General features: G+C 38.1%; 1 protein-coding gene and 1 pseudogene across 1 annotated transcript; one reads left to right on the top strand and one right to left on the bottom strand.

Moving 5' to 3' along the window:
• The first annotated feature begins 17,687 nt into the window (after window positions 1-17,687).
• Window positions 17,688-36,538, top strand: LOC138836109 (cytochrome P450 2C5-like). The gene is made up of 9 exons (XM_070034600.1): window positions 17,688-17,922; window positions 19,050-19,212; window positions 19,398-19,547; window positions 21,606-21,766; window positions 23,416-23,592; window positions 27,295-27,442; window positions 31,083-31,270; window positions 32,338-32,479; window positions 35,211-36,538. The coding sequence occupies exons 1-9, from the start codon at window positions 17,755-17,757 to the stop codon at window positions 35,390-35,392; spliced, it is 1,479 nt and encodes a 492-aa protein (XP_069890701.1). The 5' UTR covers window positions 17,688-17,754; the 3' UTR covers window positions 35,393-36,538.
• Window positions 36,539-46,646: 10,108 nt separating this feature from the next.
• On the bottom strand, window positions 46,647-70,338 carry LOC138836090 (cytochrome P450 2C25-like; annotated as a pseudogene).
• Window positions 70,339-72,089: the final 1,751 nt, after the last annotated feature.

Below are 72,089 nucleotides of genomic sequence, written 5' to 3'. Positions count from 1 at the left end.
TGATTTATTGTTCTTTTAACTTTTCAAGCATTTTTTAAACAAGGTTCACATCTCTTAATTGCGTTACTCTTTGTATCAAAAATTGGCTTCTTTATATAATGCAGCTGCTTATTTTATTCTCTTTGATCTCATTCATTTATTCATAGCCCCTTTGATTTCACTGACAATAGTTATAATCATTTTTTATTATCGTTGAATAGTTGTACAAAGGAATTTTCATGTAACCTGTCCCTCTTTGTGTATGATGCATTTGATCAGTTACCCCTTCCATCTGTCTCCCTATTTTTCTTATCTATCCAATTTCCATGATTCTCCTCCAGTTTTCTAGTTCCAGTTTCAGTGAATAACATGATTGCATTCACTCAACATTCCTATCTCCACATGACTGTGCCTCCCATTAGATTATTGTACCATGGCTCAGACAAGCCAAGTTTCAGATTTCAAGTATTCACTTCGTTGAACAATTTGTTAAATATTCAAAGGAGTTACACCATGCAAACCATGCTTTTTCAGTTTGATTGTGTATATATGTATATATTCCTGTACATGCTTTAATATATGTTTACATATTAAGTGTAACTTCCATGTATTAGAGAAATCATGCACTCTTTGTCTGAGGCTGATTTAACTCATTGAATATGAATTTTTTCTAGGTCCATCTATTTCTCAGTAAATGATGTAAACTTATCTATGTTTCCCTCAGTATGGTCTCACTCAGGACTCTTGATGAAATCTAAACTACTTTCCCACAGCACTCACTTTCATAGCAGTTTTGTCAAGAATTAGGTGTGATAATATAGTGTGTGTTGTGTTTGTGTGTGTGTGTTTGTGTGTGTGTGTGTGTGTGTGTGTGTGTGTGTGTGTGTGTGGAGAGAGTCTATAAGAAGAATAGTGAGTGATATTACCCACCATCATCTTATCTCTTCTTTCTATTATTTTGTGTGTGTGTGTGTGCCAGCCCTGGGGCTTGAAGTTAGGACTTCATGCTATCCCTGAGTATTTGTGCTCAAGGCTAGTGCCCTATCACTGGAAACAAAGCTCTAGTTTCATTTTTTTGTTAGTGGTTAATTAGAGATAAGAGTCTCATAGAAGCTGGGACCCAGTGGCTCACACCTGTAATCCTAGCTACTCAGGAGTCTGAGATCTGATGATTGTCGGTTAAAAGCCAGCCTGGGCAGGAAAGTCAGTGAGACATCTCCAATTAACTTATCTCCCATTAGCCACCAGAAAACTGGAAGTGGTGTTGTGGCGTAAGTAGTAGAGCGCTTACCTTGAGCTGAAGAGCTCAAGGATGGCACCCAGGCCCAGAGTTTAAGCCCTATGACTGACAAAGAAAAAATGTCTCATGGACTTTGCTTCCCAGGTTTTAAACAGTAATTCTCAGATCTCAGCCTCCTAAGTAACTAGAATTACAGGAGTGAGCCACTGATGCCCAGCTCATCTCCTTCTTTTGCATATATATACGCACATATGTATGTATGTATGTATGTATGTATGTACGTATGTATGTATGTATGTATGTATGTATGTATGTATGTATGTATGTATGTATGTATGTATGTATGTATGTATGTATGTATAATACTGAGGTTTGAACTCAGGGCCTTACAGTGGCTAGGAAAGCTAGTGATCCATATACTCAAGCCTCTTTAAATTTAGTTTTGAGAATAGGTCAGGTAAGAACTATCCAAAACAACAAATAGATAATACCTCATCCCCATAAGAATTATTATTCTCAATAAGAAAATAGATACTATTTTGGATTAACTAGAACTCTTGTATATACTGGTGTGAATATGAAGTAATGTTGACCTTCTCCAATATTGTCTGTGAGCTCTGATTTTTTTTTAAAAAGGTCAATGATAGGATCAAACAATCCCAATGCTTCTAAATTTCACAGAATAGTAAAACATGTTGATGACATAACTGTAGCACATAGTAGACCTAAGACAGAGACATCTTGCACAAGCACCAAAAGATAAAACAGTAAACAATAGACTACATGTTTACAATATACTACTACACAGATATACAAATATAATCTTGTTTGTGAAACATACAGAAGTGGAAACATTGAAATGGTCCAGGCATAAACATAATTATTGGATTATTGGATCATTGGACTCCTTGAAATTGAGTGTAGCATGGCAATGGCTTGAATCACCAGCCTCTGAATAGCCTCTAAGTACAACCTATATGAAAAGTTGAGGCTTCTCTTCCATAGATGAAAAAGTTCTGCTGGTACCTGAGTATGTCCCTTTAAGGTCTGGCATAATGTCTTCATGTTTGGGGAAGGTGACCCCCACCCTCAGGTGACAGGCATGTGTGGATCCCTGGAGACAGGGGTAGGCACTTGGCTGATAGGTTAATAAACCTGTCAGTCCAGTTCCTGGGACTGGGAGTGTCCTGTGACCCTGCCCCCTTGCTTGACCATATTTAGGCATGGAACAGCATAGGCCATTGTGCTGTGCCATGTGTCTCCAAGTCTCAAGTCTCAGTGTTCCTGACCTGTCTCCCATCTCCAGTCACCCTGGCTTCCCAATTCAGTGCTCCATTGGAGCTGAATTTGTTGGTATTGTTTTTGTTCTTTCTTTCCTCTCTGGCTTGTTTCCTAACAGTGTTAAGTGTATTTACCACTGCAGGCTTTTGTAACAATTGGCTGCCTGCAAACTGCAATAGCTCTAATAAAGACTCCCAAACTCGACCTTTCAAAATGTGGTTTCTCTGAATTTTCCCCTTACAACGTCAGCTGGGTGCCAGTGGCCCATGCCTATAATGCTAGCTACTCAGGAGGCTGAGATCTGAGGATCATGGTTTGAAGCCAGCACAAACAGGAAAGTCTGTCAGACTCTTAACTGCAATTAACTACCAAGATCCCAGAAGTGGAGCTCTGGCTCAAGTGCCTATGCCCTGAATTTAAGCCCCTGGATCAGTACAAAAAAATCACAGAGATAAAAATTGAAAATATCTAACACACAGTAGTGGAACTTGGTTATGATAATAGAGTGTTTATTTTCCAAAGAGAGAAGAAATGACTGTGAATGATTTACCACAAAGAAATTATAACAAGTATAAATGCAAGGACACAAATATCTTTTACCTGATATGAACCTCATACAATGCATATGTACTTCAAAAAAATCCCAAAATATACCATAAGTATAATTTTTCAACATATCAGTTGAAATTAACTTAAATATTAAAAATGTGTCATATTTTTATGATCTTGAAGGTTTTCCTGGCATATAGTTAGTGGTCAAACAGCATGCTGTACAAAGCTCATGCATTAGGAGCTGTAAAGAATTCTGTAAAGACGTATTTATAAAACCATATCTATAAAGAATATGTATAATATGTGTATCTGTGTCTGTGTACTTATGTACATCTAGATGCACATATTCACATACACAAATTATTGCAAATTGCCTGACAAAGTTGTTCTCATTGGAAGAGGGGGAAGTGGAGTGAGAAGTTACTTTCACTTAATATTTCAAGATGAAAGGCAAGGAAAAGAATTGCCATCATGTTTTAGATGTACACTTTGCTTATACTCTGCAGTTTCATGGGATAATGACTTCAGGTTCTTGCTATCATCATTTATATTGAATGCAAAACAATATGTGGAAGGTAGAAAAATAATAGAAAAGGAGATGTTTTCTGGGATTTTTGTCTTGTTGGGGACAAAGAAGAATCAAGAGATATGAAGACTAACACTTTGAAATATGGAAGCATAAATTCACACATGGTTCTAGGTTGGCTAAATAATATTTCAAGTTTTCTTACTTGTTCACAGTAACATCAAAACAGAGTCATGAATTCTAACCTTAATGTAATGACTCATTCCCAAAAGGATGAAATTTCTACTTTCATCCTCACGTTTGTTTCCTCAAAGGGTTAGTGTTTTCTAAAGAATTCTCTGTATTGAAACAAATTGAATTAGAACAGGTTTAGGCCTGCTTTTTGGACTTGTTTTTAGAAGAGCATACCTGATTTTTTTTTTTTTTCGGGCATGGGGCTTGAACTCAGTCTGGGCACTGTCCCTCAGCTCTTCAGCTCAAGGTGAGTGCCCTACCACTTGAACCACAGCACTACTTCCAGGTTCATTGGACATAAGAGTCTCACGGACTTTCCTGCCCGGGCTGGCTTTGAACGTGATCCTCAGATCTCAGCTTCCTGAGTAGTTAAGATTACAGGCATGAGCTGCCAGTGCCCGGCCTCACCTAATTTTTTTGTTTTGGTTGTGGAGCCTGAACTCTGGGCCTAGATGCTGTCCCTCAGCTCTTCAGCTCAAGGGTAGCACTCTACCACTTGAGCAACAGCACCACTTTCAGCTTTTTTTTTTCTGCTTATGTGGTGCTGAGGAATGGAACCCAGGGCCTCAGGCATGCAAGGCAAGCGCTCTACCACTGAGCCACCTTCCCAGCCCCACCTGATTTTTTGTACTGTTACTCAGGTTATGTACAGAGAGATTACAGTTGCATAAGTCAGGTAGAGTATATTTCTTTTTGGACAATGTCACCCTTCCTGCTCTCTCTCTTTCAGTTTGTTCCCTCCCATCCTCATCCATAATTTGTATAGTTCATTTAAAACATAGAGTCTAGTGAGTACCATTGCTGCATTTGTCCACTGTTTTGATGTTTATTTTTAAAAGTCCTATAAACATGTGCTCTGGGAATTCACCCTTAAAACAAAATATAGCATTTGAATTCATTGGAAAATTGACCCCCACCCTGTTTTCCCAGGTGAATACAGAAACAGGCAAGCCACCAAAACTATGTGCAGACTGCTTAACATAGGCAGGGCAATCACCTAAGCCTGGCTGCAAGCATTCCACTGTGGGCCCAACTGAAAAGCCCCCTGCTCCCCTTCACCAGATGTAATAGCTTTTTCATTAACCTCTGCATCCTTGCTTAAAGATCATAAAATCCAACTTCAGTCCCAATGCTTTGCACAGTTTACAAGCCTGCACAAGATTGTGCCCTTTGCTGCACTATCTCAATAAACACTCCTTGCCTGTGGAAGATCGAGTCCACCCTGTTTCCTTCCTTTCTCCTCCATTTTTGTAAAATCCATAATCTACATGAGTTGTGTGGAATGTTCAGTGACAAACTGGAGGGGGAGGTGGGACAGGCACAAGAGCTCACACTCTTGAAGAAAACATGAGCAGGTGTAGATGGTTTTGCAATACTAGAGTGATTAGAACTTCAAATAGATTTTGAGGACGCATTGCCCTAATCTTTGCCCGTATTCTCAGAAACAGCTCCACTGATTGCATGCATCATGTGTCTCATTGGAATTGTCACTGCTCTGTTTTTGGAAAGTAGGACTAAGTGATTTCCAACTGAACTCTTAGCTTCATGATTTCTTTATCAGCCTGGTTTTCTGTATGTATTATTTCCAGGCCACAACCATACTGACATCTCTAACATCTGTGCTACGTGATAACAAGGAATTCCCCAACACAGAAATATTTGACCCTGGCCACTTTCTAGACAAGAGTAGCAACTTTAAGAAAAGTGACTGCTTCACGCCTTTCTCAACAGGTATCAGTCTACCATTAATCCATTTGCCTGTGTATTACCCATTCCAAATTCCATCTGACGACCATATTCTCTGGGGGCAGATGCAAACACAGGGCTTAATATTGTAACAATTACATACCAGGAGTAACTACACTCTGGAGGATTTTTGTTTCTGTAATAAAATGGATGTGTGTAGGAGAGGGTCTGGCCCATATGGAGCTATTTTTATTCCTGACTACCATTCTATAAAAATTTAAACTAAAATCTCTAGTTGACCCAAAGGAGAGCCTCACCATCCCAGAGGCCAATGGATTTGCTACCTTTCCACCCACTTACCAGCTCTGCTTCATTCCTGTCTGAGGAGGTGCTACTGTGCCAGCACCTCTTCTGAGACCCTGGCTCCTTCTTTACCTGTGCAGGATGGCTTCCCTCCCCTCAATGTTCATATCACCTCTTGTGTGAAAGATCCAGGAAACCCATTCACCACTCTATAGAGTTAGCAGAGGAGGAGTGGTCACTGCACAAACACACCTGCTATTCCTCGTGTTTTATTGCAGTTGTCTTGACCATGCTAATTTACAGTGCACAGCTACAGCTGGTGTTTTGTATGTTATGACTGAAAAACAACAAAATGATTCACAGATGTTATTTTGGAGCCATTTCTCCTCTGTATGTTTTTGATAACAAGTATTCTTGATTGTTCTGACTGTTCTTAGATTTCCTTTCCTGTGTCAAGGAAGATAAAACAAAACAGAAATGCAAAGAGGCTCCTTTTCCACTCAAAGAAAAGCTAGAGAATTTAAGGGGAGGATGGTTAACGATGGAATAAGCTGAGTGTCACTCAATGTTTCCAGAGGATTTAATTCAAAACAGAGTGATAATTATCAGAAGCACATCCAGCCTGTAGGGAAACAATTGGAATGAGTCACAAGAATGACATTATATGAAGGTGAGAATTCATGCCCCTGTTTTGATGTTACTGTGAACAAGTAAGAAAACTTGAAATACTATTTAGCCAACTTTGAGCCCTGTGTGAATTCATGCTTCATATTTTTGAGTGTGATTCTTCATATCTCTTGAGTCTTCTTTGTCCCCAAGAAGACAAAAATCCCAGAAAAGATCTACTTTTCTATTATTTTTCTACCTTCCACCTATTGTTTCATAGTCACTCTAACTGAGGATGGCAAGAAACCGAAGTCTTCTTTTCCTTTCCTTTCCTCTTAAAATATTAAATCCAAAGTAACTTCTCATTCTACTTCCTCCTGTATTCCAATGGGAACAACTTTGTCAGGCAATTTGTAGTTAACATTAGTGTCTTTTGTGGATATGTACATCTGGACACACATGAGAATACAGACACAGATCCACATATTATACATATTCTTAATATGTTCTACAAATACAATTCTTTGAAGCTTATAGTGCATGAGCTTTGTACAACATGCTGTTTGGCCAATATATGCCAGAAAATACTTCAGGATTATAAAATCATGAGATATAATATTTTTTCTCATCCTGGGGACTTGAACTCTGGGCCTAGGTGCTGTCTTTGAGCTTCTTTGGGTCAAGGCAAGCACTCTACTGGTTAAGCAACAGTGCCACTTCCGGTTTTTTTGAGTAGTTTACTGTAGATAAGAGAGACACAGACTTTCCTGCCGGAAATAACTTTGAAGTGTGATCCACAGGTTTCAGCCTTTTGAGTAGCTAGGATTAGAGCTGTGAAGCACCAGCACCTGATGAGATAAGTTATTTAGTAGTTAATTTCAATTTATAGATTAAAAAGTTATCTTAACTTATTGTATTTCGTGGTGTTTTTAAGCAGATATATTATATGAAGTTCATATCAGGTTAAACATATTTCTTGTGGTAAACCATTCACAGTCATTTCTTCTATATTTGGAAAATAGACACTATATGATCATAATCAAGTTCCTCTACTATGATTTTTATACATTTTTATCTATATGGTTTTTTATGTACTGGTCCAGGAACTTGAACTCAGGGTCTGGGTTCTGTCCCTGAGCTTTTTTACCCAAGGCTAGTGCTCTAGCAATTGAGGCACAGCTCCACTTCTGGCTGTTTGGTAGTCAGTTGGGTTAAGAGTATATGTTTCAAGCACCTGGACTGGCATACACACAAAAAGAAAAAGAAAAAAGGAAAAAAGAGATGATAATGGTTTAAATTGCTCATTATTTTTCATATAAATACACTTTATATACACTCTATATACTCACACCTAATTCATGAGAAAACTGCTATGAAAGTGAATGCTGTGGAAAAGTAGTTTTGATCTAATCAATAGTCATGAATGAGGCCATACTGCAGGCAAAGTAGATCCATAGACTGTAGAAGTAAAAGACCCAAGGCACACACAGTGAGCTCTGAAGCCTGAACACATTCCATGCATGGACTCCTCTAACTCAGAGGAGAAACCAGCAAGAGAATCAGCAGACAATAGACAGTGCATACATAGGAACCCTTGCTGAGTTAACGTGATTCACACACACACACACACACACACACACACACACACACACACACACACACACAATGTATTATTAATCTAAGAGGAAGAATGATATTACATAATTTACAAAAAATGTATGGGCCTGGAAAAGAATTCATATTGAGTGAATTAAATCAGCCTGAGAGAGACAAAGAGTGCATGCTTTCTCTCATATATGGAAGTTACCATGTACACTTAAAATATAAACATATTAAAGCACATACAGGAACATATACATATAGACACAATCAAAATGAATGAAGCCTGGTATAACTCCTCTGAACATTTAACAGGCAGTTCAACAAAGTGCATACTAGGAAGCTGAAACATGTCTTGTTTGAGCCGGGGCACAGTCTAATGGGAGGAGCAGTCATGTGGAGAGAGGAATGGTGAGTGAATGCTGGCCTGTCACTCACTGAGAATGGAACCAGGAAACTGGAGGAGAATCATGGGAATTGGATAGAAAGGAGAGAGAGAATGAGGAAAGTGGTAACTGATCAAATGTATCACATACATAAAGGGATGGGTTACATGAAAACTCCTTTGTACAAGTATTAGAAGATAAAAAATGATTAAAACTATTGTCAATGAAATTGAAGAGGCCAGGAGTAATTGAATGAGATCAAAGAGAATAAAATAAACAGCTGCATAATATAAAGAAGACCATTTATGTTATAAAGAGTGACTCAAGTGGTGCTGTTGCTCAAATGGTAAAGCGCTCATCTTGAGGAAAAGAAGTTCAGAGATAATGCCCAAATCCAGAGTTCAAGCCCCAGGACTAGCCAACAAGAAATAATCAAGCAAGCAAGTAAGTAAGTGAGTAAGTAAGTAAGTAAATAAATAAATAAAGATTGACTCAAGAAATGTAACAATGTAATTGAAAACAGAAAATTAAAGCACAAATGAAAATGATCTGTACAACTTGGGGAGGGGACCAGAGGAAGGGAAGGATGGAGAAAAAAGGGAGAGTGTTCACAAGTTCGACAAGAAGTGTAATCATCACCACCTTACTTATGTAACTGTAACCCCTCTGAACATCACCCTGACAATAACATTATAACTTTAATAAGCACAATAAATTAAACAAAAGAAAATCTTGGTTGAAAGCCCTACCAGGATCAAGTGAAAGAAAGTCAAGAATTAAAGACAAGGGGGATGAATTCACAGATTCAGTGACAAGACAAGAAAAACACCGAGAGATGGACACAATAGAAAAAATTAGAATATAGTTCTTGGCACTGTTAGTAGTTCCAACAAGAGGGTTAGAGAAATCCAAAGCTGCAATTACAAGGTAAGTCAGATAGCATTGGCAAGATTGACAATTCTAGCTGCATACTAAACATGCCTCTTCCACAAACCTTAAACCCAGGATGGGGATTTGGGGAAATAGTGACTACTTTGAAGTGTAAGGCTAACCTCTCTAAAGAAAAGTGTGTTCTTGCTCCTCTGTCTCAAGGGGGTTATAACAAAGGGCAATCTGCTGAGAATGAGTTTGTTGCAGGCTTGAAAACAAATAGTCATAGCTCAGGGAATCTTGGGATAGCTTGTAACAGTGTTTGGGTGAAATATGAACAGAAGAGTTGGTGCTGGACAGGGAGAAGGCCTGACATGGACCCACAGTAAAGTTTCAGCAGCTCAAGCATTGAAGGGTGCAGTGGTTGGAAGCCCTTAGTCATGGTGGAGCCCAAGCACTGAGCCTGTGGCTGGCAGAATGTGTGTACTGAGGGAGAAGAAGGTTAGAGGGCTGGGTAGAGTGAACTTATCTTCAAGTCTTCTGGGACATGTAAGTAATCAAGTCTTTGTGATAATTGATGGTAGAGTATAAAAGTGATAAATGAATTAAAGCCATGAGGAGATTTTCACAAATAGAGGAAAGTGATTCCTGCCAAATCTACCAAGTCATTTGGTTACAATCTTACCTTGTTGCCATGTGCCATTCTTTAGGAATTTTTTTAAAATTAAGACAACTTGGTCTTGGGGCTGGGAAGGTGGCTTAGTGGTAGAGCGCTTGCCTTGCATGCCTGAGGCCCTGGGTTTGATTCCTCAGCACCACATAAGAAAAAACCCAGAAGTGGCGCTGTAGCTCAAGTGGTAGAGCGCTAGCCTTGAGCTGAGGAGCTGAGGGACAGTGCCCAGGCCCAGAGTTTAGGTCCTATGACCGGACCACCCCCCCCAAAAAAAAGACTACTTGGTCTCAAAGATCATTCATATCTTTTTTATTTTCATTTTTGTTTATTTTTTATTTATGCACAATGTTACAGGTAATTTTTCCAATATGTCACAATAATACAGTGATAATAATAATGACACCAATAACAACATTTCTTCTTGTAAGGTGCTTACTGAAACTTTCTTATTTGTTCTAAGTATTATTTACTTTAATCTTCACTACTGCTGTGATTTAAGTATTTCCTTATCCCCATTTTATTAGTGAGCCAATTAAGGCTTTTAGAATTTGTTATTTTTCCAAATTTACACAACTAAGTCTAGGTTTCTGGACACAAAATCTGTGGTAGTAATTTTTTTAAACCAGCACCCTTAGTTTACTACATATGTCCTGAAAAATTCTGTGGAACTGTCGTAAAAGAAAACATAGTTCTTCAAGGCAAGGATGCCCACTGTCTCCACTCCTCTTCAATATAGTCCTAGAACCCTTAGCCAGGGCAATAAGGCAAGAAAAAGACATTAAAGGGATCCGCATAGGGAAAGAAGAAGTTAAACTATCCCTTTTTCCCTTTTTGCAGATGACATGATACTATACCTCCACGATCCCAAAAACTCCATCCCCAAACTCTTAGAAATCATAAATCACTTTGGCAAAATAGCAGGATACAAAATAAACCCACAAAAATCAGTTGCCTTCCTATACACTGATAATGTACAGGAAGAGAGGGAAATAAAGGGAGCAACCCCATTCACAATAACCTCCCCCCCAAAAATATTTAGGAATTAACCTAACCAAAGATGTAAAAGAACTATTTAATGAGCACTATAAAAAGTTAAAGAAAGAAATTGCAGAAGACACTAGGAAATGGAAAGACCTCCCATGCTCCTGGATAGGCCGACTTAATATAGTAAAGATGGTAATACTTCCAAAACTAATATACAAATTCAACACAATTCCTATTAAAATCCCAATGACGTACATCACTGAAATACAGAAAACAGTCCAAAAATTCATATGGAACAACAAAAGACCTAGAATAGCCAAAACAATTCTAGGGGATAAAGACAATATGGGAGGGCTATCGATGCCGAACTTCAAACTCTACTACAGAGCTATAATAACAAAGATAGCATGGTACTGGCACAAAAACAGACCCGAAGACCAATGGAACAGAATAGAAGATCCAGAAATAAATCCACAGGCCTACAGCCAGCTGATATTCGACAAAGGAGCCAAAGACATACAATGGAAGAAACATAGCCTCTTCAACTGCTGGTGCTGGGAAAACTGGGCAGCCACACGCAGAAAACTAAAAGTGGACCCCAGCCTATCACCATGCACCAACATCAACTCAAAATGGATTAAAGACCTTAACATTAAACCTGAATCTCTGAAACTACTGCAGGACAGAGTAGGAGAGACACTTGAACTAATAGGCACAGGAAGGAACTTCCTGAACAGAGTCCCAGGGTCACAAGTTGGAGAGAGACTCGACAAATGGGACTACCTTAAAATAAAAAGCTTCTGCACAGATAAAGCTATCGCAACCAAGCGAGAAAGACAACCAACTAATTGGGAAAAAATATTTACCAGCAATATATCAGACAAGGGGTTAACATCCTGTATATACAGGGAACTCAAGAAACTAATCCCTCCCAAACCTAACAAACCAATTACTAAATGGGCAAGGGAACTAAAGAGGGACTTCTCAAATGAAGAAAAAAAATGGCAAAGAAACACATGAGGAAATGTTCATCATCCCTGGTGGTGAAGCAAATGCAAATAAAGACAACCCTGAGATACCACCTTACCCCAGTCAGAATGTCCCACATCCACAAATCAGCCAACGACAAATGCTGGAGGGGATGTGGAGAACGAGGAACCCTATTACACTGCTGGTGGGAATGTACACTTATACAACCACTTTGGAAAGCAGTCTGGAGGGTCCTTAGAAAGCTAAGGATTGACCTCCCTTATGACCCAGTCATACCACTTCTAGGCATCTACCCTGAACAACAGGAACCAATATACAAGGACACGTGCACCTCCATGTTTATTGCAGCACTGTTCGCAATAGCTAGGATATGGAAACAACCTAGATGCCCCACCACAGATGAATGGATCAAAAAATTGTGGTATCTATACATACACAATGGAATATTATGCAGCCATTAGAAATGGCACAATAATGGCATTTGCAGGGAAATGGATGGAGCTAGAAGGAATCATGTTGAGCAAGGTAAGCCAAGAATGAATAGACAAACAGTACATGGTCTCCCTGATAAGTGGATGCTAAATCCAAAATGTTAGGTGATATGACAAAACTAACAGGACTTAAGAAACAAAGAACTCCCACTCATCTGGTTGAACCACTACCAAATATCCCCATGCTGCTGATCACATATATGGTATATAACATGTGAGCACCGTTACAGACTGTGATAGACAATTTGCTCCAGGAAAGTTAGAATGAACTCGTGACTTTAAATGAGCATCATTATTCCACAATACTGTGAATTTCCGGAAATTATGTAATCACTTAATCACAATCAAAAAAAAAAAAAAAAGAACCTCGGGGAAGGGAGGGAGGGAGGGGATGGCAGGGGGAAAACAATGGAGGGGGTAACAATGTTCAAGAGGAAGTGTACTCATTACCTCACTCATGTAACTGTAACCCTCTGTATAGTATCTTTACAATAAAAAAATTAAAAAAAAAGAAAACATAGTTCTTGCAGTTATTCTTTACAGAGTTTCATCTCAGACAACATACTAATGTAACAAATTGTTAAAATTCAGCTTTTCAATAATACACATTTCTTGCAACTTTTCTTTTTAATGGGTTACTCTTCTGTTTACATGTGTGTTAGCAATTCTGAGCTACTTTATTAACATTTCTGTCTCAAATTTTATATCCCTACAAATCTCTGAAGCTATTGATGCATGGTTGTGTAAAGAATGTATGCTATAACCCAAATAAGTATCTGCTGAGACACAAATGCCACTGGCCACTGACTGGTTCCAAATTTGAAGAATGTACAGTAAGAGAGTAAAAGAATCTCTGTAAGGATCATGATGACTAATTTCAATGTCATAACACATTTCAAATTTGTGATATGTTTGTGCACTCTCAAAACACTCAGGTTTCCTATAGTCTACTTAAGGGACTTTGGGGAAACACAGTCCCTTGACTTTATATTTTGAGATAATTTTAGATTTATAGAATAATAACAGAAATATTTCAAAGAGCTACTTGTCATTTATCAGCATCTGTTAAGGCTGAAAACCCACAGAACTTTAGTAAAATTACCAAGAGATGTAATGCTTTAAATTAAACTGCTCTAGTTCATTGTCTTTATTAATATTAACCAGCATTTTTTTTTTTTTTACTAATACTGGATTTCCATTACAAAATCTAATCTAGTCTGCTTAGTTATCCTGTCTACTTAGTTTACCTAGTCTGCAACAATCCGGTGTCTTTCTTTGTCTTTCATTGACTATAGCCTTGAGGTTTTCAAATATTAAGTATACAAGTGCAAGCCTGGAACAAAGTCTTCCAAGAAAATGGCTTTCATGAACAGGCTAGGGTAGTAATACTAATATCAGATTAAACATGTTTCAAATCAGAAAAAACAAAGAAGGGCATTTCATATTAATAAAGCCAATTCTTGATTATGTTTCTGTCTGAAGTGGTTCCCTGGTCATGATTATTTTCTTTGGGCTATATTCCTCCATTTAGTTTTTTTTTGTAGTGCTGGATTTTTGTTCATTAATTCCTTTATTTTTCTTTATTATTAAAAATTTTAGTTTCTCCATTGAATGTGAACGCTAGTTTCGCTGGATATACCAGTCTGGGTTGGCAGTTATTGGTTTTCAGAGCTTGGATGGTACTTTTCCGGGGTCTCCTTGTGTTGAGGGTTTGTATGGAGAGGTCCACAGTGATACTAATTTTCTTTCCATTGTTGTATAGCTACTTCTTTGATTTTACAGCATTTAAAAATCAGCTCTGCAATTCAGGTCTACAATGTGTCTAGAAGTGTTTCTTCTAGGATGCTCGGTGTTTTGTATGCCTCTGTTATGTAGGTGAGGTTTTCTCTTTTGAGATTGGGGAAATTTTCTGTAATAATCTTATTGAATAAGTGTTGTATCCTTCTATTCTGGTATTCCTCTCCTTCATTGATCCCAATTATATGAAGATTAGATTTCTTGGCATTGTTCGCCCGTTCTTGAACTGTATTTTTTTTATTTTAATGAGTTTTTTTTATTGTGAAAATACTGTACAGAGGGTTTACAGTTACATGAGCAAGGTCACGAGTACAATTCTTATCAAGCATTGTTGCCTCCTCCTTTGTTTTTCCCCTACCAACCCTTCCCTCCCACCTCCACAACCACACTCCCATCCCTGCTCCAGCAACTTGGTTTTATCTTTAGCTCCTGATAGTCTATTTTCCATCTCATCCATTCTGTTACCTATGGCTTCCATTGTTGGGGCAGCGTTCTTCGCGTTTTTCTGCCTTTGTGCAAGTTTCGAGGGCTTTAGTTTTCTTTTCCTTTTTTCAGTTTCTGTATTTCTGTGGGGTTCGCCTTTTTGTTTTTGCCAATCTCTTGGGGGAACTGTGTGTGGGAACCTGAATACTCTATTTCCTTGGAGACAGCTGTGGTATTTCCCTACTGGTTGGTGGCCATCCTGGATCCTCTCCCTCACGTTCAGCTCATTGTTAAGAGGAAAAGTTCATGTGGGATCCTCATGTCAGCGGAAAGAAGACCAAATGAAGAAGGGACATTTATTTCTCAAGGCATAAGAAGACGCTACTTTGCCATCAAAACTACTGAGCTTGTTTTCTGCAGTCAGGTGGTGTGAATCTTTGTTTCATTGAGAGCCATGTGGGTGGGACAGCATGTTTTACATAATGTTTTACAGGCCCCGGGTTCACTCAGATTCTAAAGGTTATAAATTCAGACTTCTCTGCCCTCTGTATTAATTATTAATTAATCCCATGTTTATTTGAATGTCACTGATTAAGAACAAAAATCAAGTAGTTAGCCATAGTACACAGTTTCCAAATTATTTGTAAACCCAATTGAACTGAATGTCTTCCTCAGGGAGAATAGTAGAAGATGTAGGAAATGTGTGTTTTAGCCTCAGCTCTACCAATTGCTGTTTGTGTTTTTCACCAATGTCCTCAGTATCTAAGACTCAAGCTTCTTTCTTTCTTTCTTTCTTTCTTTCTTTCTTTCTTTCTTTCTTTCTTTCTTTCTTTCTTTCTTTCTTTCTTTCTTTCTTTCTTTCTTTCTTTCTTTCTTTCTTTCTTTTTTTGTGGTTCAGTCGTGGGCCTGAACTCTGGGCCTGGGTGCTGTCCCTCAGCTCTTCAGCTCAAGGCTAGCACTCTACCACTTGAGCCACAGCACCACTTCCGACTTTTTTCCTTTTTGCTTATGTGGTGCTGGGGAATCGAACTCAGGGCCTCATGCATGCAAGGCAAGCCCTCTACCACTGAGCCATCTTCCCAGCCCTAAGACCCAAGTTTCTAAGCCCTAAAACGGGACAATTTAATGGCAGGCAAATAAAAATCAGAGAATGGAAATGGTTTTGATAGCCACATATGATCTTAGAATCCCCATATACCAGGCTTCTAAAATGGCAGGTAACTGGATTTTAACAAGTCTTAATTTTCCATACAAAGGACGATAAGAGGCCAAGTACTAGGGCTCAGGCCTATAATCCCATCATAGAAGGTAATTGCCACTTTGGAGGCAAAAATTCAGAGGACTGCAATTTGAGGCCAACTTGAGCAAATAGCAAAACCCTGCCTCAACTAACAGGCCAGGCATGGGGGTCTGTGCTTGTAGTTTTAGCTTTGGTGGAAGGATAGACAGGAAGATTAAAATCCCAGATAGCTTTGGTAAACATAAATGTCAGACTCTATTTTTAAAATAACTAAAGCAAGGATGGAGGTGTGTCTCAAAGGTTATAGCACCTTGCACTAGTAAGTTCAAGGCTTTGAGTTCAAACCCCAGTACCACCAAAATTAAAATTTAAACTATCTGCCATTGTTAACTTAGAAAAAAATATAATATCCTTACAAATATACCTTAACTTAAGCATTACTTTCCTAACAACATGTGTTATCTTAGTAGTATTTGAGACTTCCAGGTTTGCATTCTGTGGTGGTTTTTTACTTAAGTTTAAACTTCTTTATGACCCATGATGACTCGATAATGCTCTCGATACTGTCCCTTCTTTACTGTGTATTTTTTTTTATTGGCATCAATGCGTTATACAAGAGGCTTTCATATTGATATATGCATTTATGCAAACATTGTATCTAGTCTTATTTTCAGTTCCTTAAAATAAGAGATCAAAAGCCAGACACTAGTGGCTCATGCCTGTAGTCCTAGCTACTCACCAGGCTGAGATCTGAAGCCAGCCCAGGCAGGAACGTCCATGAGACTCTTATCTCCAATTAACCACCCAAAAACCAGAATTGGCATCGTGGCTCAAGTAATAGACTGCTTGCCTTGAGCTGAAGAGCTCAGGGACAGTGCCCAGGCCCAGAGTTCAAGCCCCACAACTGACAGAAAAAAAAAGATTAAGATCAGCATAACAGCTTTTCTTGTTGTGAATGTAAAATAGACAAGCCATCATTCTTCATGCCTCATGACTAAGTCACATGAAGACTTTCCCCTTGGTTTTACTGAGCAAGTTTCAATGCTGCAGTGTTGGGAAGAGAATTCCAGGACTGTTCTTCAGGAAATTATCGGGATTACAATGGCCATGAGACAATCTCCCTGATAGCCTAACTCTTCTACCTATGAGCCACTCAGCATTGAGATTTCCCGCTTACTCCTGATTCTCCCTTATCTCATTATGATTGTAACTTTCCATTTTTTTTTCCTGTTATACAGTGTTCAAGGACCTGAAACCTTTGGTCAGTACTCAATATATAGTTTGCGTTTCAGAATGTTTGACTACATTTAGTTAGAAATAAAAATCAATGAGTTTACTACCTTTTTGAGGAGTCCCATTAGTGACAACACATCTCGAAGTGTTGTATAGAGCAAAAAACAAATTTAAATGTACATTTCATAGAACATACAGAATATCCTCAAATCCATAACTTCCCAACTTGTTACTGATCTGAGAATCAAGAAATGTCTTCTTTATCTGACTTATATATTGTAATCCCTCTGTTCATCTACCTTTATAGTAACCCTTTTTTTTGAGTAATGTTCTTATATATTAAGTCATAGATTTTAGTACTTCTTAATCATGGCTGTACATTGAACGCATGTAGGTTTGTATTTTACATTAGCAATATTTGATTGCCAAAAACTGCAACTAAAATACATTCTCCGATGTGCCCTTTGGGAAGAGGGACACGTGTACAGCTCATTCTACTTTTATCTCTATCATTGGGACAAAGTCTAATCAGAAGAGATGGGAAGGTAACACCTACCTAATTCATGACTAAAACATCAAAGAAGCACACACTAGAGTCTCAGGGAGCATTATAAAAGGTCAGCACTGCAAGCTAACAGTACTCTCAGAAGAAAAGGCCTCAATGGGTCCAGTAGTTGTCTTGGTGCTGGGTCTCTCCTGTCTGCTTCTCTTTTCAATATGGAGACAGAACTCTTGGAGAAGGAAGCTCCCTCCAGGCCCCACTCCTTTCCCAATTATTGGAAATATATTGCAGATTGATACTAAAGACATCACTAAATCTTTAACCAGTGTAAGTACTCTTCATGTTTGCCCAGTGGTCTCTGACAAGAGATAAATTAAACCATATTATAAATCTAATAGCATGATTGAGTCTTATAAAGCAAAATTCTTGTATAAAGTGTTATATGCCTGTGACTGTTCCAGTTTGTTTTTCAATCATGGAATGAAGTAATGTATTATGTGAGTGAGTTATTTTCCATTATAGTCTCAGTCACAAAATTGCAAATGTTATGGATCTTAGTTTAACAGCTATGTTTATGTTTTTTTTCCTGAAGATTCATGGTAAGGAAAGTGTTGTGATTAAATGTTCAATTAAAAAACTCAGAGCATATTACACATGGGTTTTTATTCAGAATCATCATGGAAGTTAACTTATCTGAGAGGTTGTGGAAATATCTGTGAAGATGAGATAACATAAAGACATGAAATCATTTAGGGGATACTGATGGTGTCAGAATCCACCTGGATTTTTTCATAAAATATTTGTCTGGGGCAAAGAATGCTGCTGGGGAAGAAATTGTATTGGAAGGTATTTCGTGTACTGGGGCAGCCTCTGTGGAGTCCACCCTCTGTTTCTAATGCCAATCGATCCCAAACCGTCCTGGCGTATAGAAGCACCTGTGCTGATTTAAAACTTCCAGTTTCTCATTTGTCCCATGAAGTGAGATCTCAACAGTAAGAGCTTCACAGGTTATCTGAAAGTAGTTATCTGGCTATTGATTTGGTGTGCAAATGAGAATTAAACATATCTCAAGCAAGGAATGTTCAATAGGCAGAAGTTCAACTATGAGTCTTCTATTCATTACCTATGCAGCTCTAGAAATGAATTTAGAATCTACAGACGTCTGTTTCTTTCTTTGTGAAACATGACAAGCCTGCTGTGTGTTTTCATGTGAGGATGATTTACAATGATGTATCAACTGCCTGGTCCACTGCATGGCACAGTGTAGGCCATCTCTAAATGACAGCTATAACAGACCCCCTTTATAACGTATGAACTTTGGAAATATTTGAAGTTGTGTTTGCTAAAATAAAGAAGCATAAAAAATACAATGATGGTATCAGTTTTGCTCAGGCTCAACCTAAGGAGCCAACAGTGACTTCTTCCACTAGTATATTTTTCTTCTGATTTTCCAGTTCTCAAAAGTCTATGGCCCTGTGTTCACTCTGTATTTGGGCATGCAGCCCACTGTGGTGTTGTATGGATATGAAGCAGTGAAGGAAGCTCTGATTGACCATGCGGAGGAGTTCTCTGGAAGAGGCAGATTTCCAGTGGCTGAGAAATATGGTAAAGGCCTTGGTAAGTGTACCTATGCATGTGTGTGTATATTTGTGTGCTGGGCAGAGGAGGCGGTGGTAAGGAGGATGGAAAATGAGGCCAGATGGGTTCTTTACTCAGCGTTTGACCTTTCCTGTGGCTGTCATGTTTTGGCTTCCTTTTCTTGCTTGATTTCTCCATCCATGTATCTGCTTCCTCTCATTTAGGAATTGTTTTCAGCAATGGACACACATGGAGAGAGATGAGGCGCTTCTCACTCATGACCTTGCGGAATTTGGGGATGGGGAAGAGGAGCATTGAAGAGCGTGTTCAAGAGGAAGCCCGCTGCCTCGTGGAGGAGTTGAGGAAAACCAAGGGTGGGAGCTGCTTTATATCACTTCTTTAGACACGGTTGTCAAAGGCTCCATTAAGTCCCTTCTGTCTCAGATAAGGATTCTTTTGTTTTCAAATCAGAAATTGTGAATGTGAATTTTCTTTTTTTAAATTATGCTGATACTGTGGCCTTGAACTCTGAGTTTTAAACTCTTGCTTAGCTCATGTCTGGTGCTCTACCATTTGAGCTACACCTCCAGTTCAAACTTGTTGCTGGTAAGTTACTATAAGTGTCATAGGTTTGCACATATTTGGCCATCCAGGGCTGGTTCCCAGATTTAAGCCTTCTGAGTGAGGTAGGGTTTTAGTCATGAACCACACCAGTATCTGACTAAATAGATGCATGAGTTTCATTTCTGAGGAGTTAAGGAACAATGCATGCCTCTTAACATAATTCAGGGTACGTAGTGAAGTCTTTTCAGGTCAGTGCTTGCTACATGAACAGGGTGACAATGACCCTATCAACCCTCAGAGACCCCCATATAAATGCAGCTATATGATATGCTCATTTTCATTGACATTTCAATGATTCCTCAGTACCCATGCCTGCAATTGTGGATAGGCATGATGTGGTGTAAGATATGATTCCCTTTGCTTTATTATCTCTGATTAGAAGTCACATAAAAATTATTTTTCTGCAAACATAGAACAATTGTTACAGAGCAACATTAGTTATTTCTTCTTACTTAGGACTTTAGAGTTTTTATTTTCACATGTTGAGTAACTATGTGCTCTATCATGAATCTGTAAAATACACAGATTGATTAAATGATTCAATTAGCTATATTTCAACTATTATAATTCTTTATCCAGCCTTCTTTTACTATATTCTAGCTCAATTTTCAGTTTTGCCTATCACTTTTCTCCATGTTTATTAGATTTTTTGTTGAAAATCTACAGTATTTACTCCCATAACCAAATCTACTAACCTGTAATCACAATGATAGGATTGTCCACATGGATTCTAATGACCTGGCTTTTTGACTTCATTCTTCCAAATAAAGTGGAAGACTGAAAATCAGATTCAACCTATGAATGACTCACACATGCAGTCATAAAAAATCTCAATAACTTACCAAGTAACCATTTCTTTCAAAGTTAAAACAATTTTCTGAGAGCTTAGACTCATTTCAATCTTTAAGTAACCCCCATACATGAAACCAATTCAATGAATATTCTCCATTTCAAATGTCCACACCCATTCACAATGCTGTTAATTCATGATCACTTATGTCTATGATTTAAACTCAGTAACACCATACATATTCATTATTTTCCCAGTGGCAATTTCACTGTACACAGAGTGCAAAAATAATTCTTTCATTTATCTGTCAAATGCTAGAACCACAGAGATAGATGAATTTAAAATATATCAAACATATTATTCATCCCAGAATTCCAAAAGGTCAGCCTTGTCTGTAAGTTAAATTTGGTGTTTAATTAGGAATACTGTCTTTATTTCCTAAGGAAGAAATTTGCTCTTAAATATTGAAATAAATAGGAGTCTCCCATTTATTAATTTTATGTTTTGCGTGCTGTACCTGGCTTTTATATTTAATAAAAGGTTTAAATTTAGTTATTTTTAAAATCCTCATACAACATGAATGCATTCTGTTTTTTTTACCTTGGTTCCTTCTAGTATTTGAACTTTAGTACAGTCTATCTTTTTAGTTCCTCTCCATTGATGATTCAAAAAAACTACAGGTACCTGATATTCTCTCCCTTTCTTTCTCAGTGTTGTGTAGTCTATAGGCTTGGGAAACAGATGTATTACTTCTCTGAAATGTTGATTATTAGCTGCATGAATGTCTTTTTTTTTCTAAAATAGCGTACATCTGGGATTGAATGACTATAGGTAAATGCAATTATTTTGCTCTTTGGTTTGTACTGAAGCTTCAAGTAAAGTGATATGCTGGTTTAATTCAAATGGGATATTTGCATGTTAAAGAAATTTATAAGTAAAATAGTAATAAAATGGTAAAGATGACAAAGGCTGAGTACAGTATGTCATATGTATATTTCATTTGTTTCTGACTCTTCAGGCTCACCCTGTGACCCTACCTTCATCCTGGGCTGTGCTCCCTGCAATGTCATTTGCTCCATTGTTTTTCAGAATCGTTTTGATTATAAAGACCAGAACTTCCTGAACTTGATGGAAAAATTCAATGAGAATGTCAAGATTCTGAGCTCATCATGGATGCAGGTAAAGCCAAGATCTTTTCTTCCTAAGAAAACACTTGTGGTTTTTTTTTTCAACAGACCCAAATTAAATAGGGTGAGCACTAAGGTGCACACCTGGACCCAACAGTGCTATCTAAAGCATGGTAGAGTGCCATTCAGGAAGTTACTGCCTATGGCAACGTGTTCTAGCATTTTCCCTATTCTATTTTGGTAGTAGCTTCAAAGTTTCTGGTTTTATATTAAGATCCTTGATCAACTTTGAATTCATATCACCACAGGGCAAGAGAAAAAGTTGTAGTTCATTTTTCTGCAGTTCCAAAATAGAGCAATGAAGCTTGTTGGAAGTGGTTTGGGAAGCAGGGAAGGGAAGGATGAGGGAGAGTAGCAGAGGAGGTGAGTCTCATCTAGATATATTGCATAGCTGGGCCCTGTTGGCTCATGCCTAAAATGCTAGTTACCCGGGAGACTGAGACCTGGAAGATCAAGGATTGGAGCCATCCAGGGCAGAGAACTCTGCCAGATCTCATCTCTCAGTGCATCAGCAGAAAACAGGGCAGGAAATGTAGCTCCAGTAGCAGAGCACCAGCCATAAGGAAGAAAACCAACCAAGAGCCTGAGGCCCTCAGTTCAAACCTTGGTACTGACACCCAAAGGAAAGATGTATTTCATTTATATATAGACATATCAGAATGAAAGCCTTTGATAACTAACTGATGCTAAAAGAAATGGAAGAAAAAGAATATCCAGTAAACAGTTGAAAGAGATATCTAAGTTTATATTTTATATCCATTAAAAATAGTCCAAATATAGGATTGACTCAAGTTAATGAACTCAAGCAATTAATTTGATATTTCCCATTAAATCCCAAAGGGATATTCCTTTAAATTGCTTTGTTCAGTTCCAAATAGATGCCTAGTGGATCAGTGGATATCCAGGTCCTTAGTGAAGGTTTACATTTCCCAGAGGTTTGTTTTCCAATCTGACATCTTATACTATTCATACTATTACTTGGAAAGAAGTATTTTTCCTCAGAGAGGAAGCATATTAGAAACAATGGAAGCTGCTAGGAATCACTGAGTAGGGTCAGAGTGTTTGCTGATTCCACTGTGATCCTAGAGGATGAAGTAGTCTGGGGAGAAATGAGAAAATTAATTTATAAAAAATCCTCACAATGTCTTCCCTTGTACGATTCAACATGACCTAAACTCTGCAAAAATTAATAATTATGTGATCATGCAGAAGTCAGTTAGAAAATCTGGCATGAGACAGTTTTAGGGCATCCAGTCATGGGAATTGAACTCTGGGCTTGGGTGCTGCCCTTGCGCTCTTCAGCTCAAGGTAAACGCTCTACTGCTTGAGCCACAACGCCACTTCCAGTTTTCTAGTGATCTATTGGAGATAAGCGTCTCACAGAATTTCCTGCCGGGGCTGGCTTTGAACTGAGATCCTCAGATCTCAGCCTCCTGAGTAGCTAGGATTACAGGTGTGAGCCACGGTCACCTGGCTTTTAGGGCATCCTTGAATCCCTCTCATTTTATATGTTCCTTCAAAATTTCCCTTTAAAATGGGAGCCATATATCATTTCTATTTACACCCATGTTTTCTATAATATGTATAGTATGTTCATGCAAATATACTTTTATTTAATAAATTATTATTTTTAACTTTTAGATCTACAACCTTTATCCTGATATCCTTGATTATGTACCAGGGAGCCATAAAAGAGTACTAAAAAATGTTAATGATATAAATAGCTTTATTTTGAAGAAAATAAAAGATCACGAGGAATCACTGGATGTTAACAATCCAAGAGACTTGATTGATTATTTCCTGATTAAAATGAAACAGGTAAAATGTTAAAATTCTGCAGTTATTTGAAATCTTGAACATTTTGTGTCACATTGAATAGTGGGTGTTACTAAAGATGTTTAAACAGTCAGACCAACAGTGCTTGAAAAAATAAGCTATCAGTTATGTAAATGAATCTACACTAAACATCCTGGGAAACAAAATTAATTTGTTAAATAATTAGAATGCATTTACTCTTTTATTGTATAAAAATTGTCTGAATAAGGAGAATGAAAATGAAACAGAAACAGTTAAACAGAAACAATTGCCATGCAAAGTATTGTATCATTATATAAAGACGGGTGTCATTATTATATAATGTATAGAATAGAATGCCAAATTAGTGTGGACTTCCTATATGTTCTGTAAGATAGAATTGGCCTTGAAGAAATAATTCTGGAATGATGCTTAATTGGTCATGGTTCATCATCCTTAAAAGTTTTTTTTGTAATATTTAAAAATATATATGCATCACAGTATTATATTACTATACTTTTCATTAACAAATTAATTGTACAATGACCTCATTTGTGATATTTTATAGATGAGATTAATGTATTTTAGTCAAATTTATGTCTTCTATTATGAACTATATAGATTTTAGTGTGTTTTATTATTTTTTCACATAAACATATAATGAAATATACTATATAGGTAACATATATATAAAATGCACATAGATAATGCCTAGATGATAGATATATGCATAATACTGCAATCAACTAAGTATAGTTGATTCCTTCTTAGTTATCATGGGGTTACTATAACAAATTTATGACAGCCTTCTGTGAAATTATAGCAAATTCGCTTCTAACTGAAACATTTAATCTTTCCCCGGCCTCCAATTGCATTCTTGTTAGGTTCTTTTTGTCACAAATGACATCTTTAATACATTGGGTATCTATAGCATTCATCTAGGATTATTGCCTTAGGTATCTCCTTAAAATGTGTATAAATTAAAAAAGAGTTTGAATACAAAAATATAGTATAATTAGCATTCATATTTTTCTGTAGGGGCATAGATATAACAAGGATGCATACATACTTCTTGATATGGCATGTATTTGTTTTAGTTTCAGCTTTAGTTTCTACTTGAAAACTGACTCCCTTTAGCACTTTTTTTTTTTTTTTTTTTTTTGTCAGTCATGGGGCTTGAACTGTGGGCCTGGGCATGGTCCCTCAGCTCTTCAGCTCATGGCTAGCACTCTACCACTTGAGCCACAGCACCAACTTTCGGTTTTCTGGTGGTTTATTGAAGAGTCTCATGGACTTTCCTGCCCAGACTGGCTTTGAACCTCTATCCTCAGATCTCAGCCTCCTGAGTAGCTAGGATTACAAGTGTGAGCAACTGCTGCCCAGCCCCTTGGCACTTCTTATATAGTAGATCTATTCATGAGAGACTCTTCTCTTTTATTTATCTTTTTTTTTGGTCAGTTGTGGGGCTTGAACTCTGGGGCCTGAGTGCTGTCCCTCAGCCCTTCAGCTCAAGGCTAGTGCTCTCCTACTTGAGCCACAGCGCCACTTCCAGTTTTTTGGAGGTTTATTGGAGATAAGGGGCTCACAGAGTTACTGCCTGGGCTGGCTTTAAACGGTGATCCTCAGATCTCAGCCTCCTGAGTAGCTAGTATTACAGGTGTGAGCAATAGCACCTGGCTACTTTTATTTATCTTAAGAGTACTAATTTCTCCTGCATGATGGTAGGATATGATATAAAATTGGTGTTTTAGTCCATGACATGGAATGATTAGGTTTTCATTCACTTAGATTTTCATTCAGTTTTCAATACTTATACAACCCAGATTATAATGGGGTATGTGCTTTGAAACTATAAAATCTCCCAATTCATTTTGACAGATGAAAGTTTTAATATTGGTGGTTGAGCACAATATTTAGAGTAATTTTAACTTAAGCTTTAAGAGTAATTGTAACTTGGTGATCATAGAAAAGTCCATACAATAGATATTACCGAAGTTTGTTTAACTTGACCAATTTAAAAAGCACCTGAAGTTGATATTTTCAAATGAGATGAATCTTTTCCTAGCAAGAACAAATGTTGAGAAATTCACTTTTTAAAAATTATTTCATTACATAATATTAGCTAGACTACAAGTCATCTGGAGATTATAAAAGCATGATGGATTTAATGTTGGCCCAGGGGCCAGTGAGAAAATGATGTATTTTGACCATTTAATGATTTCCTCATTCAATATTTAAAACTTCAACCTTGGGCTGGGAAGTTGGATCAGTGGTAGAATGCTTGCCTCCCATGCATGAGGCCCTGGGTTCGATTCCTCAGCACCGCATAAGCAAAAAAGCCAGAAATGGCTAGAGGCCTTGAGCTGAAGAGCTGAGGGAGAGCGCCTAGGCCCAGACTGACACAAAACCCACCCCCCAAAAAACCCCAAAACAAAAAAACAAAAAACTGCAGCCTTGTTGGCAACCTAGTTTCGCACCATCTTCTCAGTCCTTGACACTGCTTTATGCATCCTCTCTCCTTTGTTCCAAGACAAGTTAATGTGAACACCTTTTGTCTTCATGATTAGTGTCTCTTCAGCTCATGCATTCCTAGTCCTTCCTTCTCAGGTTCCCTAGACCCCCGTCTTCGTGCTTCCCATCTGCTAGCCCATCTAGTTTTTTATTTTTTTGCCCATCCTGGAGCTTGAACTCAGGGCCTGGGCACTGTTCCTGCACCTCTCTATGCTGAAGGCTAGCACTCTACCACATTAGCTATAGCACAACTTCTGGCCTTTTCTGTTTATGAGGTACTGAGGAATCAAACCCAGGGGGCTTCATGCATGCTAGGCAAGCACTCTACCACTATGCCACATTCCCAGCCTCCATCTAGGTGTTGTTTGTTTGTTTGTTTGTTTGTCATGGGGGCTGAACTCTGGTCCTGAGCACTGTCCCTCAGCTCTTCAGCTCAAGGCTAGTGCCCTACCACTTGAGACACAGCACCATTTCTGGCTTTTTTCTGCTTATGCGGTGCTGAGGAATGGAACCCAGGGCCTCATGCATGCAAGACAAGCACTTTATCACTGAGCCAACTCCCCACCCCTTTCCAATCTAGTTTTGATGAACTAATTCTTACTTCTTTTGACCTTTAGGCTTTGCTCCTTTTAGCATTTTTCACACTCAATATTGAGCATATGTAAATTTTTGATACAAGAAGTTAAATTGCAACTGGGAACTAATAACTGTAAAGCTAGCTGTTCAATTGGTTGAGATCTGAGGATCAAGGTTTGAAGCCAGCCTGGGCACAAAAGTCCCAGGGACTCTTATCTCCAATTTAAACAGTAAATAGTTCGAAGTGGATCGCCCTAGGCTTGAGCCAAAAAGTTCAAAGACAACACCCATTGCCCAAGTTCAAACCCCTGGCCCACTACCACCACCACCAAAATAGTTTAATTGCAGATTCTTGCTTCAGGTTTACACCTATGTCCCTGATTTTCCTAGTTCTATTAGTCAATCTTCTGATACTTTAAAATTAGAGAAAATTCACTTATTAGTGACTTAAACTTTACTGTATCGGTTAGAGTAACGACAGCACAGTAGGCCTGAAGCCTTAGCCTCAGCTAGTCACCACCCCATGTCATTGTGCTTTTCTCTTAGTCTTTTATTATACAACTTCATACCACTGTGAGATACTGTAACTTCAATGTCATCACATGTTCTGGTAAATAATATAATTGTATTAAATCTTAGGACCAGGAAAATCACAAGGAGCCATCAGAATTTACTACTGAAGGCTTGACAATTGCTGCATTGGATTTATTTGGTGCTGGGACAGAAACGACAAGCACAACACTGAGATACTCCCTGCTGCTCCTGCTGAAGCACCCCCATGTCACAGGTAGGTGAATTCCAGGAAAATATAGGAAAGACACTGCTAGCAATTTGCATTGTCAGATGTCACACAGCCCAACATCCTGTGCCATCAGCTGACATCAGAGAGAAGTGATCAGAACAGGCTATAGGAATAGGAACAAGACTGTGCTCTGGTGTCCAGATTTTATAGTAAGTAATTATTGGAAAACAGGTTAAGCATAAATTGACATAAGTTACATATTGATTTTACACCAAAAATTCCAGTTTTTATAATAGGCAAGTTTTTTACTATACCTTTCCTTATTCTAACAATTCTAATGTTAGCATAGACCAAAGAGACCTCTTGTCACTAATACATAAGTACAAGTCCTAGAAATTAATGAGGGTGTCTGGGACATGTTCTAAAGACAGACTCATTAGAAAGGTATTATTGCGGCAGAAGCCATACCTGAAGGAATTTTACAATTTCAGAAGTCTAACTTTGTGAAATTTATGTTTTATAAAGTAAGGATTTTAAAAGACACCCATAATTTTTCTATTACAATGTTATTTTATATTTAAAGAGTTCTAGTTGAAGAAATACTGTGGAAAGATTTAGGAAATAATGATAAAATAATTTTAAATGAGAATTAGTCCTATGATTAAACAAATGAGAGGAGAATACTAGACAGATAAGAAGTCATATCCTTACAAATATCCTTACCCTCAGGGTAGATGTAATTGTAAAATAACTGAGCCAGATACATGATACTTTCACCTAAATGTGATAACAGGAAAAGTTCTAAGGGAAGAAAAACCAAGCTATGTCTATAAAATTCCCTTAAAGTTTCCTATTTAGAAATAACAAGTGTTGAAGAAGATAGAAAACGCATTTAGCAAACAGACTCTATACTCACCACAGCTCCATTCATCAGGTGAAAAGAAAGACTCTCTCTCCACAGAAATTTGAACCTGGGAAACTCTGTACTCAGAAATTTTGAGTAAAGACAGTGAAGTGTAAAAATGAGAGGTCTGGTAAAGCCCTCTTGTTGTTTGTGATGCACACTTTTTATCTAATACTTGTTTCCTGAAATTCATCAGAAAAGTATATCCCCAGAGTGAAGAACTGTAAGAACCTCCATTTACCAATTTGATAGAAGATTCTCTCCAAGTGTGAAGCAGAACAAAGGGAATAAAAGCACCCACTCTGCATAAGGTTGTAACATTTCAAAACACCAGGATTAGAAAGGTCATCACAACTTCCAGAAAGACACAATTAAGTCTTATGTAAAGAGAAGGTGGAGATTGCATAAGAATTCTTTCTTTCTTTCTTTCTTTCTTTCTTTCTTTCTTTCTTTCTTTCTTTCTTTCTTTCTTTCTTTCTTTCTTTCTTTCTTTCTTTCTTTCTTTCTTTCTTTCTTTCTTTTTCTTTGGGGTCCAGTCATGGGGCCTGAACTCTGGGCGTGGGCACTGTTCTTCAGCTCTTCAGCTCAAGGCTATCGCTCTACCATTTGAGCCATAGCACCACTTCCAGCTTTGTTTTTTCAATCGAACCCAGGGCCTCAGGCATGCAAGGCAAGCGCTCTACCACTGAGCCACCTTCCCAGCCCCTACATAAGAATTGTTAAGAGTAGCTACTACCTATGTATTGATAAGAAAAGGTGGAAGAGTTAGACTTCCATATCACCTTTAACCTCATATCCCATTTTCTTTGTTTTCCCATAAAATATAATATAATGTATTTCATTCAGCTATCTAAAACCAAGATAAAGAAAATTATGGGCTCCAGAAACTAGGACAGAAAGGTCATGGAGTACTCTCAGACTGTCACTGAGGCTGCTAGAAACTCAACTTAGGAAATAACCACATCAGAACAAACCAGAAACCAATGATGCAAGGAGGGGAGACACTGTGAATGAAGAAGACATGGACAAGTGTCTTACATTTCCTACTTACTGAGCATATATTGCGAGACATTATAAACACCTATTTGTATATTTGCAAATAATTCTAACTCAGGAAATAGAAAATCATGAACTGATATGAAAGACAAGGGAAGTAGAATAAATAGAAAGTAATCCTAGTTTTCACTCAGGGAAGGATATTAATTAACATTAGCAATGTCAATGAAGTGAGGAGAAATGTGCATATGTATTTCCATGTATCTATTGTAGATGTGGCTAAATATTTGAGATAGAGATGTAAATGCAAATTTTGATCTCACATATTAGGAAATCCATAAATATTCTCTAAAAGTGATTAAAAAAATCAACCAGGCACCTGCACCAGTGGCCCATGCCTGTAATCCTACCTACTCACGAGGCTAAGATCTAAGGATCATAGTTTGAAGCCCATCTAGACAGGAAGGCCTGTGAAACTCTTATATGCAATGAACTACTCAGAAAAAGCCAGGAGTGTTTCTGTGGCTCAGGAACAGCACAGCACCCAGGCCCTGAGTTCAAGCCCCAAGTCTGGCAAAAAAAATGGGGGAAAAAAAGAAAAAAGAATGAACCATTATTTAGAAATATGAAGATAAGTTTCCAAGGCAGATACTAGAATGTCCAATATGGGGATCATTAGAAAGTGGTCGTTTAATAGTAGTATTATTGCAAATTACACATATGCATGCACAAACAGACACACTATTTGTATAATGTTTAAATCAAAACATTGGTTTTGACATTAAAATCAAACATTGGTTTGATTTTAACATAAACAGTGTTTCTTTTTTAAAGGACTGTCATTTCTTCTTCTGCATTTTTATTAGTGTAAATTAATTGTACAAAAAAAGTTAGTGCTGATACTTCTATATATATAGGTATACACACACACACACACACACACACACACTATATAACCTTCTTTTGTATCATTCAGCAGTGTATAAAAGAATTTCAATTCAACACATCAATTCATGAATTACAATGCATCTTCAACAATTTCACTCCTTACAATGTATTTTAATCCGAATTTTCACTTACTTGTATTCTGTTTACTTTTTGAATTATATTTATTTCTTTCCATATCAATTATAGAAGACATAATTTAAAGACATAATTAAAGACATAATTTCTTCTATATATTAATAGAGATTGAAAATCACTTTATGGTGAATCACTGCTTTTACAGCAAAAACATTTCTGAATTAGAACAAAATCGAAATATTTTATTAACATCTTAAACATCATACTGTTGTCATTCTTAGAGCCATTTATATTATTGTCTAGCCCATGGATTACCATTCATATTTGTAGAGATTTGGGAAATCTGGAGATATAAGTGAAGATAATAATGTTCTCAAAAATATACTTTTATTGTTAATATTTTATTTCCCTTATTTTGTAATGTTTTATGATAACAGTAGCAAAACTATATAGTACCTATAACAATAAAGGTATTTTACTTTAATATTTAAGGTACATTACATGTACATGAATAGTTTTTTGTTTTTTGTGTATTTTTTTACAAGAAGCTAAATTCTTACGAATATGTTAATGCATTTAAGGCTACTTAATAGGACAGTGAGGTGTGTATATATTGAAGTCTAAGCATTCCATGGGACATTTATTTTTTTTACCTTGAATCGTGTTCAGATACATAAACCATGAGTTTTATGAAGCACTGACTTACTCTGATCAATGTGCCACTTTTCTCCTGTTTCACCATTTCTTATTATGTCTCACCAGCTAAAGTTAAGGAAGAGATTGACCGTGTGATTGGCAGGCACCACAGCCCCTGCATGCAGGACAGGAGCCAAATGCCCTACACAGATGCTGTGCTGCATGAGATCCAGAGATACATTGATCTTGTACCCATGAGCCTGCCCCATGCAGTGACCCGTGATGTTAAATTCAGAGGGTATGTCATCCCCAAGGTGAGCTTGTTTCTTCTATCCCTGAGCTTCCAGAGACCCTGAGTTTCTGAGTTGTTTTTCTTTCCTTTTTTTTTTTTTTTGGGTCGGATTGTGAACTCTGGGCCTGGGCACTGTCCCTCAGCTCTTCAGCTCAAGGCTAGCACTCTACCACTTCAGCCACAGCGCCACTTCTGACTTTTTTTCCCCTGCTTATGTGGTGCTGAGGAATCGAACCCAGGGACTCATGCATGCGAAGCAAGCATACTACCACTGAGCCACCTTCCCAGCCCTCCATTGAGTTTTTAATTTGATTTATATAGCTTTTAATTTCCAAAATAGTAGTTTCTTTTTTTTTTTAAGATTTCTGTATCTTTATTGAAGGCATTGTTTGCCTTACTTCATTCAGATATTTATTTGTATTGTCTTTAAATTCACTCATGTTTTTATATATGTCCTTTTTCATTTTATTGATCATTCTTGTAGTCTTGTTTTGAGTTCTTTGGGCTTTCTTCTTCTTCAATATCCTTTATGTCTATTTCTACAGAATTGTTAAACTTCGGAGATATTTGCCTTTTTAAAATATTTTCCGTGTTCATATTTATTAGTTCTGAAGCCAGTTCATTGGTTGGAAGTCTTCATTACCTGTAGACAAGAAGATTGAACTAAGTGATTTTCATTTTATCTTAACTATTTGTTTTGATTTTTGTTGGTCATGGGGCTTGAACTCAGAACCTGGGCACTGTCACTGACTTTTTGCTCTAGAGCAGTGCTCTATCACTTTGAGCCACAGCTCCACTTCTGGTTTTCTGGTGGTTATTTGGAGATAAGATCCTCACAAATTTTCTTGTGTGGGCTGGCTTTGAACTGCAGTCCTCAGATCTCAGCCCCCTGAGTAGCTAGGTTTACAGGTGTGAGCCTCTGGCACCTGGCTTTATATACATATATATAAAAAAATATATGTATAGCTCTATATAGATCTAGGTATATATGTATAGATCTATATATAAGTATATATAGATATAGCTCTCTCTACATATATTATATATATTATATAATTAGCTTAGCTCATCTGTGTGTATTATTCCCAGGGCACAACTGTATTGCCATCATTGACGTCTGTACTATATGACCACAAGGAATTCCATAACCCAGAGATGTTTGACCCTGGCCACTTTCTGGATGAAAGTGGAAACTTTAAGAAAAGTGGCTACTTCATGCCTTTCTCAACAGGTAATAAAATTTTATTCCCATAATTCAAAATAACTTTGGGGGCGGGAGGGGGATGTCAGTTGGAACCTATATAAATCCTCCTTTGGGACTGATACATTTGCCCTAAGCTTGTGATTAGGAGCAGCACTCTCAATGCCCATGTACTTTCTTGTTCATGATGCATCCTCACTGTTTGACCAGATCAGTGAGGCTTCAGTTTCTCTGTGCATTTCTTCCACATTCAGCAAGGTAAAGCAAGCAATTCTGGCATTCTTTCTTTACATATTTCATAATGATCTCTTCCTAAACAGTAAAACTCATTTAGAATGGCCTCACTCACAATGAGAAAGATGATCTCATCACAAGTCCCTCCCCCATCTTTCTGGCATTTATCACTCCCAGGCTCCTCTACAGAATGAAATGTCTCCCAAAAGACATGGAAGAACACCAAAGAACGGTGAGGGAAGATCATCACAGATTACAAGACATCAGAATTTGTAGGGTGGAGTATTAACCAATTGATCACTTTCTTGTACCCCAATATTAAACAGAAAATGAACTAAGGAACATTGTAAGACATTTTGGTACTTCAAAGGGGACAGAGTAGACAGAAGACAGAGCAGAGCATTTTTAAGAAAGTTATGAACCACAAGAGCAGACCATTTACCCTCAGCCCAAAGTGTCAGAAAGTGTCAGATGATCTTTTGCACATATCAGGGGCCTGTGTCAGATATCCCACAGTGATCACAGACCACTGTGCTCTTCTTTTGATCCAAGATATGTGTCTTGGATATTGTATCTCGACACCTGCAGTATGTGTGCTGTGTGTCTGGCCAGGGAGCAGCCTTCCTGTTCTGATGCTGTGACTTTTTGTCTTTTTTTTTTGTTCATTTTTGTTGTTATTGTTGTTGGTTGTGAGGTTTGAACTGAGGGCCTGGCTGCTATCCCTGACCTTTTTTGCTCAAGGCTAGAGGTTTGAGCCACAGCTTCATTTCTGGTTTTCTGGTGGTTAATTGAAGATGAGAGTCTCATCCACTTTCTTAGCCCATGCTGGCTTCAAATCACCAGCCTTAAATTTCATCCTCCTGAGTAGCTAGGATTGTAGGCATGAGCCATTGGTGTCCAGCTAATGCTGGGACCTTTGATATCTGCTTTATATCAGTCACATAGATACCATGGGGAAAGCAGTAATCTCTCTTCAAATAATCACTTGATTACACAAAGGGAAACATTAAATAATGAGAAAATTATGCTTTCAGATGATTTTGTGCTTCAGTGAATCTCTGGACATGATATTTGGGAAACTGACTGAGAACAAGTATTTAAAAAAATAGTATTTCACTTTAACTTCATTTATTTTTTGTTTGTGTGGTGCCAAGCATTGAACGCAGGGCCTCATGCCTGCTAAACAAGCGCTCTACCACTGTGCCACATTGCCAGGCGAGGGCAAGATCTTATCGCTTGAAGGAAACAAAATGTGGTCTGGGTCTTGGTGTCTGTAAGGAAAAGTATCATAGACAAAAGGAATTACAGGATATAATATATTTAAACTTGTTTACCTTAAGTGGATAAAATGGAGAGTAGAGTGTCAATATTAAAATGTAAAAAGTGTTCATTGAACATTTTTCTAGGCACAGGTTACATGAGCAATAGGAATGGGTTTTCTTAGAAAAGCACAGATATCTCTAGAAAATACAAAGTTTATCAAAATTTTATAAATAGAATAATAAAACCCCATGAAAATTGTAATAAATTAAAATCTAGTATTATTTTAATTCCTCACCAACACTTCATAAAAGAATTATTAGCATCCTCATTTAATATATGAAGAAACTAAGGCTCAGATACTTTAAATAACTCATCCACATGGGTAGTGAGTGACAGAATCAAGATTTGACTTTTGAGTTGACTTTGAAAGCAGTGTTTCCATGGGATGAATTCCACTTAGAGTCAAGGGAAGGTCTAGTCCTCCACTCCTAAATGTGTATCACTCCACAGACCCAAAGATTTGAGGAAATCCCAAAGTACATGGTCACAGGCCTTCCTCATAAGTAAGGTTAATAGTAAGAGAGAAGAAATAGGAGTAGGCCTTCAGGTTGAGGATAAACAATTAATTCCTCATCTCAACTGCTGGGAAAAAATAAGATTGGAAGCTTAATTGTCTTCCAGAATTATGATTCCTTCCTTTTGCAGGGAACATAGTACAGTATCTGACATACTAATTCAGCAACCTCCAACTCAGTATAGAGAGAAAGAGAAAAGGGCAAAGAGAGGAGGAAAAATTTTTAAAAAGAGCATTTGTCACATAGAAATATTTAGTAAAAGGTTTACATAAAGATGGTAATCTATTTTTCTTTTAAATATAATTTGGTTTAGTATGGTTTGCCTTTGGATTTTTTTTTTAAAGACAGGATCTTAAAAATGTAGCTCAAATTGTTTACCAACTCAAGATTCTTCTGGCTTAGCCTCCCGTAGTGGAATTACAGATATGTGCTGCCGTTCTTAGATTATAAACAAAAACAACAACAAAAACAAAACTTTTAATGATGTATGTTAAGATTACGTGTTAGGTAGACAAATAGTTTCTCTGCCTTCCCTATGTACTTCCATGCATCTATCTGCTATGCAATTGGTAATTCTTTGAACAAAGATTGACACTTTCTTTTGCCAGTTACAAATGCAGTGCTTCATACTCTCACACTTCCATACATGAAGTCATTTCCTGCTTCGACTTTTTTTCTTTAAATTTCAGGCAAAAGGATTTGTGTTGGAGAAGGCCTGGCCCGCATGGAGCTGTTTTTATTCCTAACCACCATTTTACAGAATTTCAACCTGAAATCTCTCGTGGAGCCACAGGACCTTGATACCACTCCAGTTCTGAATGGGTTAATCTCTGTGCCACCATCATACCAGCTGAGCTTCATTCCAGTGTAAAGAAGAGCTCTGCTGTCTGGCTCCAGCTGTGCAGCAATCTGCTGTTCCCTTCCCTGAGGCATCACCCACCTCCTTCCCCTGCCAGGGATGCTTTCCTGTCCTCTCTTCTCACATCTCCCCTCTCCCTCCCAGATCCAGGAAGATCCATTCTCCATTTGGGAGGGTTTCCTGTGTCACTGTACTATCATATCTATAGTCCCCTTTGTTTAGAATATCCAAAACATAGTCTTATTCACAACCCCACCTGTTAATACTTACCTAATGCTGATTTACTAATATGCTAGGATGGCAAAACCATAAAATGATGACCATGTGACAACACAGACTCATTTCTCTGTATATTATCCATAATATTATTTTTCATGCCTTTGGTCATTGTTGGACTTTGCTACTTTGTTCAAAATTCAGTGACACAATGAAACAAATGAGTCCCATGTTGTCCCCATTACAGCAAGCACTGGCAATGGGAAGGGAAGATGGTAGGAAAACTCCTTGGCTATGTCACCTGTCATATCTGGAGATGTGGATTTAACAAACAAAAGCAATGTCCAGAGGCAGCTCCTCCTGGAGGAAAATGTTGTGAGACAGACATAGACAGAATAAACATTAAAGGCTAGTGTTCACATCTTTATTTTGGTGTTAGTGTGAACAAAAAATAAAATCAAAATACTCTTGTCAATTGATCTTTGCACTTGAAAGGAGATATGATTTTGTTTTCATGTTGATAATCATCTGCTTTATAATTTTTATTTATGCACATCAATTGTACATTTTAAGATGTTTCATATCTGCATACAATTTACTTTGACCATACCATTTTCCCTTCACTTTTGGCAGTACTAAGTTTTAAATTCAGGGCTTTATTCTTCCTATAAAAGAACTCTACTGATTGGACTGTCTCCTGCATGTTTTTCTGCTTTGTGCACATTGTTTTACACTGAACATAAATGTGATAACAGTTATAATAAGGGCACTAAATAATTTCTCCCATTTCATTTTTGAAACCTTCACAATTGTGCATCTAATGCACAATTTCCCCTTCCTTCTACCTTGTCATGTATCACATGAGAAGTAACATCATTTATCTACACTGCTGGTCTCATTTCCCAGAGGAAGCCCCTTGGCACAGCAATTTTTAAGCTAATATATTTTGGCCTAGATAAATACACAATCTGTACATATATCAATGAATTGTTATATATACAAGGTATATTTATACAGGGTATAAACATATATATGGTTTTCCATGAAATTGGGTTCACTATAAAATATATTGAACAGGTACTGGTAGCTCATGCCTGTAATCCTAGCTACTCAGGAGTCTGAGTTCAGAGGATTGGGGTTCCAAGCCAGCCCAGGCAGGAAAGTCCATGAGAATATTTTTTTTTTATTGTATTTTATTTTATTTGAGAACATACTGTACAGAGGGGCTACAATTACATGGGCAGGATAATGCATACATTTCTTACCAAGCATTGCAGCCTCCTCCTTTGTTTACCCTTCACTTCCCTTCCCCGCCTCCCCCCTCCCCCCACCCAATTTTACCCCCCTCCCCCCACCCAATTATACCACCCTCCCCCCACCCAATTATACCCCCCTCCCCCCCCACACCGACATTGTAAAGCTGGTTTTGACATGACATTTTGTACTTCTCATTGTTGCAACTGGTCCGCCTGAATCCTTAAACGACTTGTTTGTCCCCATCTCCTCCACATGTTATACTGACATCAAATATAGTGAAAGCGGGGGTTACACTGTGGGGGAGGGACATACAAAGCAACAAAAAAATAATCTTATAAATGCGTTGGAAACACATGCATGAAAGAAACGAAAACATTAAAATACATATTTAAGGGTTCATTTTCCTAACATCACATTATCTGACCTTTTCCGCTTGACTCATACCTATACTAGATATTGCAAATAAGGGAAACCATGGGACTTATGCTTCTTTGGGCCTGGCTTACTTCACTTAATATAATTTTTTCCAAACCTTTCCATTTCCTAACAAATGGGGAAATGTCATTCTTTATGATGGAGGCATAGAATTCCATTGTGTATATATACCACATTTTCTTGATCCATTCATCTACTGAGGGGCATCTGGGTTGGTTCCATATCTTAGCTATGGTAAATAATGCTGCAATAAACATAGTTGTGCTGGTAGCTTTAGTGTGGTCTTGTTTGTAAACATTTGGGTAAATGCCCAAAAGTGGGATTGCTGGATCATAGGGGAGATCTATGTGAAGTCTTTTGAGGAACCTCCATACTGCTTTCCAAAGTGGTTGAACAAGTTTACATTCCCACCAACAATGAAGTAAGGTTCCTTTCTGTCCACATCCCCTCCAGCATCTGTTGTTGTTAGAGTTCTTGATTTTTGCTGTTCTAACTGGAGTGAGGTGATATCTCAATGTTGTTTTGATTTGCATTTCTTTTATGGCTAGGGATGTTGAACATTTCTTCATGTGTCTATTGGCCATCCTTCTTTCTTCTTCAGAGAAGCTTCTCTTTAAGTCTTTCGCCCACTTATTTATTGGGCAGTTGATTCTTTGAGGATTTGTTGTTGGGTGGTTTAATTTTTTGAGTTCCAAGTATATTTTAGATATGAGACCCTTGTCCGTTGTATGGCTAGTAAAGATCTTCTCCCAATCGGTGGGCTTTCTATTGATCTTGCCAGCTATGTCATTTGCCCTGCAGAAGCTCTGCAATCTTATGCAATCCCATTTGTCCAACCTTTCTTTGATTTGTTGTGCTTCCGGGTCTCTATTCAGAAAATTTCGGCCTGAGCCAAGGAGACCTAGGGTTTCTCCTATTCCATCCTGTAATGTTTTCAGAGTGTCTGCTTTGAGTTCAAGGTCTTTGATCCATTTGGAGTTGATTCTGGTGCAGGGTGATATATAAGGATCTAGCTTTAGTTTTCTACATCTAGTTAACCAATTTTGCCAGCACCATTTACTGAAGAGGCTGTCTTTCTTCCATTCTATTGTTTTAGCTTCCTTATCGAAGATTAGATGGCTATAGGTCTGTAGGTTCATTTCTGGGTTTTCAATTCTATTCCATTGGTCCTGAGGTCTGTTCTTATGCCAATACCAAGCTGTTTTGATTACTATGGCTTTATAGTAGAGTTTGAAATTTGGTATTGATATTCCTCCAGCAGTGTTCTTTCCGTTGAGGAGCGTTTTTGCTATTCGGGGTCTTTTATTGTTCCATATGAAATTTTGGATTGCCTCCTCTATTTCCTTGAAGAATGAGGGTGGAATTTTGATAGGTATCGCGTTGAATTTGTAGATAGCCTTGGGAAGTATTGCCATTTTCACGATGTTGATCTTTCCAATCCAGGAGCATGGGAGGTTTTGCCATTTTTTAAGTTCTGTGTTGATTTCCTTTTTCAAGATTTTAAAGTTTTCATCATAGAGGTCCTTCACTTCTTTGGTTAAGTTAATTCCTAGGTATTTTATTTTTTGTGGGGCTATTACAAATGGAGTTGCTTTCCTAATTTCAGCCACACTTTTCTCATTGTTGGCATATAGAAAAGCCATTGATTTTGGGGGGTTAATTTTATAACCTGCTACTTTGCCAAAGTTTTGAATCAGCTTGAGTAATTTGGGAGTGGAGTCTATGGGATTCTTTAAATACAAGATCATGTCATCTGCAAAGAGGGAGAGTTTTATTTCTTCTTTCCCTATTTGGATCCCCTTTATGTCTGCATCTTGTCTTATTGCTGTAGCTAGGCATTCTAATACTAGATTGAAGAGAAGTGGAGAGAGTGGGCATCCTTGTCTTGTTCCTGAGTTAAGAGGAAATGGCTTTAGTTTTTCACCATTGAGTATAATGCTGGCTGTAGGTTTGTCATATACAGCCTTTATTGTATTGAGGAATGTTCCATGGATTCCTAATTTTTCCAGAACCTTCATCATAAAGGGGTGTTGGATCTTGTCAAATGCTTTTTCTGCATCTATTGAGATAACCATGTGGTTCTTATTCTTGCTCCTGTTGATGTGATGAATAATATTAATTGATTTGCGTATATTGAACCAGCTTTGCATCCCTGAAATGAATCCTGTTTGATCATGGTGTATGATTTTTTGGATGAATTGTTGAAGTCGATTGGCCAAAATTTTGTTGAGAAGTTTTGCATCAATGTTCATCAAAGAAATGGGTCTATAGTTCTCTTTCTTTGATGAGTCCCTGCCTGGTTTTGGGATGAGGGTTATGATGGCTTCATAGAATGTGTTCGGTAGTGAGCTTTCTCTTTCAATTTCATTGAAGAGTTGGAGGAGTATTGGTGTGAGCTCTGCTTTGAAGGCCTTGTAAAATTCCGCTGTAAAACCATCTGGTCCTGGACTTTTCTTAGCTGGGAGGTCTCTTATTGCTGTTTCTATTTCAATGCTTGATATGGGCCTGTTAAGCTGGTTTAACTCATCTTGGTTTAGTTTTGGCATGTCAATATTTGCTAGGAAAAGGTCCATTTCTGTCAAGTTCTCAAACTTATTAGCATAAAGTTTTGAGAAGTATTCCCTTAAAATGTTCTGAATCTTGGTTGTTTCCGTGGTGATGTTTCCATTCTCATCTCTGAGTTTATTAATTTGGGTGTGTTCTCTCCTTTTTCTGATAAGGTTTGCTAAGGGTCTGTCAATTTTGTTAAGTTTTTCGAAGAACCAACTCTTTGTTTTGTTGATTCTTTCTATAGTTTTTTTGGATTCTAATTCATTTAATTCTGATTTAATTTTGATTATTTCTTTCCGTCTACTGGATTGGGGTTTATCTTGCTGCTCTTTTTCAAGGAGGTTTAGATGTGTCATTAAATTGTTAGTTTCCGATCTCTCCAATTTGTTGATGTAGGAGCTCAGAGCTATAAACTTGCCTCTGAGTACTGCCTTTGCTGTGTCCCAGAGGAGCTGGTACTTTGTGTGTTCATTTTTGTTGAATAGCATGAACATTTGAATTTCCTTTCTAATCTCTTCCATGACCCACTCATGATTCAGCAGTGTGTTGTTCAGCCTCCATGTGATACCGGACTTTCTTTGGTGGCTTTTGGTGTTGAGATCTAATTTTATTCCCTTGTGGTCAGAGAGAATGCAAGGTATAACTTCAATGTTTCTGAATTTAGACAAGTTTGCTTTGTGGCCTAAAATGTGTTCTATTTTAGAAAACGTTCCATGTGCTGCTGAGAAGAACGTGTATTCTGATGCTGCTGGGTGAAATGTTCGGTAAATGTCTGTTAAGTCTAGTTGATCTATGCAGCTGTTTAGATCTGCGGTTTCTCTGTTGAGTTTTTGCCAAGTTGATCTATCTAGTGGGGAGAGTGGTGTGTTAAAATCCCCAACAATTAATGTCTTTGGATCTATATGGGATTTGAGGGAAAGTAGTGTTTCTTTGATAAATTTGGGTGCTCCATTGTTTGGCGAATAGATATTTAGAATTGTAATATCCTCCTGAAGGAGAGATCCTTTAATTAGTATGTAGCGACCTTCTTTATCTCTTCTCACGAATTTTAGTTTGAAGTCTATTTTATCTGATATTAGGATTGCAACTCCCGCCTGTTTATGAGGGCCGTTTGCTTGGTAGATTTTGTTCCAGCCTTTAACCTTGAAAATATGTTTGTTTTTACGGGCAAGATGTGACTCCTGCAGGCAGCACATAGAAGGGTCTTGTTTTTTAATCCAACTAGACAGTATATGTCACTTAATTGGAGAGTTCAGTCCGTTAACGTTAAGAGATAGGACTGAGAGGTATTTGGGGGTTCCTGCCATGTTATCCACCTTCTTGGGGGCTGTGAAAACTGGGTTCTTCCTAAGGTTCTTGGATTCTCAGTTTGGGTGCAGTTTCTTGTCCTTTGTTGCGTTCTTGTTGGTTTTCTATGTGTAGGACATCTTTAAGAATCTTTTGCAGGGCTGGTTTGGTTGAGATGTATTGTTTCAATTTTTCTTTGCTATGGAAGGTTTTTATTTGGCCTTCAGTTATGAAGGAGAGTTTAGCTGGGTACAGTATTCTTGGTTGATAGTTGTTTGTTTTTAGGGCATGGCATACGTCATTCCAGGCTCTTCTTGCTTTGATTGTCTCTGCTGAGAAATCTGAGGTGATTCTAATTGGTTTCCCTTTATAGGTGATTAACCTTTTCTCCTTGACAGCTTTAAGGATCTTTTCCTTGGTCTGGGTTGATCCTGTGTGGATTATAATGTGACGGTGGGATGTCCTATTCTGGTCTGGTCTATTTGGGGTTCTAAAAGCTTCTTGTATCTGAATAGGCCTATCTTTTTGTATGTTTGGGAAGTTCTCTGCTAGGATCCTGTTAAACAAATTTCCTAGACCATTAACTTCTGTTTCTAGGTGCTCCTCTACACCCATTATCCTTAGATTGGGCCTTCTGATGGTGTCTTCCAGGTGTTGGATAGACCTATCATATTTCTTGGACTTGTCTTGGATGGTTGTATGTTCTTTCTCTATAATATCTAGGCTGTCTTCAATCCCTGAGATTCGATCTTCTGCATGGTCTAACCTGCTGTCAAGACTCTCTACTTTGTTTTTTATCTCTTTTCCTTCTAATTGGTCAGCTTTGATGGCTTCAAGTTCTTTGTTGAAGCTCTGTTTTAGGTCTTGTATGAATTTCTTTACTTCCTTAATTTGGTGTTCAGTGTTTGTTCTCAAATCACTTAGTTGATTGGTTATGGTTTCTTTGGACTCCCATTCCTTCTGTTGGGTTCCATTCAGCATTCCCTTTGTGGTCTCCCTGACTTCCTTCAGCTCTTTGTTAATGGATTCCATGAATGCCTTTAGTGATCTTTGTGTATTCTCTACCTGGTCTCTTAATTCGTGAATTACTCTTTGATTAGTTTCCTCCCTTCTGTGGGATTCCTGCAGTTCTCTTTGAGTGTTCTCTGCCTGCTCACGCCATTCCTCCCTTTCTCTTTGAGTATTCTCAAGTTGTTCACGCAAATCCTGTATCAGTTTTTGAGTAGCTTCCTCACGCTTATGATATTCCTGTATAAACTTCTGGGATGCCTCCTCTCTCTCCCTATCACGCTCATACAGAGTCCTTTGTACATTGTCAAACTTCTCATTTATCATGTTTGCTATTAGTGTTTGTAGAGCTATTTGGGAACTCTCCTCTGGATTATTCTTTATCTGTTCTAATCCCTGATTATCAAGGTTGGGAATTGAGATACCCGAATTTGCCATTTTTCTTGTGTTTTTCCGGCTTACTTGGCCCATTTGAGATAAAGATTGCACCAGTTTTGTGCTAGAACACTATCTTAAGGCAACCATCAACCAAAGTTTGCATTTGTACAGTCAATAGTCTACAGATACAATCTAGTTCAACAGATACATCTATTCAACATCAAACGACTATATGTTAAAGGACTTCGAACCGCAGAAAAGAATTTGGAAAACCAGAAATTATTAGGATTAGGGAGAGATGTGGGTAAAAAATAGGAATAGATTGGTGTGGGGAGGCACAGGGAGAGTTAACTATGTCCTAATCACAATGCAGGAAATGAGTTGGGTAGAATGCAAGTAGAGAGAGAGAGAAAAAGAAGAGACGGAAAGGGGAATAAAGAGAGACCAGAAAAAGAATAGAAACGTAAAAATTAATGTTATTATAGAGGTTAAAAGACCGTCTATTTAGAGAGGAATGTGAATATGTTCAGAGAAGGGGAGGGACATAGAGGAGGTGTGAAAAGCTTTAAGGATGGGAAAGGGAGAAGAAAAGATCAGAAGTTCAGTAGAGCTAGATAAAAAACAAAAAGATAATTAAGAAAGAAAGAAAAAGAGAAAGAAGACAAGAAAAGAAAGGAAAACTCTCATTAACGTATTCCTAAAATACAAATTATAAGATGAGAAAAAAAAAAGTTACTGGAAAACAATTATTTTTTCAGAAGAGGCAAAAATTAAAGATTAATAAAAGTTTTAGAAGGGAAAAAATTTATATATATATATATATAAGGTAACAAAAAACAAAAAACAAGCAAAAAAAGAGAAAAGAAGAAGAAGAAGGAAAAAAAAAAGTCTTTTGATTTTTTTTTTGGGGGGGGGAAGGAGTGGGAAGAATCCTGTATCTCCCTTTTGTCTGCAAACAGTCTCTTGTTGGAGTTTCTGGTCAGCTTGAGGTCCTGTGGCTTGATTGGTTTCTTAAGTCGGTTGGTTGGAAGAGGCAGAAAAATGCTCTGCTTTACCCAAGATTTTGAGATCCCCCTCCCAGGTTAGTTTTCTGGGAGGGTGGTCTGCTTTGAGAGTCACAAAAGAGGGGGATGTGGTGATGAGGCTAGGTTCTGGGTAGAGTTGAGGCCTTTCAACAAACAGTAGCTTTTCCCTGGGGCTATTTTGTGATAAAGCTCACAGCGCCCAGCCTGGAGCCATTCTCAGGGTTTCTGTTTTTCAATTGATTGTGGTGGCTGCTAGAGGGAGGGGCAGCCTCTGGCTCTGGTTACCCAGTGAGGCAAGGCACTCCGATGGCTGGCGCCTGAGCTGGGTGGCTTTTCCCTGGATGGAGCTGAGTCTGGCAGGTCACTTCGCCGTTAAGTTCTTGTGACCTGCTAAATGACTCATTTTATTCCAAGGCCTGAGCTGGAGCTAGCAGCTCCTCCGAGCTTTGTCGGTATCCAAGATGGAGATCACCGGTGCTGGGGGGGAGGGGTGGCCTTCCCTCCTCTGCTCCCTGAGGAGTGAGGATGTTGGGCTTGTACTCACGCCGAGTCTTGGATCCTGAGTCGTCTCTGGTCTGCAAACATCAGGATGAAGATGTTCGCTCCTTGTCGGTTCTTGTTGGTGTTGAGTAGAATCCGCTCGTCCGCTGCGTCCGGCTCCTTCGTCCTGGACTCTCTGTGTCTCAGGTATGACTCCGCGGCGGTGGTCGCCGCCGCGGCCCCGCCGCCGGAGCGGCAGCTGATGCGTTTCCTTGGCTTCCCCTCTCTTGTCTAACTCTCTGTCCTGTGATGACACACTTGGTGTGATTCTCTGGCTTAGGACTGTTCACTGAAACTCTAAAACTCCTTTCTATGCGAGAGCTTGTTCAGATTCCAGCTTCTCCTCTGCCATCTTCCCGGAACTCTCTCCATGAGAATCTTATCTCCAATTAATCACCAAAATGCCAGAAGTAGTGTTGCGGCCCAACTGATAAATCACTATCCTTGAGCAAAAAGCTCAGGGACAGTGCCGAGGCCCTGCATTGATCCCCAGGACATGCCACTCAGGCCTGAAAAGGTATTTAGTACAACTGGCTGTTTTCCTGTTGAAACATATGTCAGTGAAACCCTCAAGTCATGGAAAAATTGGACATGATTGTTTTATATTTGAATTAATACATAAAATATAAAATTATATTTATGGAGCCCCATGTTTTTATTTTTGGTGGAACTGGAGTTTGAACTCAGGATTCCACACTTGCTTAGCCTGCTTTCTTTGCTGGTGTTCTACCACTTAAAACATGTCTGTATCCTGATTCTCTAGTAATTTTGGAGATGGAGTTTCATGTACATTTCTGCCAGGGCTGGCTTCAAATTGTAATCCTCCAGATCTCAGCCTTCTGAGTAGTTAGTTAATAATGCAGGCAACAGCCATGGGCCCGAGTTCCATGTTAGGTTTTTAATAATTGCATACACTGTACAGGATTTAAATCAGGTAGCTAGATATATCTCTTGGAACATATAGTATATCATATATCATTTATCTATTATAAAACCCTTCTTCACATCATGACCTATAGAGGAGAGTGGGAATACTCATAGGGAATAAAGTAAATAATCTATAAATAAGTCATCAACTTTAGTTTATCCAAAATAAAACAATGGTCTATCAATGTTGAGATAGATTCTAATAGTTTAGAGTTCTGAACTTTGTGAATCGTAAACATTTTTTGATGCATAAACTCAAAAAGTATATAAAGACTTCATTTACTAAAATAGCGTTTACAAGTTCTCAAGATAAAAAACACCAGATGTTCCTAATCCTCATTTTAATCAATGGATACTGCAATTAAGAAAGTCTTGTTTGCTTTGAAAGTCAGTGATTAGCATGAACACTGAAAAACAGTACAAACGTGGAGAACATTTAATTTGTGTTTTTGTTTTTTCTTTTTGGTTTCGGTCATGGCGCTTGGACTCTATGCTTGGGCGCTATCCCTCAGCTCTTCACCTCAAGGCGAGCACTCTACCTCTTGAGCTACAGTGCCACTACTGGTTTTCTGAGTACTTTATTGGAGATAAGTGTCTCACAGACTTTCCTGCCTGGGCTGGCTTTGAACTGTGATAGTCAGATCTCAGCCTCCTGAGTAGCTAGGATTACAGGCATGATCCATTGGTGCCCAGCTTTAATTTGTTTTAACTGAATGTTTTACTATGGACAGCTTATGAGACTAGGGGTTGATGGGTTCTGACCTCACCTCTACCCTGTGCAGTGTTATACCCTTGTCCAAAAATTGAAACTGATGCCTGGATTATAACATGGGAATGATTTTTATTTAGTCAACGACATAGTGAAAGTTATGTCTATATGTATCATTTGTGTGTGTGTGTGTGTGTGAGGGTGCTGATAGGCTTTGACCTCAGGAACTGGGAAGTGACCCTGAAATTTTTGCTCAAGGCTGGCACTCTACCACTTGAAGCACAGCTTCACTTCTGGCTTTTTTGGTCATTCATTAGAGGACAAGACTCTCTTAGACTTCCTCATGACAGGAGGCAGCTGTCAGCCTGGTGAGGAACAAGGATGTAGGAGGAGGTGGAGGATAAGCTTTCAAACTATCAGGGCTAACTAAGGGTCCAAACCAGGCCCAGGGTCACATGCGTTTCCCCATCCTTATCCCATAGGAACAATCACACACACTAAAGAAGGATCCCCACCACAAATATGTACCAACTCTTAAGAAAATAGAATGAGACAAGATCAAGACATAAACAGAAAAACCGGAGCCTGCTATTTAGGCATGATGCAGAGATCTACCACCTCAGCAGTACCCAGAACTCTCTAAAGTATGAGAGCCAGATGGGCAGGTCCTGAATTTAAACTTTAGTACTGTGAAAACTGAAGGAAAAAATGACATGGTCATAGTATATTGTACACATGTAGGAAGCACCTCAAATTGTACAATTAATGTACACCAAAGAAAATAATATGGCAGATGATTAACAATATAACATAAACTCATATCTGGCTTTCAGTTGGAAACCTCAATTGACAAGAATATTTCCAATTTTTATTTTGTGTTCACGCTAGCACCAAAGTAAAGACACAAACCCTAGCCTTTAATGTTTATTGCTGTCTATGTCTGTGTCACAGAGTATTTTCCTCCAGGAGAAGCTGCTTCTGGACATTGCTTTTGTTCACTAAATCCACATCTCCAGATATGACAGGTGACATAGCCAAGAAGTTTTCCTGCCATCTTCCCCTTTGCATTCCCAGTGCTTGCCGGAATGTGGACAATTTTAAACAAAGTAGGACAGTCCAAGAATGACCCCAGGCATGAAAAATAATACTTATTATGGATAATAAACAGAGAAGTGAGGGACGAAGGCTGAGCAAATACAACAGTAGAATTCAAGAAACACTATGTTTAAAATGAACTGTACAACTTTTGGGTGGGGATGGAAGGGAAAAACTGGGAAGGGAAAAAAAGCCAGGGAAGGAGTGACAGTGTTCAAGAAGAAATGTACTCTACCTGACTTCTGCAACTGTAATCTCTCTGCACATCGCCCTTCTAATAAATATTTTAAAAAGAAGAATCATTACAGAGAAATTATCTTAATAGAAGCATAAATGTAATTATGTCAAAAACTCATAATATTAGGGAAGTTTATCCTTTATTTTTATTTATGTATATTATTATTATTATTATTATTTTTTTTTGTCGGTCATGGGGCTTGAACTCTGGGCCTGGGCGCTGTCCCTCAGCTCTTCAGCTCAACGCGAGCACTCTACCACTTGAGCTACAGTGCCACTTCCGGTTTTCTAGTGGTTTATTGGAGATAGGAGTCTCACGGTCTTTACTGCCCGGGCTGGCTTTGAACCGCGATTCTCAGATCTCAGCCTCCTGAGTAGCTAGGATTACAGGCGTGAGCCACCGGCGCCCGGCTATTTATGTATATTTTAAAAAAATCTTCCAAAATCTACTTAAGATATGAAATTTGACAGTGTAATATCAAGCTTGAACATTTTTTGCCAATCACAAATGAAACAAAGATAGCCACTAACAGAAATTTTGTTTTACACCATCCTGGCTGCCAGTGCAAAAATTCAGCAAAACACAATTATGTGTTTTGGAAAAGCCCGCATAAAAATATTAACTCAGATATTGTGGTAATGCATCTGAAAGCTCCAAATATATCTACAAATAAATCATTAGCAATGAGTAATAAATTTCCTGAGCTTACATATTATAAGGTCACCAGACGGTTAAATAATTATCTTTCTAAACATCACGTAGAAAGTATTGCAAAGGCACCATAAAAATATGAAGAAATCAAAATATGAAGAATCAAAAGGAGCAGTGGTTTCTCACATCTGTAAGTCTAGCTGCTTAGGAGGCTGAGATCTGAGGATTGTGGTTACAAGACAGCCAGGTAGAAAAGTCCATGAGCCCCTTATCTGCAGTTAACTACCAGAAAACTGGATCTGGTACTTTGGCTCAAAGTGGTAGAGTGCTAGCTAGCCTCGAGCAAAAAGAGGTCGGGGACATTGCCCCGGCCCAAAGCGCAAGCCCAAGGCCCTCCTCCCCCTACACCCCCAAAAAGAATAAGAACAATCAAAATACTCAGTATTTTGAAAAAGTGTATGAAAATGTTGGTACGCCACTGTATTGAAAACAAAATACTACTTGAAAACCAAAGTAAAGCATAGGTAAACTGGGAGCATAACCTATTCATGAATTGAAGGAGTCCAAACAACAGTTTCCCCAAATTTATCTAGAATTTTACTGTCATAATAAACATCCCAGTTAAGCGTTTTGGGAACTTGTAATAATAAACTTGTGAGATTCATTTGGAAATACAAATTCTAAGCATAGGTGAAAGGAAGAACACCCCAAAACAAAAGAGTTTAAGGGGCAGAACAAAAATTGGAAAATTCACAGTGCCAGATGCCAGGGACATTATTGCATGGATATATAGCCATCAGCTTCCCATAACACAGACTCTCCTGAGCAGCCAACTGAGTGGAGACTTTCCCAGCTCTCTCATGTGGTGTGCAGGAGGGAATCCCACAGTGACCTCAGGAACTCAGGCTCCCTATGGAGCCTCAGCTGAGAAGAAACAAGCCCACCTGGGGAATGATGTAGTCACTGCATGGGGCAGGCTCATGGGTACAAGATCAATGTATCTCTGGATCTCATGCAGCACAGCATCTGTGTAGGGCATTTGGCTCCTGTCCTGCATGCAGGGGCTGCGGTGCCTGCCAATCACACGGTCAATCTCTTCCTTCACTTTAGCTGGTGAGACATAATAAAAAATGGCGGAATAGGAGGAAAGAGGCACATTGATCCGAGTAAGTCAGTGCTTCATAAATTGTGATAATGAAACTGAACAAGATTTGAGGTAAAAAATGCATGCCCCATGGAGTATTTATACTGCAGCATATACTTGCATAAGTCTTTTACTGAATAGCTTTATAATGCATTAATATATCCATAAAGTTTAGCTTCTTTTTTAACAAATTCACAAAAACCAAAAAAGACTATTAATGTACATCCAATATACTTTATAAATTGAAGTAAAATACCTTTATTTAACACATAAGAAGTATATTATCATCGGTATCACATACTTATAATATTGTTATAATAAAAATTACAAAATAAAAGGAATAAAACATTAACAATAAAAGTATATTTTTGAGGGCTGGGAAGGTGGCTCAGTGGTAGAGCGCTTGCCTTGTATACATGAGGCCCTGAGTTCGATTCCTCAGCACCACATAAGCAGAAAAAAAAAGGCCAGAAGTGGCGCTGTGGCTCAAGTGGTAGAGCGCTAGCCTTGAGCTGAAGAGCTGAAGGACAGTGCCCAGGCCCAGTGTTCAGACTCCACTACCGGACCCAAACCAAACCAAACAAACAAACAAACAAAAGTATATTTTTGAGGAAACTATTATATTCACTTATATCTCTAGATTTCACTAATCTCCACAAATATGAATGATAATTCATGAACTACAAATAACATAAATGGGTCTAAGACAACAGTATAATATTTAAGATGTTAATAGAATATTCCCATTTTCTAATTCAGAAATATTTTTGATGTATAAAGGAAAATATATGATAATATATTTAACCTCTATTTTATCACCTAATAGGATAAAAGAGATGATTTTACCATAAAATTATTTTCAATATTAATATATAGAACAAATGATAGGTCTTAAAAAGAGAATTTAGCTTCTGTAGTTGATATGAGTAGAAGACTATATTTCAAAAAATAGACAGAAGTAAAAATATGGATGAAAGTACTTTATAACGAGTGACATTGATTAAAATGCATTATAACTCAGGAACTGATGTGTTGAATTGAAATCCCTTGGTACAACTACTTAATGATAATAAAAAAGAAAGTATATTCTATGCATGTCTAGAAGTATTAGCATTAAATGCTTTTGTACAATTAAAATACGGTAATAAAATACAAAAGTAGAAATGATAGTTGTCAAAGAAAAATAAGAAAGAAATATTTTTTATTTTTAACATTATACAAATTGTGTTTGTGTTTGTGTATGCATTTGAGCAATGTGCAGTAATACTCCCATTATCCAACCACTTTCTAATGATAGTCATATTGGGCATCCTAGTATCTGCTTTGGAAAATTACCCTCATATTTCTAAATAATGATGCTTTTATTTATTTATTTATTTTGCTGGACCTGGGGCTGGAATTCAGGGCCTCAGAGCTGTTTCTGTCTACCACTGGAGCCACAGCACCTCTTCTGGCTTTTTCTGAGTAGTTTATTGGAGATAGGAGTATCATGAACTTTCTTGTCTGGGCTGGCTGCAAACCACAATCCTCATATCTCAGCGTCCTGAGTATCTAGGATTATAGACGTGAGCCATCGGTGCCTGGTGCCTAGTTGTTTTTTTGAATCACTTTTAGAGAATACTTATTGATTTCCTAATATGTGAGATCAAAATTTGCACTTACATCTCTATCTCCTATATTTAGCCATATCTACAAATAGAAACATGGGGATACACACCCACATTTCTCCTCACTTCATTACAACAATATACTAGATATAGTATTTGAGATTTTAAACCAGCATTCACAGTTTCAATCATTCTGGCTACAGAAATATTGTTTCCTGGGTGGAAACTTTCCATTTATTGTTCTCTTGTCTTTCATATCAGTTCATGAGCTTCCATTTCCGGAGTTAGAATTATTTGTAAATACTCAGATAGGTGTTTTAAAATATCTAGCAATAATGGTCAGTAGTGGGAAATTTGAGAACCTTGGCCATTTCTCCTTCATTCTCAGCATCCCCCTCTTTCCTTGCATCATTGGTTTCTGGTTTGTTCTGATGTGGGCGTTTCCTAAGTTGAGTTTCTAGCAGCCTCAGTGACAGTGTGAGAGTACCCCATTACCTTTCTGTCCCAGTTTCTGGAGTTCATAATTTTCTTTGTCTTGGCTTTAGATAACTGAGTGAAATATGCTATATGGTATTTTGTGAAAAAAGAAAAAATGGGGTATGATATGGAAGTCTAATTCTTCCACCTTTTCTCACCAATACATAGGTAGTAGTTACTCTTAAGAATTCTGATGCAGTCTCCATCTTCTCTTTACATATGACTTAGTTGTATCTTTCTGGAAGTTGTGATGATCTTTCTAATCCTGGTATTCTGGAATGGTACAACCTTATAATGAGTGAATGTTTTTATTCCATCTATTCTGCTGGGTACATGGAGAAAATTTTCTATCAAACTGGTAAAATATGGAGGTTCTTATAGTTCTTCACTCTGGAAGAATTTCAGGAAACAAGAGAGATAGAAAGTTGTGCATCACAAACAACAAGAGGGTTTTGCCTGACCTCTCATTTTTGTACTTCACTGTCTTTACCCAAATTTTCTGAGTACAGAGTTTTCCAGGTTCAAATTTCTCTGGAGAGAGAGCCTTTCTTTTCACCTGATGAGTGGAAGTGTGGTGAGAATTTGAGCATAGAGAATCTGTTTGCTAAGTTCTTTTTCTATCTTCTTTCACACTTGGTATTTCTAAATAGTAAACTTTACGGGAGTTTTGGAGACATAGCTTGTTTTATCTTCCCTGAGAACTTTTCCTGTTGCCACATTTAGGTGAAAACATCATGTGTCTGGCTCAGTTATTTTTATCACAAGTAGATCTACTCTGAGGGTCAGATTTTTGGTAAACAATACTTATCTGTTTACTATTCTCTCCTTTTTTCCCTCGGAGGACTAATCCTCACTTAAAATTATTTTAGCATTATTTCCTAAATCTTAACACAGGGTTTTCACAAGTCCAACTCTTTAAATGTAAAATAACATTGTAAAAGATAAAAATTACAGTGTCCTTGTAAAATTCTAACTTTATCAGACATAAGTTTTATAAAAATAGACTTCTGAAATTTTATAATTCCTTCAAGTATGGCTCCTGCCTCAATAGTACCTTTCTAATGACTCTGTTTTTAGAACATGTCCAAGAATGGAATTTAATTCAGACATCCTCATTAATTTCTAGGACTTCTACTTATGCATTGATGACAAGAATTCTCTCGGCTTATGGCAGCATTAGAATTGTCAGAATGAGGAAAGGTATGTAGAAGAACTTACCTATTAAAAACGCAGCATTTTTGGTGTAAAAATTAATGTATAATTGTATGTCAACTTGTGTTGGGGCAGTTTTCCAGTAATTACATTCCATAAAATCCAGACACCAGAGGAGAATCTTGTTGCTTTTCCTACTGCTTTGTTCTCATCATTTCTTTTTGATTACAGCTGGTGGCACAGGATGTTGAATTGGGAGACATATCTGCAAATCTCTAGCAGCATCTTACCCATGTTTTCCTGTAATTCGCCTACTTGTGATGTGAAGGTCCTTCATCAGGAGTAGCAGGGGGTATCTCATTGTTGTGTTTGTAGTTTCTGTCTCAGCACCAAATAAAGCAGATGCAACTTTCAGTATGAAATCAAACTTTCATTATTAATTCCAGTGGCTCCTTCTGATTTTCCTGCTCCTGGGATTGATATAATTATCTGATACATCATTTACCAGTATAAATGATTATAGAGAACCTACACTATCTTACATAAACCTGGAGAGTAAAGCACTAAGAGAAATGCACAATGTCATGGCAGAGGTGACACTAGTTGAGACCAAGGCTTCAGGGCTACTGTGTTGTCTCTACTCTAACTTATATGATACTGCGACTCTGTATTTGAAAGCATGAAACTCACCACTCATTTAAGCCACTAATAACTATATTTTCTCTAATTTTTAAAGGATAAGAAAATTGAGTAACAGAGATAGGAAAATTAGCTGGGTACTGGTGGCTCACGCCTTTAATCCTAGCTACTCATGAGGCTGAGATCTGAGGAGTTCAGTTTGAAGCCAGCCCCAGCAGGAAAGTCCATGAGACCCTTATCTCCAATTAACCACAAGAAAACCGTTAGTGTTGCTGCGGCTCAAGTGCCTTGCACTGAAGAGCTCGGGGACAGTGCCCAGGACCAGAGTTCAAGCCCTATGTCCAAAAACAACAATAACAACAACAACAAAACAAGTAGGAAAATTAGGGACAGGGTATTACAAGTCTAAAGCAAATTCTGCAATCATCTTTCTTATTGATGCTGTTGTTGGTCCTAGGGCTTGAACTCAGGGCCTGGGTGTGGTCATTGAGCATTTTTGCTCAAGGCTAGTGTGATACCACTTGAACCAGAACTCCACTTCCCACTTTTCTGGTAAATGGATATAAGAGTCTCAAAGCCTTTTGTGCCCAGGCTGGCTTCAAACTTTGATCCTCAGATCTCAATCACTTGAGTAGTAGGATTATAAACATGAGCTCCTTGTTCCAATTTAACTTCTTGTATCAAAAATTTACACATGCTAAATGTTACATGTGAAAATTCTAAAAGGCAGCAAAACCTAGGAGTCACAAGGATTCAGCATGGGTTCATCCAAACAAGATGGTCCAGCAGATGGGAAGCACCAAGTCAGGTGGTCTAGGGAACCTGAGAAGGAATGACTAGGAATGCATGAGGTGAAGAGACAGTAATCATGAAGACAAAAAGTGTTCACATTAACTTGTCATTGGTACGAACGAAAGAGGATGAATAAAGCAGTGCCAAAGACTGAGAAGATGGTGCGAAACTAAGTTGTCAACAAGGTTGCAGTTTTAAATGTTGAATGAGGAAATCATTAAGTGGTCAAAATACATCATTTTCTAGTTGGTCTCTGGGCCAACATTAAACCATCATGCTTTTATATTCTCCAGATGACTTGTAATGTGTCTAATAATATGTAATTAAAATAATTAAAATATATGGAACCTCTCAACATTTGTACTTCCTAGGAAAAGAGATACCACCTTTGACTATATCAACTTCATGTGCTTTCTAAGCTCATCAAACGAAACCAACTTAGGGAATATCCTCTTTATGTACCTTTCTATGATCATCAAATTACAATTACTCTTAACTCTTAAGGTAAAATTACTCTAGATAGTGTGCGCAAACACCAATACTAAAATTTCCATCTGTTGAAATGAATTTGAAGATTTGATAGTTGCAGAGCACATTGACTATTATAATCAAAGCTGTATAAATGTTGAAAAAAATTAATGAAAATCTAAGAGGTGGAAATGATTCCATGTCATGGACTAAAACACTAATTTCATATCATATCCTGCTATCATGCAAGAGAAATTAATACTCCTAAGATAAACAAAAGAGAAAAGAGTCTGTCACGAATAGATCTATAATACAAGGAGTGCTAAGAGGAGTCAGGTTTTGAGTAGAAATTACAACATATTGGACAACAAATCCATGCCATATGAAGAAATACATATCTTTGTTATATATCACCCTACAGATGAACAGGAATGTTAATACTATATTTTTATATGCAACCTCCATTTAGTTTCTATACACTTTTGAAAGATAATACATGAAGTGATAATCATGGATGAATGGTATGGGTACCCAATATATTAAAGATGTACTTTGTGACCAAAACTACTGAAGTAGGATGTAATTGGAAGGGAGGAGGATTAAATGTGTAGTCAGAAGGTATTTTGCTGTAATTTCACACTAGACTGCCATATATTTGTTACAGTAATCCCCATGGCACCCAATAAGGAATCAACTATACTTAGTTGATTGCAGCACATTATCTATCTATCTATATATAATCTATGCATTATCTATGTTTATTGTACATATATGCTACATATATATTAGTTATATATTCATGTGAATACATCATAATGAAACCCACTGAAATTTATATACAAAGAGAGAAGAGGGATTAATAAACATAATAGAAGAGGTGAAATTGACTGAAATACATTATATGCATCTATAAAATATCACAATAAAATCCATTGCACAAGATAATAAATATGTGAAAAGTATACCAATATAATACTGATATACATATATTTTAAATACCACAATTTAAAAATATTTTAGAGGATGGTGAACCATGACCAATTAAGGATCTTTCAGGATTATTTCCTCAAAGCCAATTCTACCTCTCAGAACATGCAGAAAGTGCACACTGATTAGGTCTTCTATTCTATACATTGTATAATAATTATACACATCTTTATATAATAATAGTATACTTTGCATGGTAATTGTTTCTATTTCACCTGCCCTGAGAATTCTGCTTCTCCTTAATTAGATTTTTTTTTGTTGGTTGTAGGGCCTGAACTCTAGGCCTGGGCACTGCCCCTCAGCTCTTCAGCTCAAGGCTAGCACTCTACCACTTGAGCCACAGGCCCACTTCCAGCCTTTTCTGCTTATGTGGTGCTGAGGAATCGAACCCAGGGCCTCATGGACGCAAGGCAAGCGCTCTACCACTGAGCCACCTTCCCAGCATCCTTAAATAGATTTTTATACAAAGAAAAAAATGTATTCTAATTATTTAATAAATTAATTTTAAGTTTCCTGGGATGAGTAGTATAGTTTAATTTACATAATTGCTATTTAGTTTTTCAAGTATTGCTGGACTAATAGTTTAAACATCTCTCATAACACCAACTACTCATTGTATCATAAAATGCTCAAGGATTCAAATAACTGTGCAGATATTTTTACATTTTACCTGTTTCATTTTAATCTCTTGAATTTTTAATATCCAGCGATTCTTCATGGTCTTTTACTTTCTCCAAAATATAATTTTGTATATAAGCAACATTTTTCATTGCTGTGTTATGACTCCTGGTACATAGTCAGTGAGATCGGGAGAAAGACTGTAGATCTAAAAGTAAAAACAATAACTTACTAAAGAAGTTATATTTGTATAGTCATACTATACATATTATATAAAAGTTGGCTATAAATAGAAATGTTATATTGCAACCATCTTGAAGGGAAATTTTTTTCTTTGGCCTGTCCCGGGGCTTGAACTCATGGCCTGGACTCTGTGTCTGAGCCTCTCTGTGCTCAAGTCTAGTGCTCTACCACTTCAGCCACAGTCCCACTTCTGGCTTTTTCTGAGTAGTTTCTTTAGGAGATCATAGTCTCACAAATTTTTCTGCCTGGGCTGTCTTTGAACTGCAACCCCCAGATACCAGTCTCCTGAGTAGCTAGGATTACAGGCATAAGTCACTGGTGCCCAGTTTGAAGGGAAGTTTTGATGGAACATATAAAGTGAGAAGGATTCAAGGATGCCCTACAACTCAGTCTCATGCCAACCATCTAACTGACTTCTCCATGATCACATCGTTATTATTTTTATAGAGTTTAGGGCAGGCCAAATTAGTACAAGGGAAGACATTGTGAGGAATTTTTATAGTTCAATATTCTCATTTTCCCCCAGGCTACCTCACCATCTAGGATCACAGTGGAATCAGCTAACACTCTGACTCTACTCAGTGATTTCTAGCAGCTTCCATTGTCCCAAACATGCTTCTTCTGTGAGAAAAAATACTTCTGCTCAGTAATAGAATGAATATGAGATTCTTAGTGGAAAACAAACCTGTGGGAAATGTAAAGCTTCACTAAGGACCTGGATATCCACTGATCCACTAGGCATCTCTCTGGAACTGAACAATGCAATTTAGAATCAAATCCTTTGGGATTTAATGGGAAATATCAAAGTAGTTGCTTGAGTTCATTAGCTTGAGTCAATCATATAGGCTTAGACATCTTTCTCAGCTGATTACTATATACTGGTTTTCTTCCATTTCTATTAGCATCAGTTAGCTGTCAAAGGCTTTCATTATGACATGTCCACATACAAATGGAATGCATCTTTCCTTTTAGTGCCAGTACTGGGGTTTGAACTCAGAGCTTCAGGCTCTTGCTTGACTTTCTTGCTCATGGCTGGTGCTCTGCTATTTGAGCCATATCTCCTGCCCTGAGTTTTGCTGACGATTTGGGAGATGGATTATGTCAGACTTTTCTGTCCTGCCTAGCTCCAATCCTTGATCTTCCAGGTCTCAGTCTCCCGGGTAACTAGCATTTTAGGCATGAGCCAACAGGGCCCAGCTGTGCAATATATCTAGATGAGACTCACCTCCTCTGCTACTCTCCCTCATCCTTCCCTTCCCTGCTTCCCAAACCACTTCCAACAAGCTTCATTGCTCTATTTTGGAACTGCAGTAATGAACTATAACTCTTTCTCTTGCCCTGTAGTGATATGAATTCAAAGTTGATCAGGGATCTTAATATAAAACCAGAAACTTTGAAGCTACTACCAAAATAGAACAGGGAAAACGCTAGAACACGTTGCCATACGCAGTAACTTCCTGAATGGCACTCTACCGTTCTTTAGGCAGCACAGCTGTGTCCAGGAATTCACCTTACTAGTGGCTCTTTATTTAATTTGAGTCTGTTGAACAACAACAAAAAAAGACAAGTGTTTTCTTAGGAAGCAAAGATCTTGGCTTCACCTATATCCATGGTGAGCTCTGAATCTCGATGTTCTCATCCAATTTCTCCATCAAGTTCAGTAAGTTCTGGTCTTTATAATCAAAACGATTCTGGAAAACAATGGAGCAGATGACATTGCAGGGAGCACAGCCCTGCAATAAACTACCAAATAAAAAAAAGCTGAAGTGGAGCTGTGGCTGAAGTGATAGAATTATAGCCATGAGTTAAAGCAGCTGAACGCTCTAAGATGGGCACACACACACACACACACACACACACACACACACACACACACGCACACACGCACACATGCACACGCAGACACACACACGCACACTCACAAATCGATATATAATTTTGAAAAGAGCTTATTATTTTCTGCAACTTATGGATGATACTATGTCCCTTATTCATTCAGTGCTTCATTTTCTTTGTAATGCTATGTTTTAACCACTGTAGCTTGTAAAGATTTTGTTACTCTTTTCCCTATATAATTAACATTTTTGTTATGTAATCACATCAGTGAGGGGGACAATAATTTCACTATGCTAACTCCCTCATTTGATAAGATGGTATCTGTCAGATCCCTCTGTCGTGTCTGTTTACCTTTATATGTTAATTTGAAAACATGGCAAAGTATTTAATGTGTGGAAATAACTACTAAGTTACCCTCTCTATTCTTTGCTTTCATTGATGATCTTTGCCTGACACAGTGATGCCCACCGCAATGATAAAAAGCTAATGAAATTTCAGATTTTAGCTTCATTTTTGTTTCCTCAAAGGCTTAATGTTTCTTAAAGGATTCTCTGAGGAGGCAACAATGTTTGATAAGAAATGTCCTCACTATCTTGCCCATGTAATTATAACCCCTCTGTATGGTATTTTCACAATAAAGAATTCTCTGTATTCTTTTAACTTGAAACAAACTGAATTATAACACAATTTAGGCCTGTTTTTTGGGCTTGTTTTTATTTTAGAAGAGAACAGCTAACTTTTTGCTTATGTTTTTATTGTAATTGTAAAGGAGATCTGAAGAGGGGTTATATAAGGTGTTATCAAGTCCCGTGGTACCCTGTCTAGGGTAGGTACCCTTTACTCCTTTAATTTTGATGGGAACCTGGAGAAAAGTTTTAAATAAGATGATAAAAATATAGAAGGATTCCTGCTTGTTTTTTAAAGCTATCTAGAAATATATCTGGTTGCTACATTCAGGAGTTATGAGTGAGGGAAAAAGAGATGATTTTTAAAATTGAAGGTAAGTCTTTCACAAACATTCCTATTTAGCCCAATGTACAACTTTCTCTGCTAGCCAAAATCTAGTGTGCAGGACGTTTCAGACTCAGGTCCTCTCCTAAGTGACCCTCTCCTTGTGGAGGAAAACCAGTTCCCTGATGAATGGAGACATGGAGGAAGTCTGGGAAGGGAAGCCTCCATTGTCAGCCTTGTGCCCTATCTTCTCTGACATCTGCTATTTCCAAACAAAAATTTGATCGAACCTTAAGGAACACAGATCACCTATCTCTCTCTCCCTCTCTTGCTCTTCATTAGAATTATCTGACAACAAGATATCAATCCACAATAGACTTATTATTCAAATGAATTTTACTCTTTGTGGTACTGGGTTTGGAACTCAGAGCCTTGCTATAGCTTGGCAGCTGCTCTTCCACTCAAGCCTTGGCTCCCATTCTTATTTACTTTTTATTTTACAGGTAGCATCTTGCAATTTTGGCAGTTGGGCAAACACTGCCATCTTCCTCATCATAGCCATCTGGTTAGCTATAATTATAGGTTTGTAACATGACATCTGATGGCCTGTCCATCAGATGGCATCTTGCAAATTTTCTGCCTGGACTGGTCTTGAACTATGAACCTCCTGATCTCCATGTCCTTAGTAACTAGAATTATAGGTGTGAGCCATTATATGCAACCTCAACTTGGCTTTTGGTATTAAGACCAGTATGTGATCCCCATGCCAGTTTGTCACAACTCCTGCCAAAAATTGCCTTCCAAGAAAAACAGTTACAGCCACAGAGTGTATTGCCCTGCCTTTCTTACCATCCCGCTATCCTTCCTTCTCTCAGCTGTCTTCCCCAGTTATCTTTAGTTGGTGGCACAGATGGTTAAACAGTAAGCTGTTGTTAACAAATAAAATGAAGGACACTAGCAGTGTCTTGGCAACACTTAATTCTCATCTGTGGTTGTACCTGCAACCTGCAGGTGCTTCATCAGGATAGCAGACCGTACCTCAGGGCCATGCTTGTGGTCTCTGTGCCAGCTGCAAACAGATCAGTAGCACAGATTACCAAGTTTTCATAAGTAAATTCTGACTGTTTATTGTCTTTTTCCTAGGAATACATGGATGTAATCATTCCATATATGGCTTGCCAACAAAAAATAGAATAAATAAAAGGAGAAAAATTAGCAGCAGACACTTGCAACAAATATATGACAGAACAGAAGGACAACAAAATACTTGTCACTAGCATGCCAGACAGAGAGAAGGCAAAGAAATAATGGCTGACATTAGAAAGGACAAAATAATGGCATTTGCAGGGAAATGGATGAAACTAGAGCAAATTATTTTGATTAAGACAACAACAAAGAGACAAATGGCACATAGTCTCCCTGATATGTAGATGCTAAAGCAAAAGTGTAAGAAGATATGACAAAATAAAGAGGACTTGAGAAACAAAGGACAGCCACATTCTGTCATATCTTTACTAAATGACTCCATGTACTTGACAATATATATGGTATATATATATACACCTAATAGAGGGAAGCCTGGAGGAGGACACAGAATAAGTGGGAAAGGGAACAACATACAACAAAGGGGCCAATCAGCTGCACTGGACATAGAAGAAAAAGGACTAAGCAACCAAAAGACAGCCATGGGAATGAAAGGAGAAGAAGGAAAGAGGGAACAGCTTACACTAAACAAAAGGAAAGAAATGTAAACATCACCTGATGTAGAAAAAATAATTTGTATTGTGAAAGCTCATAGAATTCACAAACTGTATTGACCATGATAATGACAATATGTTTGTGATTTTTTTTTTTTCGGTCACGTCGTGGGGCTTGAACTCTGGCCTGGGTGCTGTCCCTCATCTCTTCAGCTCAAGGCTAGCTCTCTACCATTTGAGCCACAGTGCCACTTCCGGCTTTTTTTTCCTGCGTATGTGGTGTTGAGGAATCGAACCCAGGGCCTCAGGCATGCAAGGCAAGCGCTCTACCACTGACCCACTTTCCCAGCCCCTAGTTGTGATTTTAACTATCATTATTCTACAATACTGTGAAATATGTGAAATTTATGTAATCACCTAATCTCAATTTTTAAAAAAATGAGAGAAGGAAAGGGTCAGGAGCGATGGGTGACAATGTTGTCAGTCACTTTGTATTCATCTAACATTTTGTAGAATTGGAACTTCTTTGTACAACTAATTAAAGATAATAAAAAATTGAAAAAGAAATATAAATATTAGGCACTGTCTAAATATTTTTTAGTTAGGAAAGAGAATTTCAATATAGAAGGAATGTCTGTCTACTCAGAAAAGTACAGAAGTGACAATATGAGGAAGAAAGAAATAGAAAGTCGAGGGGAGAGAGAGAGAGAGAAAGAGAGAGAGAGAAGTAAAAGAGAAAAAGAGATATAGGAAGGAAATCACATGGATTATGGGAATTCCAAGTATTTCTGAATGGTTCCATAGACCATATTTTCCTAGAATTATAGAATATGAGGCCACAGAGCCATGCGATTTCTCATTCATCAATTAAATTTAGTCAATTTCATTTGACTACATTATTTTTCTTTTGAGTAGTAGTATTTCTGGAGCATAAGTGTTATTTAGGTTCTCAGAAGGGCCTTTGAACAGCCTGTGGTGAGAGAACAGACTTTCATTCAACAAAATCTTGCTGACAGCTGAGAGCAGAACAGCGAATTATGTACCCTTACGATAATACAATTTCTGGGATGCAATTGGTCTTACTTTCTATGGTGGTAATCAATCAGTGATTGGCATGTCTACTTAGAAGTCTTGGTATGTACAACATGATAGCATTCTATAACAGCATTCTAGCCTAAAATATTTTTTAGCAAGAGTAAATGGGAAACATGATATTTTTTATAGATAATTCAATTTACCTTGCTGCCAATGTTCCTGGAATGGTTTTATTGGGGGTAGAATATCACCCCTGGATGTATGAATATACTGCTCTAATGGTTTTATGGTGTCTCCCAAGACCCCAGTACTTCTGCTATAATTATTTAATGATTTTTCAAATTGGTAAAGGTAGATTATTGTTTGTGTGTATTTTTTATTATATTCAGAACACCATGTATTTCAAGCAGACAGATTTATATTTTGATGAAAACATTTTTTTCTGCTCCTTTTCCCAACAGAGGTAATTCATAACGGGATAGAATAAGCAGAAGAGAAATGACATCTGTTAAAAAATATGGTAGGTGGTTACAAAGTCAATATAAAATAACATATGTTGTCAGATATTGAAAATATCTAGAAAAATCAGTGCTCATTTCTTTCTTCTTTTTTTATTTTTTATTTTTTTGGTCAGTCCTGGGGCTTGAACTCTGGGCTTGGGTGCTATCCCTCAGCTCTTCAGCTCAAGGTGAGCACAGTACTGCTTGAGTCACACCGCCACTTCTGGTTTTCTAGGGGTTTATTGGAGATAAGAGTCTCAGGGACTTTCCTGCCCCTGCTGGCTTTTAATTATGATCCTTAGCTCTCAGCCTCCTGAGTAGCTGGGATTACAGGTGTGAGCCACCAGGTCCTGCTCAGTGCTCTTCTTTCTATAGTATGACGTGTGTTTAGTCTCTGAACAATTTTTTTTCACATAGAACTGTCTTCAAAATGTTAAAATTCTAAATGGATAATGAACCTGTATGTTTGTCTTTTAGCATTTCAATTAGGATCTGTTAATCTTGAACTTGTGCTAGTTACTTTGTATTCAGGAGGAGAGAGTAGAATTACTGGAAATATTAAACCACTCTTTCTATTCTTGAAAAAACAAGAAATAATGGCTGAAAAGTTTCCAATTCAAGGAAAGTCATGAATGATATTCATGTAGGAAATTCAATGAAAGTAAAGACAAAGCCAAAGAGATTCATACCACAGCATATTTTAATCAATCTGCCTAAAATGAAAGAGAAAGAAAACACTTAAAAGCAGCAAGAGGGAAGCAATTCCTCACATACAGTAGTCTCAATATGAACAACTGGCTCACTTTCCTTTAGAAACTGTGGAAGTCAGCATGTGTTAGCATAATATATTTAAAAGACAGACAGAAAAGCTTTCAAGGTAGAATTTTATACCTAGCAATAACATTTCTATGAAATGAGGTTATTTGGGGGAAGGTACCCAGCATCTCTTGTATACTAAGCAAGTATTCTACTACTTGAGCCATAACCCCAGCCCTTTTGTTTGAATCTCATTTTTGAGACAATGTATCTGGAGCTTTTCTGTGTCTGACCTTATCGTCATCCTGCCTCAATCTCTCAAGTAGCTGGGATTATAAGAATCTATTACCATGCTTGTAATATAGCAGTAATTAAGATATTCTAAGCTAATACAAACAGTAAAGTAATCCCATATGCAGATCTGAGAATGCTAAAGGGTGTCAGCTTTTAGGCCAAACAACCAAACAACATTGGACAATAAATCAATGCAATATTAAATATCAAAAGTCCTCGTTAAGAGAAACTATATATATATGAATATTAACACTACTGTTCTTTTATGTCTAACCATCCTAATTTCTATATGCTTTTAAAAGAATGCATAAGATAATCATTGGAAAGGAACTGTATGTACCCAATGCATGAAAGTGGAAATCATAACAAATGCAAAGTGGGAATTGGATGAGATGAAAGTTAAAATGTGTAGTGAGAAGAATCATTTCCAGTTGTTCTATGTCTAAGATGCTAACAGTGAACTCTTTCAAACACATTGAGAAAAAAAACCCCAAGAGCCTTTTTACTGCCACTCAGATTTCATTATCACAAAACTAAGGAAAGTAAGGGAAAGAGTAGGTTGAAGTGGGGTGCGATTGTTGAAGGGGCTATCACTGATGAAGTTGCATCCTGTTTATAAACTACTTTGTTAAATAGAACTTGTTTTGTACAAATACTTAAAGATAAGATATACTTAAAAAATTTAAATTCAGTAGTCAGATGCAAGTGGTTCACAACTGTAAGGTCAACGTATGTTGTATTTTATAACTGATTTGAAAATAGTTTTTATTTTGTCTACTCTTTACAATCAGTTTGTCCTCAGTGAGTGGATTTTTACGTAAAGAAAGGAAATGTGAACAAATTATTGAGCAAATTCAGTTTATGTTTTTCAGGTTACTTGATGTAGAATCACATGCGTAATAAAACTTGAAGTGCTTTCAGTCTTTTGTGGCCTGAGCATGTGAGTGTCTCTGGTAATTACAGACAAATCCAGTGATCCACAGAACTCTTAAGCAAGGAAAGGCCCAAGCTGATGTAAGCACTTTACCTGCTCCATAGTTATCATTAAAGGCCGGAGGGCTGTTTACATCCAGCTTCGTTTTGTGTTCTTTCACAACACAATTTTTTTTAGCATAGTTCACATTTTCAAGAATTGTTTTTATGACTTTCTGTAGATAATCAATGAGAGCAGGAAATCTGTTATAGATCTACAAGAAAATAATTTATTTAATGAAGTATACAGTTCAGTTCATACATATGTATATATAATATGTGTGTTGTTTGTAATATATGCACATTACAATAGATATGAAATAATATACACACATATATACACAAATTATATAGATATAACATAATATATATAACAAACTAGTATGCCATGGGCAGATTTATTTCTACAAATAAGTATCAAATATGTCTGTCTGTAGCCATTAGAGTGTCTGTGTGAACCCGAAACCAGCTCTCCTGGATTTCTGTCAGAAATCCTCCAGAAAGTCAGCCAGCTGTAAAGATGGAGGCTTCAGCGACCTTAATAACCTGCCCCGTGCCCCGTTCTGAGGCCTAGCTGTAGGCTGTGGCTACAGTAGGCTTCTGGAACATGCTGCTGCTCTCAAAGTAACCGCTGTGTTCGGGTCAGCTGTGCTAGGCTCTGGTGTATCGTTTACATTTTGAGTTGTCTGCGGCAACTCCAAATTAACTTCCACCAGACTTGGGTCCGCCAGTGGGACAAGGCTGGGAGAGAAGCGTTTCTTTGCATGGTGCTTTTTCTGTGTTCCACAGGGAGGCCTGTTATTGCTTTGACTTGGAATGAGTCCTTTGACCATGCACACGTTAGAACTGTGACCTTCGGTGAATTCGCCAGCCTTGAGTGGAACCAAATAGCCTGCCTACAAAAGGGCGCAGGCCCAGGGGGCACAGGACGAGGGGACGCCCTCCTGGAATCCGGGCCTAGGAGTGTGGCACACGCGCTGAAGGAGCTGGTGTCTGCGTGGAAGGTGCCCGTGGATCCAGGCCTGTCCTGAGCCCTTCAGAGCGGCTCTCTGCCAGTGGCTCTCTGCTCTCTGCTCGCGGCTCGCGGCTCCCTGGAAAAGTGCTGGGTGTTCTGTAGGAACCATGGTAGTATAACCAGCTCTGCTCACCCCCTTTGCTGAGTCTGCGCCGTGTTCATCAGAGATGGCAGGGTGACACACGCAGCGCTTGTGTGCTAATCCTCCTTCGTCTTCCGGACCACACAAGTGTGTACCCAGGTCACTGGATTTCCCTGAGCTTGAACAGCAAGGCTCCGAAGCGGGGTTTGGATTCAGCATGGCACGCCTGCGCAGTGGGACACCCGGTCCTCCGGCAGCTGGTTGCGATGCATTGCAAGTGCGAGACCTGGCTCCGGGCTGGGCCTCTGGGCAGCAATGCTAGCTTTAGGTGAGATGGTCATTCATGCATTCAGAGCAAGTCCCATCTCTCTGTCAAGCACACAGACAAAGCAGCACTAAGAGGGATGGTAATCAATTAGTGGGTACCTGGAACTTTTTATGTGCAATTAACCTTGCTTTAAATAAGAAAGCTAAAGTGTTTTATGTGATTTTTTTTTTTGGTTTGATTCTTTTGTATGTTCTTCCCCGTGGTATAACCCCTGTCTTCACTGTATTTCGTTCTGGTGTCCTGCATCTTGTATATACATTTTTCTGATTGGGGAGGGGAAGGGAAATAACAAAATACTGAAATGAGGATATAGGTTGACCCATTGTAACAATGAGATATACAAGACCCTATGTTGAAAACAAACTGTACAACTTTCGAGTAGAGAAGGTAGGAGCTGGGGAGGTGGGGGAGAGAAAGCACGGTAGGGAAAAACAAAGGAGGGGGTAACAATGCTCGATAGGAAATGTACTCATTACCTTACTCACGTAACTGTAAACTCTCTGTACAGTATCACTACAATAAAAAAAAATCTAAAAAAAAAAGAAAGCTAAAGAAAGCTAAACTTAGCTTATGAGTTGGAGGAAATAAAAATGAAAAACAGAGCACAGTTAAACTATGAGAGTTGAAAGAGTAATGTGAAGAATAGAAAACATAATATGGAGGCTGGGAAGGTGGCTCCGTGGTTGAGTGCTTGCTTTGCATCCCTGAGGCCCTGGGTTCGATTCCTCAGCACCACATAAGCAAAAAGAAAAAAGCCGGAGGTGGTGCTGTGGCTCAAGTGGTAGAGCGCTAGCCTTGAGCTGAAGAGCGACAGCACCCAGGCCCAGAGTTCAGGCCCCACTACCGGGCCCCCCACCCAAAAAAAGAAACCATAATATGGATTTTTTTAGTGTAAATAATTAAAAGTTTTTCATTCAAGGTAAAGGAAACAACAGAAGAATTATAAAATGGTGCCTGAGTGTGATGTTTTGTATCCCTAATCTGTATTTAAGAGGCAAAATAGGGTAAAAACAGTCCAAGGATAGACTGGGGCAAAAAAAGTCCTAAGTAAACAATAATTAATGACATTGGATAGTAGAAAGGAAGAAAAAAGAAAAGGAAGGAAGGAAGAGAAAGAGAAAGTAGAAAGAAAGGAAAAAGAGAAGGAAGGAAAAAAGGAGGATAAAGAAGGAAAATGAGAGGAAGAATGTGAAAGAAAAAGGGGAAGAAAGAAAGAAACAGGGAAGGAGGGAGGGAGGAAGGAAGGAAAAGATAAAGCAAGAAAAGAAATGAAGGAAAGGGAAAGGAAGGGAAGAGGGAAGAGAAGAGAGACTTTTTCTCAATGATTAAAATGATGCATATCCATCCTGAGGGAGTAAATGCACGTCAACTCCAAGAAATTCCAAATATTAATTAATTTAGGCATAGTCGACTTTTGTGGATTCTGGGATACTGTTCTACACAGTTACCAATTGAACAATATGCTTAGTATTATTTAGAATTTATTCATCACTTAGGCCAAGTTTATATTGGTGGACCATAATAAAGAAACTAAATTCTACTCAAGATTTCTTTTTGGCTTTGAGCTCTGCAGCAAAATGGCTGTGATCAATTCATCAATATGTTTTATGGGTAACAATCTCACAAATTCACATGTAGACTCTAACTAAGGGTGACATGACTTAAATTGTTCTGACTAAATAGTATAGGGCCTCTGAGCATAAGAAACTTGTTATCTTCCTGTATGCCATGCTTTATAGACATTATAGTGTTCTAATATGTCAGAAAATCTATTGTTTTAGCCCAGGGTGCTGAGGACAATTTGGAAAGCATTGAGACCGTAGGTTTACATATGTATCATTTACAGTTAAATTCTTATTTTCAATCTCTTCACTTTACTTGGAAGAGAGAATTTCAAAACAGTCATTTAGATCCAAATAAGTAATAAGATTCACTTTTGAAAATGATTTACTTAGTAGGTGAGTAGAGTTGACTGTGGTAGGGAAATTATCACCATAAATTTCGAATACACAATTCAAACAAGGCCAAGTCAAATGACTTATCAGTAAGTCCAGGAGTCAGAGATAAGAAAATTGCATTTAATAAGTGAGCACAGGCAAAATATTAATGTAATCCTCTCTCAAAATCAAGTTGTACAAGACAGAGAATGTCTGCAATGCCAGTGCTCAGGAGGCTGAGGCAAGAGGACCATGGTCCTAGCCTGGCTATGGCAAAAAAATAACTCACATTTATGTGAAGGAGAAAACATTGTTCATTAGCCCAGAACATAGCCACAATATCTACATTCATAAGGTTATTCTTTGCACAGCTAACAATGTTTGGGATAGAATAGGATGAACACAGGTTTGATGATCACTCTGCATGTACAACGATGCTTGATACTCACAACCTGGATGCACAACTACTGCCTGCCATTAGACTGAAACCTTCTTCTTCTACTTGAGCTCACAACTCAGAACCAAAGTGAAAGATCTGGCTGCTCCTGAAATGTTCCCAAGGGCATCAAGAGCAAGGACAGCAACCTGTACGGGTCAGCGAGAAAGCAACACCCACCATTGGTTTTTCTGAACTCCTCCACCAGGCAGCCAGCTTCCTCTTGAACTCTGTCCGCAATGCTCCTCTTCCCCATCCCAAAATTCCGCAGGGTGGTGAGTGAGAAATGTCTCATCTCTTTGCATCATTTTCCATCGCTGGAAATGATCCCTAGAAGCAGGAGCATCAGAAACTGAGAGGGAAATCCAAGGCCAGACAGATGAAGGTGAAAGCCACACATCTCTGTGTTCTTTTCCCCTCAAACCCACTGCCCACTATGCAAATATGCACACTCTCAGGCACACTTACCATGGCGTTGACTAAATTGGTGTACTGCTTGAAATGTGTCTCTTCCAGAAAACTCCTCGCCATGATCCATCAGGGCTTCCTTCACAGGTTCATATCCATGAAACACCACAGTGGGCTTCATACCAAAATAGACAGTGAACACATGGCCATAGACTTTTGAGAACTGAATATGAGAAGTAAAACCCAAATATTAGCAAGAGAAGTAATCATTTGGTCTATTTCAAACAGATATTACCATTGAAATGTTTATGCTCTTAGTCTAGTACACAGAGTATGAAATAGTTCCGAAGTTCATACATGGACACAGTGGTGAGTTTTATAGCTGTCACTTTCTGAACAGCAGGCAATATGCCATGCACCTGCTGATGCAGTTGGTGCACAGATTAATCTGTACATGACTACAGCTATTGAGTGTATTCATCATGCTTCATAGTATCCAACGAGTGTATTCATCATGTTTCATAATGAATGCAGCTGAGGTCTCAACATTCTAAACTCATTTCCAATGTCCCTGGACTAATGAATAGAAGATTCTGATTTGAACCTGTGTTTATTCAGCATTTGATGCTTGATCAGTTTATCATTCCTTTAGGCTCCTGTTGAAGTCAATGTTGATATCAACTGCTTCAGGATGAACTGTCACACTCTGGGTGTGGAGAATCTAGCTCTGAAGCCCTATCAACAGTAATGGCTTGCTACAACAGGTGACTTTTACTGCCTAGATAATTTTGGAGTATAATATAACAAACTCGGGGAGTGTCCCCCCCCACCCCAGGCAGCCTCAGGAAATGAAGCATCTCCTGAAAGAATAATTTCTTCCATATTCACTATTCTTTGCTACAAATAATAAAGTTTAATATTGTTGTTCAACATTTTGTGATTCATCTTCACCAGTGACTTAGCATAAACATGAGCATAGTTAAAAAATTTATAGAAGCAGTGAGCAAAATGGAGGTCAGGAAGTTTGGCTTGATAAGATTAGAGCTTGAGTAATCCCAAGTATTTTTGAGCCTTGATTATAGGGCAAAGTAAGCAGTAAGTTGCAGCATCACTCATATAATTATAGAAACAGTTGAAGTCAGAAAATACAGGTCAAAAAAGTTTATGTGTTAGAATGTGAATGATCTCATTTCTTGGTGAACCTTGAATCAAGGGCTAAGTAAGAAGGCATTTACTGTATGACACAAATAATTATGAAAAATGGTTAAAGTCAGAAAATGAAAATCAGATAATTTGTTTTTTCTCAGTTGTGGGGCTTGAACTCTGGGCCTGGGCACTATCCCTGACCTCTTCAACTCAAGGCTAGCACTCTACCCATGGAGCCACAGTGCCACTTCTGGGTTTCTGGTGGTTAGTTGAAGAGTCTGATGGACTTTCCTACTTGGGCTGGCTTTGAACCTTGATCCTCACATCTCAGCCTCCGGAGTAGCTAGGATTACAGTCATGAGCCACTGATGCCTGGAATATGTGAGATAAATTTGTGGGTTATTTTGTCATTAAAATTGGAGATTTTATGTAGGTTCTGGTGGCTCATGCCTGTAATGCAACTATCTGGGGAAGGAGTTGACAGAAGGGTGACACAAAAGTCTTCATTCCAGCAGATCCCCAGTAGCTGTCCTCTTGCCTCAGACACTTGATAGGCTTCCATACTTGACTGACTATAGATATCTTTACTTGTTTGTTTGTGTGTGTGCCAGCCATGGGGTTGGAGCTCAGGGCCTGGGCTCTATCTCTGAGCTTCTTTTAGTAAAGTTTGTGCTTTACCACTTGAGCCATAACTCTAATTGGGACTTTTTGGTAGCTTATTGGAGAAAAGAGTCTATAGAGTTTCCTCCAAGATCTGGCTTTGAACTGGCATCCTCAGATCTCAGCTCCCTGAGTAGCTAGGATTACAGACAGGAGCCATCAGCCTCCCATTGATGTTTCTATTTTTTATTTTCCTAAATCAGGAATCTTTGAGTGTTTCTTTCAGTATCTCGACCTTCCCAAAAAAGCAAACTAGCAGCATTTCCAAAGTTCCAAAGGGTGATTTTGTGTCATTGTTTTTGATGGTTTAGATTCCAGAGATAATTCATAATGAAGATGGCATAGTACGACAATCACGTCATTGAGGGGGACAATAGTTTCATCTACTCCACTGCCATGTGCTCTAACTCCTTCATTTAATAAGATGGCATCTGTCAGATCCTCTCTTGTGGATGTTTGCATTTTCCATGTTATTATGCAAACATGGCAAAGTACTTAATACTGGGTAGAAAAAACTGTTACCTTCTTTGCTTTTGTTTCCATTAATGATCCTTGCTTGACTCAATGATCCTGACCTGAAAGGCTAAACAGGATGAAATTTCTAATTCTATCCTCACTTTTGTTTTCTCAAAGGTTTACTGTTTCTTAAAGACGGTTTTGTATTGAAACAAACTGAATTATGACGGGTGTTAGGCCTGCTTTTTAGACTTGTTTATATTTTAGAAGAACACACCTGATGTTTTTATTAAAATGTTTTTATTGTTATTATAAAGGTAATGTACAGAGAGGTTACAGTTGCATGTCAGGTAGAGTATATTCTTTTTTGGACAAAGTCTCCCTTTCCCTTTTTCTCTCCAAGTTTGTTCCCTCCCATCTTCACCCATAAGATGATTCCTTTTCATTCATGATTCATGATTTCATTCATGATTCATTCAAAAGATGGTTCATTTTCACCATAGAGTCTAGAGAGTACCATTGCTTTCTTTGTTCACCCTGTTGATGTTTATTTTTAAAATCCTTTAATTCTGTTTTCTGAGAATTCACCCTTAACTCTATCATTTGAATCCATAATCCACATGAGTTGTGTGGATGCTCAGGGACAAACTGGAGTGAGAGGTGGGACAGGCACAAGAGCCCACTCTTGAAGAAAACATGAGCAGCTCAGAAGTTTTTGTAATACCAGAGTGAATGGAACTTCAAATGGTTTTTGAGGGCACATTATTCTTATCTTTGTCCTTATTCTCAGAAACAGCCCCATTGATTGCAACATCTGTCTCAATGGAAATGTCATTGCTCTGTTTTTGAAAACTAGAACTAATTTATTCCAAATGTAATTCTCAACTTCATGATTTTTTTTATTAGCCTGGTGTTCTGTGTATGTGGTTTCCAGGGCACAACCATTTTGATGTCTGTGCTATATGATAACAAGGTATTCTCCAACACAGAAATGTTTGACCCTGGCCACTTTCTAGATAAGAGTGGCAACTTTAAGAAAAGTGACTACTTCATGCCTTTCTCAACAGGTATCAGTCATCCACTAGTCCATTTGCCTGTGTATCACCCACTCCAAATTCCATCCAATAACCATATTCTCTGGGGCAGATGCAAACACAGGGCTTAGTATTGTAACAATTACATACCAGGAATAACTACACTCTGGTATATTTTTTTTGTTTCTCTAGGAAAATGGATGTGTGTAGGAGAGGGTCTGGCCCATATGGAGCTATTTTTATTCCTGACTACCATTTTTCAGAACTTTAAACTGAAATCTCTAGTTGACAGAAAGGACATTCACACCATCCCAGCGGCCAATGGATTTGCTGTCTTTCTACCCACTTACCAGCTCTGCTTCATTCCTGTCTGAGTAGGTACACTGTGACAGCACTTCTTCTGAGATCCTGGCTTCTTCTTTACCTATGCAGGATGCCTTCCCTCCACTCAATGCTCATATCACCTCCTGTGCTCAAGATCCAGGAAACCCATTCACCACTTTGTAGACTTAGTGAAAGGTGGGGTGGGGGTGGGGGAGGAAGGGTGTCATTCCACAAACACACCTGCTATTCCTCGTGTTTTATTGTAGTTGTTTTGACCATGCCAATTTCCAGTGCACAGCTGCAGCTGTGTGGTTCATATGCTATCACTGAAAAATGGCAAAATGAATCACAGATTATATTTTGGAGCCATTTCTTCTCTTTATGTTCTTGAAAAAAAGT

Source organism: Dipodomys merriami, unplaced genomic scaffold (genome assembly GCF_024711535.1).
Source record: "Dipodomys merriami isolate MVZ:Mamm:240054 unplaced genomic scaffold, mDipMer1.0.p SCAF_249, whole genome shotgun sequence".
In the NCBI taxonomy this organism is placed as follows: Eukaryota; Metazoa; Chordata; class Mammalia; order Rodentia; family Heteromyidae; genus Dipodomys; species Dipodomys merriami.
The sequence above is the reverse complement of the archived record's forward strand: the minus strand, read 5'-3'. Positions and strand labels throughout refer to the sequence as shown.

Excerpts from the sequence above, each read along its gene's own strand:
- LOC138836109 (XM_070034600.1), top strand. The coding sequence starts at position 17,755 with ATGGGTCCAGTAGTTGTCTTGGTGCTGGGTCTCTCCTGTCTGCTTCTC. Across the intron at positions 19,213-19,397 it reads GAAATATGGTAAAGGCCTTG|GAATTGTTTTCAGCAATGGA; the intron begins GTAAGTGTACCT and ends CCTCTCATTTAG. Across the intron at positions 32,480-35,210 it reads CTTCATGCCTTTCTCAACAG|GCAAAAGGATTTGTGTTGGA; the intron begins GTAATAAAATTT and ends TTTAAATTTCAG.